This window comes from Lolium rigidum, chromosome 6, assembly GCF_022539505.1.
Source record: "Lolium rigidum isolate FL_2022 chromosome 6, APGP_CSIRO_Lrig_0.1, whole genome shotgun sequence".
Taxonomy (NCBI): domain Eukaryota; kingdom Viridiplantae; phylum Streptophyta; class Magnoliopsida; order Poales; family Poaceae; genus Lolium; species Lolium rigidum.
In genome coordinates, this window is record NC_061513.1 from 87,954,024 (window position 1) to 88,025,186 (window position 71,163).

A 71,163-nucleotide genomic window follows, 5' to 3' on the forward strand; every position below is an offset into this window, starting at 1 on the left:
ACCAAACTAACAATCTAGTTCCCTCCAAAACTCATGATATGCTTTCCTGGGCAGGTATACTATATAGCATGTGGTCTCTTGATGCGTTCTTTTTTACTGTAGAAATGTGAAGTGTTATATGAACTGTTGATGAATTTGCTTTATATAGAAAAGGTGTTGGTTTCAGTTGGTTCGGCGGTACCTGGAAAGATTTTAATTTTACTTGAAAGTCAAATCAGACAACAATTTTAACCAATTTTTTCTCTGAACTTATGTGAAACAACAGCATCTTTCCTGTGTATAAGAAACAAGATTTGTTTTCTGTACATACTTAAAGTGTGAATCCATAGTTTACGAAACTTCCAGTCTCAGTGTAGATTACCAGTGCGTTCTACCTTGGCTGACAGCTACCAGGATACCCATCTTCTACCTTGGTAGGCATGCTCCAGGTCAGCATCTAGAGCTCACTAGGAAATCTGAAAACAGGAAGTGATTACTAGCTTGCTAATTGCTCTTTCTCTTGAATTTCACATGCACTCAGCATCTCACAATCTTTTGGATGCGCTTGCTGAAGCAAAAAAACTGCTAATACAGTTGTCTCGGTTTTTACTCTGTTATTTTACCACACAGTTCAGACTTCAGAGTAACTTAGGTGTTGGTACGGAAGTCTTACTAGCCACAACCATTCCATTTTGCACCCATTATGTTTTCGATTGGTTATGCTTAGAGCAACTATGATGTGGCGAGTAGAATTTCCAAACTGTCCCCAAAACTGAAAGCGCCTGAACCCATAAAATGAAGCGCCAGAAGAATTTCTAAGGTGCATGAGATATGGATTGTGGAGAGACCGGCAGCAGTACTGAAGACTCATATCTAAAAAATAAAACTGGATGACTCAGAAATCATCAAGCTTGCCTGTAGCAGCTATTCTGAATCGTTGCCAAGAACATGCTTGGAGTCTGCTTGCTTCCCCTGCTTGTCCTTCTATTTTATGCCTGAGATCTTTCTTGCTTGCAACATGCTTGGAGTCTGCTTGCATCTTTCTTGCTTGCTTCTTCTTGAGTTCTTGTTTGCTTGCCTGGTGTTTTGGTGGTAGGCTGATTGATTGCTCGGCTGGGGATCAGGTGATTTGTGTTGGGACAGTTTGTCTATCACAGGACAAAGAACACGAGAGCGATGTAGAGGGGAACGTTTCTCTTTACTGCTAAGATTTACTACTAATTTATCTCATCGTATTACAGCACTGTGTTTAGAGGAGAGGTCAGGTGCGTTTACAGAGTTCACAACCGACCTTGTGGACAAACACAGACTTGGGGAAAATAGTAGTCTGCTATTGTGGTATGTAGATGAACGAGCCGTTTTGACTTAGCTCACTTGCTGTCCCTCGATTTCATGTGATGACTCAGCAAGCTCACTGCGTGCGCTGGATGGTCTCTAACTGCTAGTGCTGCTCTTTGTTCTCGCACGCCGACGCAGGCACTTTACTCTGCCGACATACACCCAAAGAAAAACTTACAATTTTGTTTTGTCGTCAGGTGACATTACTAAATACGCAAGATTAATTTTGCTCGCGACCGTGCGAGTTGCGCTCTGTCTTTTCTTCCTTTTTTTCTCTCATTTCAGCTGCGTTGCCCTTCTTTGTGGTTTGTAGGTCTTTGTTTTCGGATTTTGTTTCGCAAAGTGTTTCTGGGCTCCATAGTTCCATTAATCCCTTTGGTTTTTTTATCAAAAAATATTATATTTATAATTTTTTTAAATCTGAAGAAAAAAGCTGGACATAGTCAATTAGGTAACCTACAAGCATGAAAAATCGCAATGTAAAATTCTTTATACTCTTTTTTTAGGAACACAGTACAAACGTTGGTGCCCACGTACATGCGCATATACTTACCCCTATGAACGCACACACGCTCATCCTACCCCTATGAGCACCTTCGGAAGACTAAGCTGGCGGGTTGGATCTTGGAATTGACGAAGTCACCATATATGCGCCTTGCTGTCGACGGGAACGCTGCCTTCCACTGAATAAATATTTCGTCTTTTATGAGATAACAGATGTCAAACCTGGGTTTAAACTCTGGTGAACCTGGGTTTAAACTCTGGTGAGCTGGAGGTACAACCACCCTACTAACCACCCAATCTCGGGTTGGTTCTCAAAATTCTTTATACTCTATACTACACAAAAATGACAGTAGCACATAACACAAAGTATTTTAAATTGATATTTTGCATGTGTGTGGGATAAATCGTTGGCTACATCTGGATTAGTTTGCAAAAAAAAATGAAACTGATATTTGAAATTTTGGAAACAACGGGATCATTGGTGTCCAAGAGCTCCACTCAATTTTCTTTTTTCCCTATCTTTTTTTTTTTGCTTTGTCCTGCTGGTTTTTTTTTCTTGACAGCATGTCAAGCTGGATTGTTGAAGATGTTTCATGTCGCAGGTTTAGAAAATGAAGAAAAAATTATCTTGTACAGAAATAATTGGCGACTTCTAGGGTAAAAAGAAGGAGAATCACGTGCAACTTTCGTTTTCCCTTATAAATTCTAAAACCAAAGTTGTGCATAATTTCAAAATATAGAATACCTGATTCCGCGTATGAGTGTATAAGTTTCATCAAGTTTTCTTGAAATTCACTGACTGAAACACGCCGAAACCGAGTTAAATACCGTGCACGAAGAAAAAATAAACAGTTCTCACGAATCCTGGCCATCAGTGCACGATAACTAGGCTTTGCCCGCGTCTCGGCCTGCCAGCGCGAGCCAGCAGCTCAACACGCTTGGGCCTCCTCCTTGTTCAACTGAGGCCGTAGTGCGCACCTCCGAGTGGGCCTCTGCCTCGCGTACCTTCACGGCCCACGCAGGACTGGCGGACTGCTGCCGAATGCTGCTATTCCGCGTGAGCCTAGCAGATCCTTAAAAAAAAGTCCAAAACTATTTTTGCAGTTCTAGAAAAAACATATCCAGAAACAGCTCCGTAAAAGTGGATAATCTATCCACCACCCACGAGAACTACATATACCCACCTTTTTAGCCAAATTTCCAGCAGCGAATGCTATGCTATAGCCGGTTGTAAAAAAACGCAAATCATCAGCCGCCTCCAGATGTACAAACGCAAATCATCACTTCATCAGCCGCCTCCCGATGTACCCACCTTTCTATAGTCTGTCAAAGTCGTGAGATTGTGGTGCAAAAAATTTCGCCTATGGTGTAAACAAAATGAATGTAACATTTTTTTTCTCTGCGTATGTATTATTTCAGTAATGCAACATCGTTTTGCAACTTTTCTCCGCAATATATCTCACTTTTTTTTTGCCTAATTCACCCAACATTGCAAGAATACGCATGTAAGTTGGTGCAATATCTCTGTAGCATACATAGAAAAATAATTGTAGCATTTTGGCCATACTTACACAACAAAATCTATGCAACATGTAGCAAACCGCATCGTTCTATGTAACATCAACAAAAATCCCAAAAAATGACCTCGACCAGACCATTAACCATGGAGGCACTACCATGGCCGATTTGAGGTCATCGACCATCAATCCGTCATGCCGGAGGTTAGACAAAGCTAGATCGGGTGAATCCCCCACTAATCTGCCCGCAAATTCATCTTCTCCGGAATGTGTGAGGGTTCTGTATCGATGATGTCCGTGGAGACCTCCGCCACGGCGTCCATGGTAGCCTCACAGTAGAAAAAAGGGTGTCGGTGTGTCAAACAGCCCACACACGTTCTCTTTATGTTGCTCAACATGACAGGTTACAACTTTACAATACGTACACGGGTAGGACTCTTTAGACCGCATAACATGTATCTAAACCGATCTTAACACTCACAGTCACCGGGTACAACATGACCTGGGAGAGGGCACAGGAGGAAGCTGCCAGGGCGAGCGAAACATTGAAAAGGTCGGCAGCGAGACATTGATGGAAACAACAACGACACATTGTGGACGGGAACAATGATAAAGTGTGGTGGTGTGGATGGGAACTATGACAGCATGTAGGAGGGCATGCCGTGTTTGGGGGTGGCTATGGGTACAAAGAGATAGGGGGAAAGAGAAGACCAAGGCAGGTGAGATTCCATCGAAATTTGGAAGGCCCTTGCATTGTTTCACCAAGATCAGACGTGGAGATGGCATTCACACGTAAAGTGAGAAATGAAATGTTCTCAAGTTAGAGATATTTGCTTCTTCTTATCACGGAATTGTTTACTCGACATAGCGCCATCACCTCCTTTGTTGTCTATCTTCTTGTCAACATTGTCGCTTCCACCTCTTGCTCATCTACGTTTATATTGGCATGTGTCCCACTTGAGAAACAAATAGGTTAGCTCCATCATATAACCTAATTTTGCGCGGAGACATGAGATCACCTCCTCCCTCCTCGCACGCGCCGTTGTCTTCACCTGAATTTCCATGTAAATCAATCATGGCAAATGTTCGTTCATCATACATTAATTCCGCATGGATTCTTTGTGTTAGTAACAGCTCGACACGTTACAAAGAATACAAAAAGGCTATTTTGCCAAAGAAAAGGTTGCATAAGTGAATTCATGGCGTTACAAAGGCAATGCACTTATGCACGGTTCTTTTGGAATTCTCAGTTCGTTTACTTTTATTTAGAGGTTCCCAAGTTAGGACGAATAATCGATTTTTCTAAGCGAAGTGCTGCCCCGAATCAAGAGAGACGGAGCCTGTTTCAGAAAGGCAGGGTACGCTACAACAGCGATCACATAGTAAAATGGAAAGCAGATGCTCTCAAGCCTGTACTTGTCGCGAGGCGGGTAGAAAAAGTGAAGAAACAGGGTCCGGAAAACCAGCAAGTGAACCATGACGTGGACATCTCGATGCCACCATAGGCCAGTGCGTGACATGGAATCTTCGCTGCTCTTGTCTCTCCTCCATACCTTGTCTGCCTTTTCTCAAGGTAGTGGAAATGCAGCAGTGTAATCTATACACAGATTGGAGCCAAAAGCATGCTACACATTAAAATGCATATGCCTATCTTTCCGCCTCTTCGACCTACAAAGAGGAGGAAGGAAGATTTGAAAAGAAGACAGTATTATTTGCCATAATTTCGCTCATCTATTAATATAAGCATCAACAACAATACACAGAATCTCAAAAATAAAAAAATTAGAATAGGTCTTTAGAGCATCCAGCCATGTCCCCCAAATCGCACTTTAAAAGGATTTGCGGGATGCCGAACAAAACGACACGCCAAGCCACGCGCCCCAAAAGACTTTCCGGTTCAGTGCGCCAATAGCACGTACGTCGTCCCTAGGCCATCCCCGACCCATAGGGGACGTGCTGAGTGTAAAAGTTTACGAGAGATTGGTTTTCGGCGTACCCCAATGGGTGCCGATGGCTTTCCTTATATATGCCTCAATGGCTACAACATCTTAACAGATTACAAGATCGTTAGCACCAGATTCAATCTAACTAATCCGGTATCTATCTCTAACTATCGTGGAGTACAAGGCAAGATATATCTACATACGGTTGCAATCTACTCTTCTAGAACAACTCGTTTAACACGCCCCCTCAAACACAACTCTCTAGATTGAGATGTCGTTTGAAGTCTTCGAGTTGCTTTACTGGAAGAGGTTTGGTGAAGCCATCTGCCACTTGATCACCAGAAGGAATAAATCTGACCTCCAACATCCTGTTTGCAACGCGCTCTCGAACAAAATGAAAATCCACTTCTATATGTTTTGTTCTGGCATGGAACACAGGATTGGCAGATAAATATGTTGCTCCAAGGTTGTCACACCAAAGACAAGCAACCTTTGGTTGCGGTACGCCAAGCTCTCCAAGAACCGACTGTACCCAAATAACTTATGCAGTGGCATTGGCTAAAAACTTATACTCCGCTTCTGTGCTAGAACGCGATACAGTTGCTTGCTTTCGTGCACTCCATGATATTAAATTAGGACCAAAGAACACGGCAAAACCTCCCGTAGAGCAACGATCATCCGGGCATCCCGCCCAGTCAGCATCTGAGAATGCGCTGACCAATAACGAGGATGATCTTCGAATCTTCATGCCAAGATCCATACTGTGCTTCAAATATCTGATAATTCGTTTCACCGCGGCCCAATGCAGACTAGTAGGAGCATGCAGGTATTGGCATACCTTGTTGACTGCAAAATAAATATCTGGCCGTGTGATGACCCACAAGTATAGGGGATCGCAGCAGTCTTCGCGGGTAGTAAAACCCAATTTATTGATTCGACACAAGGGGAGACAAAGAATACTTGAAAGCCTTAACAGCGGAGTTGTCAATTCAGCTGCACCTGGAAACAGACTTGCTCACAAGAGTTTATCAGTAGTAACAGTTTTATAGCAGTAGCAGTAGTGAAAGAAAAAAGTCCATTTTTGATCCTTGAATTCTAGTGGAAGTTCACTTTTGGTCCTAGAACTTTTGTTTAGTTCAAAACGGCCCTTAAACTTTAAGAATGGTTCACTTTTAGTCCTTACCCCGGTTGAGCTAGGCAATTATCTGCCACGGGTGGCAGAAGACTCAAGACGACGCTGCATGAGCACTGTGGCAGCACGATGTTGATAGGCAAAGCAAGCATGCCATGCCTTCAAGTGAATAGGGAGAGAGAGACAGAGAGAGAGAGAGAGAGAGCGAGAGACTGGTTCGGGGACACAAGGGTTTCTATTTTTTCATTAAGATGTTGGTTTCGGTATCTTAACTAGCTTGGGCTTGGTCTAGTTCAAAAACAATTCGGTTGGTTGATTGTTTCTTCTTTCCATGTCAACGATTTTCTCAATTAAACCAAAAAATGATGAAAAGTGAACTATTCCAAGAGTTCAAGGCCCGTTCTAAACTAAAGATAAATTTTAGGATGAAAAGTGAACTTCCTCAAAAGTTCAAGGATGAGAAGTGGACTTTCTTCGTAGTGAAATAACAGCAGCAGAGTAACAGAAACAGCAGTAGTGATTATAGTAAACAGCAGGATTAAAATACTGTAGGCACGGGGACGGATAACGGGCGTTGCATGGATGAGAGAAACTCATGTAACAATCAAGCGGGGCATTTGCAGATAATAATAAAACGGTGTCTAAGTACAAAGCAATCAATAGGCATGTGTTCCAATTATAGTCGTACGTGCTCGCAATGAGAAACTTGCACAACATCTTTTGTCCTACCAGCCAGGTGGCAGCCGGGCCTCAAGGGAATCTACTGGATATTAAGGTACTCCTTTTAATAGAGTACCGGAGCAAAGCATTAACACTCCGTGAACACATGTGATCCTCACATCACTACCATCCCCTCCGGTTGTCCCGATTTCGTCACTTCGGGGCCATTGGTTCCGGACAGACGACATGTGTATACAACTTGCGGGTAAGACCATAAACAATGAATATCATGATGAAACAATAACATGTTCAGATCTGAGATCATGGCACTCGGGCCCTAGTGACAAGCATTAAGCATAACAAGTTGCAACAATATCATCAAAGTACCAATTACGGACACTAGGCACTATGCCCTAACAATCTTACACTATTACATGACCAATCTCATCCAATCCCTACCATCCCCTTCGCCCTACAGCGGGGGAATTACTCACACATGGATGGGGGAAACATGGCTGGTTGATGAAGAGGCGTCGGTGGTGATGGCGGCGATGATCTCCTCCAATTCCCCGTCCCGGCGGAGTGCCAGAACGGAGACTTCTGGCTCCCGAGACGGAGTTTCGCGATGTGGCGGCGTTCTGGAGGGTTTCTGGCGACTTCCACTTCTCCCCGTGCGTTTTTAGGTCGAGGCCGATAAGTAGTCCGAAGGAGGGCGTCGGAGGCCGGCCGAGGGGCCACACGCTAGGGCCGCGCGCCCCCTCCCGGGCCGCGCCGCCCTAGGGTGTGGGGCCCTCGGTCCTCCACCCGACTTGCCCTTCGGCTCCGTGAGTTTTCCGGGAAAATAGGGCCTTTCGTCAAAATCCCGAGGTTTTTCCCGAAAGTTGGATTTCTGCACAAAAACGAGACACTGGAACGGTTCTGCTGAAAACAGCGTTAGTCCGTGTTAGTTGCATCCAAAATACACAAATTAGAGGCAAAACAATAGCAAAAGTGTTCGGGAAAGTGGATACGTTTTGGACGTATCAACTCCCCCAAGCTTAGCTTATTGCTTGTCCTCAAGCAATTCAGTTAACAACTGAGCGATAAAAGAACTTTCACGAACACATTTGTTCATATGATGTAAATATTCTCATGCTATGGCTAACACTTAGGCAGTTCATAATAAGATACATGCAAATAAGATCATCCAATAGCTATGTCAATCATGGAAAGGTACCAACAATTAATAATAAGCATCATGAATCATGTATATAAGCAGGATTGCAATGTTCATAAATGAGTATGATAGAGTGGTATCTCGCTTGCCCATATTTGATCGGCAGAACATAAATGCTCGAGCACCTCTCGAAGTTCATAGAAAGACTAGAAATAGTGATTGTCAAAGATAAAAGCATCAAAGTTATACCACAATCAATCATATTTTGAGACAAGCATATTATACTAAGAATGACAGTTGTGCTCTCAAGAAAGTGCTCAAAGAAAGGATGGAGACACAACATAAAAGTAAAAGATTGACCCTTCGCAGACGGAAGCAGGGATTAACATGCGCTAGAGCTTTTCATTTGTAAAGCAGGAGTAAAATCATTTTGAGAGGTGTTTGTTGTTGTCAACGAATGGTAATGGGTACACCAACTACCTCGCCAACCGGACTTCCAAGAGCGGCTCCCATGAAGGACGTTATCTCTACCAGCAAGGTAGATCATCCCTCTTCTCTTTTGTTTACACACGTATTTTAGTTTTATTACGGGTGACACTCCCCCCAACCTTTGCTTACACAAGCCATGGCTAACCGAATCCTCGGGTGCCTTCCATCAATCACATACCATGGAGGAGTGTCTATTTGCAAAATTAAGTTGCTTACTGATGAATCAGCGCAAAACATGTGAAGAGAATTATTAGTGAAAGTTGATTAATCGGGGCTGGGAACCCCATTGCCGACTCTTTTTGCAAAATTATTGGATAAGCGGATGTGCCACTAGTCCATATGAAAGTCCGTCAAGAGTAAATGACAAGGTTGAAATTTAAACACCACATACTTCCTCATGAGCTATGAAACATTAACACAAATTGAGAAGCATTTTTGAAGGTTTAAAGGTAGCGCATGAGAATTTACTTGGAATGGTTTGAAATGCCATGCATAGGTATTTATGGTGGACACTCGGAATAACTTGGTTTTCATGTGTTTGGAAGCACGAGCAGCGTTCCCGCTCAGTACAAGTGAAGGCTAGCAAAAGACTAGGGAGCGACAAATCAAGAGAGCAACGAATCGTCATAATCATGCTTGCGGCAAAATAAATTAACCGAGACATAAAAGTGATACCAGAACTCTGAAGCAATGTAAATCATTGAGGCTTAATCGACTTTTGTTCAGTCATATGCATGCGTGAGCATGTGCCAAGTTAATTCAAACGAATTATTCAGAGGACGATACCACAATATCATACCTGTCTATGAATAAAACAATACAAGCAAACATCCATGACATGCTACTCATATTAATAAATTGGAGCTAAACATGAGAGATCATGAACTACTAGACTCTCTTAAATGACATATACCTCACATGAACCAACTAAGCATGCTCACATGGATGAGTATATGAAAACAAATAGAGTTCATACCAGCCTCTCACCACAATCAGATTGGCGTAGATCGTCATTATTGCCTTTTCACTTGTGTAGCTTGGATAATATGAAATGAAAACCACGCTCCAGCCACCGAAGACCATTGAACTCATAATGAACTTTACAAAACAAAGAAGAACAGCAAATATTTTTGGTGTTTTCGAATTTGAGAACAAGAATAAAAGGAAACAAGCAAACAAAGCAAAATCTTTTTGGGTTTTCTTATAGCAAACTAGCAATAGCAAATAAAGCGAAACAAATGCAAGAACCAAAGTACACAAGTGGTGAAGAGAAACAACAGAAATATTTTTGGTCTTTTTGTGTTTTGGGAAAGAAACAAAGCAAAAAACAAGAAATAGCAAACTAAGAGAAACACAGAAAAGCGAGATGGCAGAAATCTGCCAAAACTCGACAATAGATACAGAAATCGATTTTTACAAAAATCTTCCGTTGCTCAGCTCGAAAAGTGTTCAACTAATGAAAGTTAGATAACAACCTGGGGAACACGCACAAAAATTGGCAGCTCAAAATAACGTTCTGGCTGTGCGCACGAATTTTTCTAGTAACAGTCCAGAATCTGTTTTCAGGTAGCACTTCCCCAAGTATCATCTCCCTCTCATTAGAAAACCATTCAAAGAAGCTAAACAAGTATATACAAGTATCCAGCAACCATAATATGCAAAGAATGAGTGATGCCGGTATACCTCCCCCCAAGCTTAGGCTTTTGGCCTAAGTGGAGATCAACCCCAACGAGGGTCTGGGTTCCATGCTCGGTGGATCATACATGTAGTAGTCATAATAAGGCACCGATGCGAGAAGAAAACGTGGAGGCTCCTCATGCCCAACATGTTGATGCGAAGAGCTTGCTCGCATTCGATGACGAGTCGAGGTGTTCCTCGACCTCATCCGTGTTGTCTCTTGCACGATGACCATCTCTCTCTATGTATGCCTTCGACTCACCTTCCGTGATTGACCAATCCTCCCTGGAATCAAGGTTAAACAGAGCAGGTGCAGGCAATCCTACTAATTTTTCAGTTTTCTTAGTTATTGTCCAAGATTTCTTGTAAAATATTATTTTGTAAGACAGGTTGCTCAAATTAGACGAATCAGAAACAAATTCATGCTTAATCATGGAGACTATGTCAAGTTTCTCTATGGGGAGCTGAATATCAAGATGGTGAGGTTCTACATTATGCATAGCTAATAAGCGAGAGGCGATGAGACCTCCACAAATTCCTCTCTTCTCACGGTTAGTAGCAAGTCTGTTGGCTATCAAAGCACCCAAGTTATAAGTCCTATTACCTTGTAATGCATCAACTAGAAAGGCTAGATCCTGGATAGATATTTTACTTCCGTTCTTCCTTGCTAGAACGCACTTGGTAATGAAATAAGCAAAGTAATGAATAGCTGGGAAATGAATGCTACGGATTTTACCACCATCCTCTGAGAAGCTTCTTCCATGACAAATCATCTTGAAGAGGTCCAAGAACTCTTGCGGCGATCCCTTTATCTTCTCACATGATCCCCACTGCGGCACTCTGATTGCTGCACAAAAATCATTGAATGGCAAGTTGACCGTTTTATTATAAATTTTGTACTGAACCATGGGGTTAGATCGTGACCAATTGAATTTAAAATCCTGCACTACTGACATAGTCAGTTTTGCATATTGGCATGGTTCACCATCAACAAAATCATCCAACCCTACACGAGAGATTAAACTTTGAACGTCCTGCAAGATCCCTGCACTTCTCATAAAATCCACGGACGGATAGTAAGTGGGATATACTCCTTCTTCTCGGTGAACTCTCATGACCTGTTGCACCTCCAACTCCTGTTGGTTGAGTTGGTGCCTACCTCCTTCCATTTTCTGAAATTTTTCAACAAACAATATAAAACTTGATTTGGTGACATATAATTGAAGGAAACTACCATAGGAACTTGCTAGAGTACTAATCATGCATCAAAACTAGTTTTTACCACTTAGAACAAGCATGCAAGCTCACTAAACATGTTACCCACAGCAGCAAAATATGCAAGATATATTCCACCAAACAAAATTCTACTTGGATAATCGAAGGAGTCACATACCGAAGAGCAAATGTGCCAAATTTCAGACAGAAATCTGAGCTGAGCAAAGAGATCGAGAAATCTGGAGTTCTTGAGCAAAAACACGAGTGAGAGGAAGCCGGTGTCGATTTTTTCGGGAGAGAGAAGAGTGTGGGAGGAAGAGATGTCGAAGTGGGGTAAAGGGGGGCCCACACACCGGGGTGGCGCGCCCCTTGCTGGCCGCGCCACTGTGAGTGCCACCCTGGGGTGCCCCACTGGTCATCCCCAGGTGCTCCCAGGTGCCTCGTCGAAAAATAGGACCAACGGTATAATTTTTGCGAATTTTTGAAAACTTTGAAAAATGCACATTTCTGGGTATTAAGTTTATTATTACTGGCCAGGAAAAATTTTGAAATCTCTAATTAACTAAGGAACTTTGCAAAATAAAAGTGCTACAGCAACTAGAGCAAGTGGAGGAAGAAAGAGATGTTGTTTACCTCCTCTATGCATATAAAAAGTATTTGTTAACAAGGTTGATCAAGTCTTGCCACCAAACAAATTTTACATAGCATAAGAAGAAATAAACCTCAAATCAATCATGTTACCTTGAATTGTATTGATATGGATCCAATCACAAGAGTTTGATATTCTTCTTTAGGCTCATATATAGGACAATCGATAGTTCCAACTTTGATAGTTCTCACATTAGAAATAGTATTAACTCCGCATGCTTTTTCAATCCTCTTGGGGAAATAGACGGTGTGCTCCCTATCATCAACATTGAAAGTAACCTTTCCTTTATTGCAATCAATAACAGCCCCTGCGGTGTTAAGAAAAGGTCTCCCAAGAATAATAGACATAGTATCATCTTCGAGCATTTCCAACACAACAAAATCAGTTAATATCAAGCAGTTATTAGTAACTTGAACAGGAACATCCTCACATATACCAACAGGAATAGCAGTAGATTTATCAGCCATTTGCAAAGATATATCAGTAGGTATCAACTTATCTAAGTAAAGTCTCTTATAAAGAGAAAAAGGCATAACACTAACACCGGCTCCCAAGTCACATAGAGCAGTTTTAACATAATTATTCTTAATAGAACAAGGAATAGTAGGTATACCGGGTCGCCCAACTTCTTTGGAACTTTTCCATTGAAAGAGTAATTAGCAAGCATAGTGGAAATTTCCTCATTGGGGATTTTCCTTTTGTTAGTAACAATATCTTTCATATACTTTGAATAAGGAGGCAATTTAATAGCATCGATCAAAGGGATTTGCAAGAATAAAGGTTTCATCCAATCACAAAATTTATTATAGTGTTCTTCTTCCTTTGATTTTAGTTTCTTAGCAGGAAAAGGCATTTGCTTTTGCACCCAAGGTTCCCTTTCATTACCATGTTTCTAAGCAATAAAGTCTTCTTTAGTATACTTTTTATTTTTATCTTGCTTTTCAGGTTCATCTTCAACCTCTTCTTTATCAGAAACATCATTCTTATCATTACCATTATTATTATCATGTTCATTACCACTTTCAGTTTCAGCATCGTAAATAGAAATACTATTAGGATCATTAACGAGGTTCGGAGGATTCTACAACATTTTTATGTTTCTTCTTCTTTTTCTTAGATGGAGCTCTAGGTTCAATGCGTTGAGAATCTTGTTCAATTCTTTTGGGATGCCCTTCAGGATATAGAGGATCTTAGGTAGAGACACCACCTCTAGTTGTTACTTCATAAGCATGTTTCTCTTTAGAATTATTTTGTAATAAGTCATTTTGCACTTTAGTGAGTTGATCAATTTGAGTTTGAACCATTTGAAAATGTTTAACAAGCATCTTAACATCATTGGAGGTTCTCTCCACAATATCATGCAAATTACTAATAGTTTGAGAATTTTCCATTAGATGATTCTCTACTCTCATATTAAAATTTTCTTGCTTAACAATATAATTATCAAACTCATCTAAGCATTGCGTAGGAGGTTTTGAATACGGAATATCTTCCCTAGTAAAGCGCTGAAGGGAGTTTACCTCAATCATGGATGAATGGGGAATTATCTCACATATATCTTCTATGGGAGGTAGATTCTTCACATCTTCGATTTAATACCTTTCTCCTTGAGAGACTTCTTGGCTTCCCTCATATCTTCATCATTCAATTTAATTAAACCCCTCTTCTTCAATATTGGCGTTGGAACTGGTTCAGGCGTAGTCCAATCATCATGATTCCGGCCTATTTTAGCCAATAATTCTTCAGCTTCGTCTGGAGTTCTTTTCCTGAAAATACAACCAGCACAACTATCCAGGTATGCTCTAGACTCAATGGTTAGTCCACTATAAAATATATCAAGTAGATCATTCTTTTCTAAATCATGCCCAGGTCGAGCTCTGATAAGAGAACAAAATCTTGCCCAAGCCTCGGGCAATTTCTCTTCATCTCCCCGGTCAAATCTATAAATTCTCTCGTAAAGCAACATGTTGAGCACTAGCAGGAAAGTATTTTCGAAAGAAAACATCACGCAAATCAGTTGGATTTTTAATAGAACCAGGAGGCAAATTATTATACCAAGTTTTAGCATCATCCTTTAATGAGAAAGGAAAAAAATTTAGCGACAAAATAAGTACGCATCTTGATATCATCAGAAAACAAACTACTCATAGAAGAAAGTTCAATCATGTGTTCTACAAAGCACTTTCTTTTTCAGTACCACAAAAGGGTGCTTTCTCTACAATAGCTATATGAGATAGATCAAGAGAAAAATCATAATCTTTATCCTTAATGCATATAGGAGATGTGGCAAATTTAGGATCAGGAGATAACTTATGTCTAACAGTATATTGTGTGAGGAACTTTTTAATTTTACTTGCATCAGCAGTAGCATTGCATCTATTAATAAGATCATCATTAAGCTCCACATAATCTTCATCAGGATCATCACTAGAATAATCAAGTTCAAGTGAACTAACGAGTGTAGTAGCATCAGGAGTTTCAGCATTTTCAATTTGTCTAGACCTAGCAATTGTAGCATCTAGAAAAGTTCCCAATGAACCACTATCATCAAGCACAACAGAAATATTATCAATATTATGAGAGTTTTCGGATTCAGCAGAAGTACCAGCATGTGAAGCATGTGGCGGTGAAACAAGTTTATCAATCACAGATGGTGAATCAAGAGCAGCAGAGGTACTCGCAGTTGTACCTTTTCTTGTAGTGGATGGTAATATGGCGACTTTAGGATCGCGAGATTTACCCATGATGGAGAATTTGCAGCGAACAATATCAATCCAAGTGAACTTCCAAATAAAGCTATGTTCCCCGAGCAACGGCGCCGTAAAACATGATCTTGATGACCCACAAGTATAGGGGATCGCAGCGAGTCTTCGCGGGTAGTAAAACCCAATTTATTGATTCGACACAAGGGGAGACAAAGAATACTTGAAAGCCTTAACAACGGAGTTGTCAATTCAGCTGCACTGGAAACAGACTTGCTCGCAAGAGTTTATCGATAGTAACAGCTTTATAGCAAGTAGCGATAGTGAAATAACAGCAGCAGTAGTAACGAAACAGCAGTAGTGATTATAGTAAACAAGCATGATTAAAATACCGTAGGCACGGGGACGGATAACGGGCGTTGCATGGATGAGAGAAACTCATGTAACAATCAAGCGAGGCATTTGCGGATAATAATAAAACGGTGTCTAAGTACAAAGCAATCAATAGGCATGTGTTCCAATTATAGTCGTACGTGCTCGCAATGAGAAACTTGCACAACATCTTTTGTCCTACCAGCCGGTGGCAGCCGGGCCTCAAGGGAATCTCATCGGATATTAAGGTACTCCTTTTAATAGAGTACCGGAGCAAAGCATTAACACTCCGTGAACACATGTGATCCTCACATCACTACCATCCCCTCCGGTTGTCCCGATTTCTGTCACTTTGGGGCCATTGGTTCCGGACAGCGACATGTGTATACAACTTGCAGGTAAGACCATAAACAATGAATATCATGATGAAACAATAACATGTTCAGATCTGAGATCATGGCACTCGGGCCCTAGTGACAAGCATTAAGCATAACAACTTGCAACAATATCATCAAAGTACCAATTACGTGACACTAGGCACTATGCCCTAACAATCTTACACTATTACATGACCAATCTCATCCAATCCCTACCATCCCCTTCAGCCTACAGCGGGGAATTACTCACACATGGATGGGGGAAACATGGCTGGTTGATGAAGAGGCGTCGGTGGTGATGGCGGCGATGATCTCCTCCAATTCCCCATCCCGCGGAGTGCCGAACGGAGACTTCGGCTCCCGAGACGGAGTTTCGCGATGTGGCGGCGTTCTGGAGGGTTTCTGGCGACTTCCACTTCTCCCCGTGCGTTTTTAGGTCGAGGCCGATAAGTAGTCCGAAGGAGGGCGTCGGAGGCCGGCCAAGGGGGCCACACGCTAGGGCCGCGCGCCCCCCTCCTGGGCCGCGCCGCCCTAGGGTGTGGGGCCCTCGGCCTCCACCCGACTTGCCCTTCCGGCTCCGTGAGTTTTCCGGGAAAATATGGCCTTCTGTCAAAATCCCGAGGTTTTTCCCGAAAGTTGGATTTCCGCACAAAAACGAGACACTGTAACAGCTTCGCTGAAAACAGCGTTAGTCCGTGTTAGTTGCATCCAAAATACACAAATTAGAGGCAAAACAATAGCAAAAGTGTTCGGGAAAGTGGATACGTTTTGGACGTATCACAGTGTCATGGTGAGGTATTGCAAGGCTCCAACTACACTTCTATACCGAGTCACATCATCAGGGTGTAGCACAACACCCTCATAGGCAGAGAGTTTCTCAGAAGAAGACATAGGAGAGGTTACACCTTTACATGTACTCATACCAACACGCTTGAGCAAATCCTTAGTGTACCTCCCTTGCGAAAGTGTGATGCCATCATGTGTCTTCTTCACCTCAATTCCCAGAAAGTAATGCAAATCTCCCAAGTCCTTTAAAGCAAAGTCTCCTCTAAGCTGCTGAAGTAAAGATGCCACGGCCGTAGGAGTAGAGCTTGCTACTATTATATCATCAACATATACCAAAACAAACATAGTGACCGTAGGCTTTGCAAGAAAAAAGAGAGATGTATCAGACTTTGATGGTGTAAAACCAAGAACCTGAAGTTTTGCACTTAATCTAGAATACCAAGCACGAGGAGCCTGTTTCAAACCATATAGTGCCTTGTCCAATTTGCACACCAAACCATTGCCTTGCTCAAAACCAGGAGGTTGCCTCATATATACCTCTTCCTCCAGAACGCCATGCAAAAACGCATTCTGAACATCTAGCTGCCTGAGTGTCCATCCTTGTGAAACTGCAATAGAGAGAACAAGTCTGATGGTGGCAACCTTGACTACAGGACTGAAGGTGTCTTCGTAGTCAATTCCATACCGCTGCTTGAAGCCTTTAGCTACTAGCCGAGCCTTATACCTCTCAATGGTGCCATCAGACTTCCTTTTAATTTTATACACCCACTTACAATCTATAATATTCCTTCCTTGTTTTTCCGGCACAAGATGCCATGTCTTGTTCCGTTGAAGAGCCATGTACTCCTCTTCCATATCACTCTTCCACTTTGAGTCACCAAACGCCTCTTGAACACTTTCAGGTTCGCCAGTGGCAGCAAAATTTGCATATCTGATCATCCCTTCAAAAAGTTTGACTGGTTTCTGAATTTTATTCTGTAGTCTGGTCACAGGACGTCCAGCCACAGAAGATCTGGGCTGCTCTAGCATAGAAGATCCGCCAGCAGGTGGCTGCTCTGCCTCCCTGGACGATGCAGCGGATCCGGTGTGGGCAGCCGAACCGTGCGGCTGCGAAGAAGCGGTCGATGTCGCCGCAGAGGATCCCGCAGCCTGCCCCGAGGCAGACCCGTGCGTGTGCCGTGGACTGTCTAGCGCGTCCGCGCCTGACGCGTGGTCCAATGGCGAGCTTGGGGCAGAAACCGCGTCGTCAGCGGTCCCGCCTGGTCCTGGCGACGGCGATCCCGACGAAGATCGTGTCGGGGATCCACTGGATCCCGAGGTGGATCTGCCAGGCGAATCAGCATCGGATTCAGCGCCAGAGGCTCCTGCTCCATGTACACCACCCTGCGTACCAGAAAAACTTCCAGAACCGGAATTAGCAGGATTAGCAATTAACAGGTCATCTATTAATTTCCCCCTTTGATCAAAACGAGTTGACGTGAGAAGATCTGTGGGTAGGAGTAGAATTTCGGCACGAAGACGAGCACCAGCATTGGGATGTAGTTCCGAGAAGGGAAAGTCATTTTCATCAAAAGCTACATCTCGAGATATATATAATCTGCCACTAGAAATATCCAAGCATTTGTATCCCTTGTGCAAATTGCTATAGCCAAGAAAGGCACACCGGGTAGATCGAAACGAAAGTTTGTGGGAGTTGTATGGACGCAAGTTGGACCAACACGCACATCCAAAAGTGCGCAAGAAGGAGTATTCAGGCTTTCGTTTAAAGAGACGTTCTAATGGTGTTTCATGATGAATGACTTTGCTAGGAATTCGATTAATGAGGAAGGTGGCAGTTAGGAATGCTTCATCCCAATATTTAAGTGGCATGTGGGCATGGGCTAGAAGAGACAAGCCTACTTCGACAATGTGTCGATGCTTTCTTTCGGCAGACCCATTCTGTTGATGGGCATGTGGACAAGAGACATGATGTTCGATGCCTATACGCTGAAAAAAGGAGTTTAACTTTTGGTATTCACCTCCCCAATCAGATTGGAGAGCAAGGATCTTCTTGTCAAAGAGTCGTTCAACATGGTTTTGGAAGTCATGAAATCGAGCAAAAACATCAGACTTATTCTTAATAAGGTAGATCCAAGTAAACTTGCTATAGTCATCAACGAAGCTTACATAGTACTTGTGGCCTCCAACAGAAGCACAAGCAGGACCCCACACATCCGAAAAAATGAGCTCTAAAGGAGCACTAGAGACACTACTTGACCTAGGATGAGGGAGTTGATGACTCTTCCCTTTTTGACAAGCATCACAAATAAAATTTTCTGAATCATCCTTGAAAGAAGGAAGATAATTATTCCTAAGGACTCTTGAGACAACTTCAAACGAAGGATGCCCTAAACGCCTATGCCACCGAGAGGTCGATGGTTTATTGACTCCAAAAGCTTGTTTTGATGACGAGGGAAGACTTGGTGGGAAGGGATAAAGGCCACCATGACCTCTACCTTGAAGAATGGTTCTCCTCGTGCCCTGTTCCTTGACAAAAAAGGAATTTGGATGAATTTCGACAAAAGCATCATTATCATATGCTAAACGATGGGCAGAAACAAGACTTTTTGTGGCTTGAGGGGAATGAAGAATGTTGTTTAAGTGAAGTTGTTTATCACAAGGGGTAGGAATAATAGAATGACCTATATAATTGATATCCATACCTGCTCCACTCGCGGTGTGGATTTGCTCGTGGCCGTGGTACCTGTCGCGGACCGTGAGCTTCTCTAGCTCGCCCGTGACATGATCGGTCGCGCCAGTGTCCAGGTACCAATTGGTGTCGGCACCGTACGCCGAAGATGATCCAGCCGGCTTCTCCCCGTCGGTGTACTCCTTGTTGAAGCGCTTCCAGCACTTGATCGCCGTGTGTCCATACTTGGCACATACCTGGCACTGCGGGCGTGGGTTGCCATTGGCATCAAAAGGCTGTTGGCTGTTGGGGCGGCCAGAGTTGTTGGCGAAGTTGCCGCCCCCGTTGCAGTTGCTGCGCCCGCCAACGCCGCGTCCGCGGCCGCCACCGCGACCGCCACCACGATAGCCTGAGCGGCCACCACCGCGGGAGGCAAGGTTGATAGAGGAGGTACCGCCGCCTCGTCCTTGCAGACCACCGAAGCTGAGCGGGCCACCCGATCCCTGAGCCCCGCCGTTCTGGATGTCGAGGCGGGTCTCAAAGTTCAGGAGGTGAGCGTAGTGCTCGGAGAGCGAGACCGAATCGGCCCTGGTGGTCATCGACGTGACGAGCGGATTCCAATCCGCATCCAGCCCGGCGAGGATGTACGCCGTCAGATCGTCCTCGTCCATCTTCTTCCCGGCGGACACCATGGCATCGCCGAGGCTTCTCATCCGAGCGAAGTACTCGGAGACCCGCTTTTCTCCCTTCTGGGCGCTTGCAAGCTGCATCCTGATCTGCATCACCTGCGCCCGGGATTGTGATGAATACATCGCCATTAGTGCCGCCCACACTTCGGCAGAGTGTTCCAGGGACGACACTTGGATCAGTACTCCCCTCGTCAGCGAGGAGAGGAGGAAGCCGAGGACCTGCTGGTCCTGAGCCACCCACGCGGCATACGCGGGATTGGAGACCACCTAAGTCTCCTTGCCACCCTTCTCGAGATCGACCTCAACGTCGATAGTCTGGGGCGGATTCTTCGCCCTGCCATCAAGGAAGCCAACAAGTTGGCGCTCCCTTAGCGGCGGCATCACCTGCGCCTTCCAAAGAGGAAAGTTATCCCCTCCGAGCTTCTCTGTCACGACGCCAGCCTGCGGAGCCGAGAGCTGCATGGGGGAGAACGAGGATGAGGAGGAGCTAGACATCATGGAGGAAGTTCGCTCTGATACCATGTAAAAGTTTACGAGAGATTGGTTTTCGGCGTACGCCAATGGGTGCCGATGGCTTTCCTTATATATGCCTCAATGGCTACAACATCTCAACAGATTACAAGATCGTTAGCACCAGATTCAATCTAACTAATCCGGTATCTATCTCTAACTATCGTGGAGTACAAGGCAAGATATATCTACATACGGTTGCAATCTACTCTTCTAGAACAACTCGTTTAACACTGAGCACCACATCGGATGCCGACAGTCGGTTTTCACACGCCAGTTACCTAGCCCCATTCCAACTGCCAAATTGCCTCGTCGACCAGCTCTATCGCTATGCCGACCGTGCCTCGCATGTCACCTCTCCCTCGCTTCCATGTTCGTCCTCTCCATGCAGTGCGACAACCTCACTCGCTCGCCTTGCTCGCAAGGTGTTCGGCCGTAGGCTTATGACGCATTGTTCCTCTCCCACCGCCGTTCAGTTCATTGATCTCCCTTGTTTTGTTTGATTATAGATTATGGATAGCGACGGCGAGATGATGATGAATATGTTCATGGGGGTAGGACGCCAAGACTAACGAAGAGGAGCACTTCATGATTCTCGCCGCTCCTGAACAATTACAAGTGGAAGAGAACGCCACTCCCAACCATGGAGGTTCAAAAGTGTGGAAGTAAGAAATCGAAGCCAAGAAAAAGAATGGAGGGTCATGCCATGCTCTACGCAGTCTATTTCGTAGCGTTTGCTCATTTTCTCGCCATGCATGCGAAAACCGTTGACACATTCACTAATACGCAACTGCAAAATGGTCATTGAGCATCTGCAGAGGCTCAAAGGATAGGTCATTGGATTTTATTTGAATTGGATGGACTATTTATTTTGTTTCAATTTTACGTGTTGGTAAAGCTATTTATTTGTGTGGTAAGCTATTTATTTAAGTATTTTAAACTTTACTAGATTATTTGCATACAGTGCAGATAACTGGAAAAAAAAATCTAGATCTGCAATACGAGGAATGCCTCTAGTCAGAGGCACGATATATACGCTGTTTAAGGGACGCAATTAGGGATGCTCTTGGACCACCTAGCGATAACTATAGACACTAAGGGTGTGTTTGGTAGATCGGGGCAAGAGAGAATCACTATCTCCACTCATACCACTCATACATGTTGCAATTATACAAGCTCAGCTCAGATTTTATCCCTTGTTTGTTAGCCTGGATGTGGTGAAACAAGATGGACTGAGATGTTGTTTGGTGAAACAAACTGGACTGAGATTTTCTCCCACTTTTTGTTACAAAGAGGTCCTGGGACAGAAAAGGAAAAAGCAATCGGGTCCTTACATAGAAAAACAAAAAAGCAATCGGGTCCCTGTTCGCCGGCGCCGCTCACGTCCGCCAGCAGCATGTCAACCGGAGCTCAGAGGCGACCCTGGCCGTCGTCCCTGGCCGTGCACGAGCTCGCGCTCGACGAGCCGGAGAAGCCCGTTGTCCGGCGCTGGCGCAAGGGCGCGCTCCCGCCGCGCGTGGCCGTCGTGCGCTTCCGGTACCCGACGATGACCATGGACGAGCAGAGGGCCCTCTGCGCGGCGCCGTTCTTGGACCTGGCGTTCAAGGCCAGCATCCCGGGCAGATCGATCGACGGAGCTGCTAGGGATCGCCGGAGGGAGCTGCAGATCGACGGAGCTGCTAGGGATCGACGGAGCTGCGGATTGATCTGGTCTTGAGGGCATCGACGGAGGAGCGGCAGGGTCTCGCGGGAGGTAGAGAGCAGCAGGGGGATCTTGAGGGCGTCGGCGGCATCTCGGGGAAGCGGGGGAGGCGAGGGAGGCGGCGACCTCGCTGGCTATCGGCGGCGGCGATTTTTTGGGCGACGCGGAGGAGAGGGCGTGCGGCTCGGGGCTTCGGGATGGAAGGGAGTGGGGGTGACGGTTCGGCTCTGGAGTGGGACGAGCGGAGATTTTTTCCGAAGCCGGCGGGGGTCTGTTTTCGGGGCGAGCTCGCCCGGGATGAGCAGAGCTTCGCTCGTGGGCAGGGCGTTGGGGCCTTTTTCGTATCAGTTGGGTAGGGCGCTGGGGCAAGACCCGATCTAACAAAGAACCAAATGTTGTATCAGGAGGGAATATCTGAGGAGCCCCGACCCACCAAACACACCCTAACGAGCCGAAGAGATGCGCCGTTTTCACCCCTGCATCACCCGAGTGAAACAAAGCTTGTCGTAGAGTATGAAAGCAACTAGGGCTAAATCTCTCTTCTACCTCTTTGATTAACATCTTTATCACGGGTCTAGATAGTAACTAGCTTACCGAAGAAGCTCAGTTCCGGCCAATCAGTTGTACAGTCTTTATCTGAAATCAGCAAGATTCATACCTATAGCAGCCTAGGAGGAGAGTAGGAAAAGGAAAGGCAAAAAAGACAGACACACAACACCCTAGACGACCCAGGAGCTGACTCAAGTCAACCAACTCACTCGTTTTCCACTCCAGCGCGCGTGGCCCAACCCAACCCAACCCACCACCCAAGTCGGCCCGGCCGCTCCACTACTCCCACTCGACTTTATCACGACATCTCCAGCGGCACGACGCATTTTATTGTCCGCGATTGTCCGTTTGCGTCGCGCCGCGGATGCTAAAATGACCGTTTTGTCCACGCGTTCGTTTGCGTTTGGGGGTGGCTCCAGCGGGGGGACGCATTTATTTTTCTTATTTTTTCTCTTCTCTATTTAAATATAGTTCTAAATATTATATATTGGAACATGGTTTTACACAAACTAATATATAATTAGAAACATGGTTTACATAAACTAATACATAGTTTGAACCATGATGGACATAAATAAAACATTGCAAAATGAGGAAACCAGTTGTGTTGATTTATGTATGTTCGCTGCCAAGAAAGAACATTCGAGAGCACACCCAGTCACCCAAACTGGAAAATCCAGCGGGAGATGGTGCCCTTGTTGGTTCTACCGAGGACGAACATCCAGAAACCTCGACTACTGACTTCGTCTGCCCGTAGCTAGATTCGCTGCAAAGAAAGAACACTCTAAGTTCTAACTATCGGTGTCCGAGCTGGATTCGCCGGTGTGGTAGTGCCTGCGGCAGGCTGTGTCGTCGAACACCTTGACGATCATCTCGCCGTCCCCCTCGTAGAGGAAGGTGAGCTGGCAGCCGGGCTTGAGCGCGAGGTCACGGGCGAACTTGTCCCACCCCGTGTGCAGGTACATCTTTCCCTGCCCGTCGAATAAGACCTCCACGGTCCAGCTGGCCTCCCGTAGATGCAAATGCGTCGGCTCGACACCATCGACGAACTCGGCGAACTTGTCCGGGAGCCGCTTGATGCCGAGTGGGTCATCGTCGATGCGGAGGTGGAACTCGAAGCAGCGGTCCTCCTGCGAAGACGAGGAGGGCGCATGCGATGGCGAGCGTGGGGCCGTAGCTGCTCCACCACGGCGGCCCCTGCCCCGGCCCCGGGGGCGCCCAGGGCCGCAGCCTCGACCGTCTCGCCGGCCACCAGGACCGGCCATGGACTTCCTCGCGGGCCTAGCTGCGTCGCAGGAACACCTAGGCGGCGCTAAGGTCGAGCTTTGTGGCGGCTAGGGTTTCTTTGGAGGAGTGGATGAGAGGAAGAAGAACGCGCGCCCCCTTCATATAGGCCGGAGGCATGCGGTGGCCACGGGACGCGTGGCGTCGTCGTTAACGTGGTTGGCGGAGGTAGGCTGCGGCCGCTCGGCAGCCGAGGCATCGCCATTAACATGGCGCAAGCTACCGAAGCGACGCAGCGACGGCAATCGCTGGCGTGTTTGAGAAGACGCATCGATGCTGGGTCGCTGCCAAGCGGGCCGATGAAACGTCCACCAAACGCGAGCGGATATTTTGCACGTCCGCGCAGCATCCGCAGAGACGCATCCGAGGCGCATATTTGGGTCAGTTTTGCGTTTTCGTCGGAGGCGATCATTTTGTGTTGCTCCGCTGAAGGTGAGGTGGTGCTACACGCATTTCCGATCGCGGACAAGATGCCCTCACCACACGCCGAGCAGCAGTACAAAAGTGGAGCGCCGACCGACGGAAATACACTGCGCCTGCTCTGCACTGCTCACCCTCTTCCTTTCCCCATTCTCCACCTGCTGCTGCTCGCTCCCCGCGCCGCGCCCAGATCCGGCGGCCGATCTCCCATGGCGGCACCGGCGGCGGGAGCCCTGGGCCTGGCCCTCGTCGCGGCGCTCCTGCTCGCGCTCGCGGGGGCCAACTCCGAGGGCGACGCGCTCTCCGCGCTGCGCCGCAGCCTCAGGGACCCCGGCGCCGTGCTCCAGAGCTGGGACCCCACGCTCGTCAACCCCTGCACCTGGTTCCACGTCACCTGCGACCGCGACAACCGCGTCACGCGACTGTGCGTCACCCTTCTCTTCCTCCCCTCCCTCTCTATTGCTCGCTCTTCGATTTAGGCTTTCGTTCGGTTTGAGTTAGGGCTGCAATCTGTGGACGGGGAATCGGGTCGCCTTGGAGAGCAGGAGATTTTGCAGCGGCTGTGTTGATTCGTAGCTGTAGTTTGTTCGCGGCAGGAGAAACTAGAGTTATGTACATCATCCTAATCGAGGATTTGGTAGCCAGAGAGCGTGGAAATGGTCTTAACTGAATACAAGTCAAGAGTCAGACCAGTAATAAACTGATAAGAAAAAAATTAAGTACAAAAGGCGACCAAACATTGAAAACTACATTTGGAGGCTAAACATACCATTGGTTAGTGGAGTTAATTCTAGATGGAAGTCGTGGGTCTCAACTCTCAAATCTCAAATCATACCATGTGTTGCAGAGTAGTCCAAACAATAACCCTCGAGATACAGAAAAAAAACAGTTGCAGTTACATATTATTAAGTTGCTGGGTGCATGAGAACCACGGACATGCACTTGTATTTATATATGAGATCAAAGTTTCACAAGACTGTCTTCATCTGACTGTTTTCTTCAAATGCCCCCTCTTACAGAGATCTTGGTAACTTGAACTTATCTGGCCATCTGGTGCCCGAGCTTGGTAAACTGGAGCATCTGCAATATCTGTAAGTTCCTCATGTTGTTTCGTTCTTGTTGCTAGCTGCTCTCAGTATTAAGCTGAAACCTGCTCATATTATTTTTGCTCTACTTCTGTTGGCAAATAAAATTCCACCATTTGCAAAATACTTCCATGTTTCTTGAAGTTAGTTGCTGTGTCCCATATACAGTGCAATTTTTGAGCATCAATAATAGCATCTGGTAATTAAATTAGTTTAGCCCCATCCCTGCTTAATTCGTTATTTGGTCTGATGTATGACTCCTGCAACTTATTCAATCATGTTTGCTTCTCCATAGATGGACTGTATCTCCTACGGTACATAGTTTTAACCTGCATGCATGCAATTTGTACTAGTCTTGGTTCTTTCTAAGGACTATGAACTGAAATAGAATATGTTCCAATCTGCTGGTAAAAATTTATTCAACTTCCAATTCCTGCACTCCCTTGGGCCCCATTTCATTGATGCGGAGGTAAACTGGACGTAACACAGTTTAGTGTTTGGGCTGCGACAATTAAATCGAGCCGGGGGGGAGTACTATAAATTTCAATGTGTTAAATCTTATATTTTAGGCTGTATTATGTGATATGGTTGCTTCACTGTACTACAAGTTATGGTACTGAAGCTGACAGATCTCTTGAGTCGGTAGCAGGTAGATATGAACTTGAAAGAAAACATTGATTGTGTGGACATGGATTTACCTGGTCTGATGACAAAAAATTCTAAAGATATTCTGGGACAAAAGTTCATGGCTTCTATTATACAACCAATCTATGGCACCATAGGTTGAGTATGTAGATAGGATACTAATTTCTGTCTTTTTTCCGTGTCCTCTTATAACCTGTTCAGGATGTTGTTTAAGTAACTAATACATGTAAACCTATGTTGAAGAGATATGTAGGATCTAGTTCCATTTCTCCCCGCGGTGCACTTTTTTATGCTTTATTTCCTTGGAATTTATTTGCATGATATGTAGGCCTGATGTATTCAAGGTTTTCGTTTCATATATGTTCAATGTGTACTGTTCGTTTAATTTAGTCATTTCAATGCAATGCAGTTGTATTGACTATTATTGTTAAAACAGGGAACTCTACAAAAATAATATTGAAGGAACGATCCCATCAGAACTTGGTGATTTGAAGAACCTAATAAGCTTGGACTTGTACAAGAACAACGTTTCGGGGACTATTCCTCCTGCACTTGGGAAGTTGAAATCCCTTGTATTCTTGTAAGTTTATGTTCTTCAACTGTTCTCTACATACGAAATAGTTATCACATATTAGCACTTGAATGTGGATTTGTTGCTGTTAAAGATGAATATTATGTGTTCAAATGGCGTTGGGCTGTACTAGGTTACCCGTCCGTAATTGCTATCTACAGTTTTATTTTAGATAATGGAAGTTTTTCTTACCACCGTCTACTCATCATAGATGCATATGGCCTAACTTATTGGATAGTTTATCACAAGTTACCAAGCATAGGGCCCTAACCAAAGCCCAGGATATGCCAAAAAGAAGATAAGCCAACATAAGTAGAGTGTGACATAATTGCTATGTATAAATATCACATTATAGTTTATTAAAAGTCACCAAACGTAGGCTGACAAACAACCGAGATAGGCCAAAAAGAAGATAAGCCGACATAAGTAGACTGTGACGTAGTTGCTCTCCACAGATGTAAAGCTCTGTATATGAGACCTACTTTGTGCACCTGTGACTTGTTTGATCATTCACCTTCACTAAGGATTGTGAACTTCTAAGTTATGTCCACAGCATCATATCTATTAACACATGGTTGTGCTTTCATAGGCGGCTCAATGGCAATCGTTTGACCGGGCCAATTCCAAGGGAGCTGGCTGGAATATCTAGTCTCAAAGTTGTGTAAGTACAATTTAATTTCAATTGATGAGTGTAATTTGCTCCATGCTAATATCCCATGTGATAATTTTGACTTCATTGTTCTTCAGTGATGTTTCTGGTAATGATCTGTGTGGAACAATTCCAACCACTGGACCATTTGAGCATATTCCTCTCAGCAAGTAAGTTTAATTGACCTTTTAATGTAGGAGTACTGTGATACGAAGATATTTACTCACACTGCAAGTTTTAAACTAATCAAAACTTCAAATAAATGAAGTGAATCTGCCTTTAAATTTTAGGATGTGTGTTTTTTTATTAATACTTTAAAAGGAAAATTTAATCACACCTCTGATAATTTGGCCGGCCAATATGTGTATTCTAAAATCACATACTCCCTCCGTCCAAAAAAAAGATGTCAGAGATTTGTCTAAATTTGAATGTATTTAGACACTACGGACAAATCTGCGATGTCCTTTTTAGGACGGAGGGAGTACAATTTATCGTCAGTCCCTCACAGGCTCACAGTTCACTATCGTTGCACATTGTGTCTGGTGTTTCCTTTGAACAGTGCAACAGCCACTCCGTAAAATTACTTTGGTTGTCTGTTTCCACAATGAGGTGATAATCGCTATTTCTGGTATGAAAGGGTAGAATCTTATCATTCTGAAAGGACATTGTCCCAAGTACGCAATTGTGGTGCTCTTGATTCTAGCATAGTTTTAGTTGACCCATTCCGAGCACTTACTTTGTCTCCCTTGTGTTTTCTTTTGCGCTCCTTTCCTCTCTTTTCGATATATGTTTTATGTTAAAAAAGACATGGATAGTATTTTAGGCATTGTTTTGTATTTTTCTGTAGAGAAATATTGTGCGAAATACATACTACCTCTGTTCCATAATTTTTGGCGCAAATTTGGATGTATGAAGACATATTTTGTGAATATACATCCGAATCAGCGACAAGAATTATGGAGCGGAGGAAGTCGTTATAAACTTATAATGTTTTGGACTTGAAGTCTCCGACCATAATGATGCATTTGAGTTGTGGTTTACTTCCCAGTTTATGCTGTACCCTATTGTGTCGATGGTGTTCCATTTGTTGAGCCAGTTGACCCATCTGAATTCTTTTTATGTGCAGCTTCGAGAAGAACCCGCGCCTGGAAGGTCCAGAACTACAAGGCCTGGCTGTATATGATACCAACTGCTAGATGGCAACATGAAGGAAAAGAATGCTAGAAAGTAATGGGCGTACAAGGTTACCGAAGATCGGGTGATATAGATTGTTAGGTCCGCACTTGCCACGTTGTAAACCTCCCTACATAGCTACCATTTGTGCCTTTCTCTCAGCAAGAAAGTTGTGTGTTGTAGCAGAACGATGCTTTCTGCCTGTGGAAGTAAATCATGAGACTGCTTTATGTGTTGTGACTGAAATGGTATTGTCATCTCTACTATGCAGTTTCTGCTTGCTTGTGCTATATGCATAATGCATGGATTGAATCTAGCTGGTAGATACCTGATGGAGTGGCTTGAAGTAGATCTAATGATGGCACACTACACTAATGGCGACGATCTAACATGCCAAAGTTAACTGAAATAAAAGGATGGCTGTAAATGTTATTTTACGAGCCTATAAGTTTCATAAAACGGTCTTTTTGGACATGGGCAAAGTTAAACTTTGTACTCATATTTTAAGACGTCCTATGAAATTTATCTGAGATTCATCTAAAACTGGACGTATGTACTAGATAGTGTCTAGTTTGTAGATTCATTCAAATTTTAACAAATTTGAGATAACTTCCATAAGACAGAGTGAGTAGTATTAGAATCATCATAAATTATATTTATATGCATTTGGTATTATAAATGTCAAGGTTTAAAATAGCGTGCTAAATGAAATAGCGGCAGCCTACTTCAAACGCTATGGACGCTACATCGTGTTAATAGCGTGGTATATTTTAAATAGCATTTTCAAAATATTACTAAATATAGCCAAAAATAAATAATGTTACTAGAACGAATGGATATATAGTCCAAAAGTGACTGAATCATACATACCCACATATAAAAGTAGATCTCAAATATTTTATGAGACTAACATCAGCATTTCACAAGGCAACAACATAGTATAAATTGTTTATTAAAAATTATTAGCATTAGCGATATTATCTTCTGATTTAGAAGTGGAACCAACAGATTGCAATTCATCACCACCAAAAAGTGATAGCAACTTGCCTGGAAAAAATAGCGCGCTAACGCTATTAGTTTTAGCACGATATAGCATGTTATTTCACAAATAACGCCACAACAAGCAAAATTACTAAAATTTAGCGTGGACCCTCTAGATATGCTATAGGCCCTATTAGCGGAGAAATAGCGTTCTATTTTAAAACTAAATGTTGATATTTTTCCTATATTTTTGTTGAACTTAAAATTTGATTTTGACTTAACCTAGAATGTGAGGTACACTAAAACGGAGGGAGTACATGATCAACCCACGTCTAAGAAACAAAAAGAAAGATTTCCTGAAAACAAAACTTTTACCAAGGTGCAATTATTTGGTTCATGAAATGAAACTGTCAGACAAAATCATTCTTTTTAGTGAACTGCCAAACACAATCGAGCTAGGCTCACTGAGCCACTGGTGCCACCGGACCAAGGCTGGACCCCAACTCACTTCCCGACGAGATGCTTCTGCTGCGGCGCTTTTCGGCGGCCTGCCGCCGGCGAGGTCTCGCCCAATTCACCGCCGCAGCCCCCCGCGAGGCCGCGGATGCGGTCGTGGTGGGGGCCGGCGCGGTCGGTCTCGCTGTGGCGCGCGCGCTGGCCATGGCCGGGCGCGAGGTGCTGGTTGTCGAGTCAGCATCTAGTTTCGGCACCGGAACCAGCTCCCGCAACAGCGAGGTCATCCACGCCGGCATCTACTACCCTCCCCGCAGCCTTAAGGTGCGCCCCATTCATGCCCAAGGATTCTAAATTTCTAGCTGGCAGCTGCTCTATTTCAGAAGGAAACTTGGCACAGGGTGGGAAGTTGTGCATGATTGCAATCTTAAGTGATTCTTGATTCTTGTGATATTTCAGTCAGTTTTCACCTGTCACCGCGTTGGATAGTTGACATTAGCAATTTCGCATTCCAGGCTCTGTGCATGGAATTTTAGATTGCACAAACTTTATTACTCCGGTGCAAGTAAGGTGTAATTGAACAATATAACTAAGTGACATGGTAAACTTCGTCCCTGATTTTTGTTGTTTTCAGTTTTGCACATTGCAGTAGCAATATTATCGTTGCTACTTCTGCGCTCTCTCTTATGCACCTGAAGATTTATAGAGTAGTTTATTACTCCCTCCGGTTCATATTAATTGACTCTAATATGAATGTATCTAGACATATTTCAGTTCTAGATACATCTATATTGAAGTCAATTAATATGAATTGGAGGGAGTACTTCATTTGCCCATTCTGTCCATCCTTTTTTTCCTGTCCTACGCTGAAATCATTTCTTGTCATGCTGAAATTAGACAAAAAAATTCATGTTATGTCAAATAGAAATGAAAGCTTCTGCAGAATCCTATAGCATTTGTATGTTATTGATTCGCCCTATGAAATGCTTTTTGTAGGCTAGTCTTTGTGTAAGAGGAAAGGAAATGCTCTACAAGTACTGTGCAGAACGAGAAATCCCCCATAAACGGCTCGGCAAACTTATTGTTGCTACTGGTGCTGCAGAGACTGCAAAGCTGGACATGCTCCTCGAGAGCGCTAAGGGCAATGGGGTGGATGATCTTCAGATGATGGAGGGCTCTCAGGCTATGGAGATGGAACCTGAACTCCGTTGTCTGAAAGCTTTACTATCACCTAGTACTGGGATCGTTGACTCCCATTCATTCATGTTCTCCCTTTTGGTAATTCACCATATTTTTAATTTATCCTTGATTGCATTTTTGTCTTTCTATAGTTTATCTTGGCCTGTTACTTCATAAGAAATTATTGCTTTTAAAGGTCCATTTTCTAATAATGAAAAGTGCATTTGTAGTTGAAATAATTTTGCGTAGAGAGCATTCGCACGATTGAATTATTTTTATTGAAGTTAGTTAACACAGGATAAAAAATGTACTTCCTTCCCTTTTTTTCTCCACAAAAGAATTCCCTGATATGTTTCATTATAAGAAATTTACTGCTTTGAAAGGTTCATTTCTAAGGATGAAAATTGCATATGTAACTAAAATAAATTATAATATGTGCATATGTAACTATCTTTTTATGGAGAGCACCTTAGTTGAAGTATTTTTTAAATAGTTAGTTAACAAGGGATTAAAATAATGTATTTGCTCCCTTTTTTCTCTGCTCAAAAGAGCTCCCTGTCATGCCATGTTTGGAGAGTTTCAGCTAAACTATCTGGACATGTTTCCTTCATGGGGCTTCCCTCTACACAATTTTGGTTACCATAATAAGCTATTTTGTTCTTCTGCATGTCCAACTGACAGCCATGTTTCTGTTAGTTCATAAAGCAGAACCCTAGATCAGCTCGTACTGTCATTTTATTCTTGTTTCTCCTGATGCAGGCTGATGCTGAAAACTTAGGAGCAACGATATCATATAATACAGCAGTTACCAGTGGGCATGTTGGAGATGAAGGGATCGAGCTTCATATTTCTGAAAGCAAAGAGCTGGAGAACCATTCTGTAGGATCTCCTGTACCACCACAGATTGTTTTGCTTCCGAAACTTCTGATAAACTCAGCAGGTTTGAGTGCAGTTCCACTTGCCAAAAAATTGCATGGCCTTGATCAAGCATTTGTGCCCCCTGCTTATTATGCCCGTGGATGCTACTTCACCCTCTCGCAAACCAAGAGTCCTTTCAGCCACTTAATATACCCTCTACCAGAGGATGGTGGCATAGGGGTCCATGTCACACTAGACTTGAATGGCCTTGTTAGATTTGGACCAGATGTTGAATGGTTAGATGGTGGAATGGACGACATCTCATGTTTCCTGAATAGGTAAGCCATTCCATGTACTTGCTTGTTCAGTTTACTTGTATATATCCTGATCCTTTTCAGTAAATTGAAATTTTAGACTGTGGAAGTGTTAAATATCTGGATGATGCACATAGTTGACCTTGTGTTTTTGCATGAAAGTGTAGCTCGATGTGCTAAACTACAGTTTTTGTGCATGGTAGCAAGATTTCCCTTACTGGTCATAAACATCACTGAAATCAATGGATTAGACAGATACCTAATCATTCTTATGGCGTTCAACATTTGGAAATAAATTCATTACACTTGTTGCCTAAATTTTACTGGTTAGACTGATAATAGTTTTTTCTTATGCGGAAGATGTTTTACAACTTTTAGCATCTATGTACATCAGGTTTGATTACTCGGTAAACCCCACCCGATGTTCTGGATTTTACTCTGTGATAAGGAAGTATTTTCCAAATCTCAAGGATGGATCTTTGGAGCCTGGTTATTCGGGGATCCGACCAAAGCTTTCTGGCCCTGGACAGCGTCCTTCAGATTTTGTTATTCAGGTTGTTATCTGAGAACATACTTTTTATTCCTTCAAAGTTTATTTTTCACCAAGTAATCCATAAACCTGTGAAGCTGAACACTTGAACTACCGCAGGGGGAGGATGTCCACGGTATTCCTGGGTTGGTTCACTTGTTTGGAATAGAATCCCCTGGTTTGACGTCAAGCTTGGCCATTGCAGAATACATTGTTTCAAGGTATAACAGCACTTGATTCTCAAACAATTGCTGACTCATGAACCAGGGGATGCAGCAGGGTGAATCTAAGGTGTCTGGAGGCTCTCGTGAATCACATTGCTTACGATGAATTTGTGAACCAGATATTGGGGTTTACCCTTCTGTATTTAGTTGTTTACTTCCTTCTTTCAGGGAGAAAAGGATGCAGCTTGTAAAGGTGTTTAAATAAATGGAATGTCAATTGTAAGGTTGATGCATAGATAAGTGGGTGGTTGGATTAAATCATAAACAGGCAATCCTGACTGGCATAGGTTATGAGGAAGAGGATCCTCTGCCGTATCTACTTGTAACTCAGAGAGCAAAATACATTAGTAGATCTCGTTTGGACCCTTTGATAAAAAAATTGAAGGCTACAATTGAATGCAAAACACAGTGGTAGTGTACATTTCTTAGTGCAAATGCAAAGGAACTCTTAACATTTGTCTCTGCTTTCTAATCGTGAAATGTAAGTTACTGAGTTGTGAATGATTTAGGTTCTGAAGGTAAATCACAAACACTTTGTAAGTTACTGAGTTGTGAATGATTTTGGTTCCTAAGGTAAATCACAAACACTTTTACACAGCATACGGAGACATGAATTGCACTTATCCATCAAATTGCTCTTACATAATGATTCTGGCTAACAAACATTTCAAGAAATGTTTATACAGTAATACTAGGCTAATAGCAGCACATGATCTCCGACATTGGATCCACAAATATCACCAAGTAAAGGCTATAATATATGGGGCAGAATCGGCAGGGCGGTGAAGGGGCAAGGGCAAAGTCACAGGAATGTGCTTCTGAAGTGGAGAGAAACTCTCCAAGCGCGCCAGCTTCTAATTTAGGATCATTCGCTCATCTGTTGCCAATTATCCAACTTTGGTCCATTTCACCGCTTCCTTTGTGCATGCCACTTATAAACAGGCTGCGATGTTGGATTTTCAATCTCCTCTTCACGGAGTTTCCGCTTGCGTCCAGGTTTCTGCCCAAATATTAAATAAGTCAGTATAAATGAAATACTTACTAGTTTAAACTTTCAGTCAAGCCAACTCCTAATTCCTAAATGTAAGAAACAGATTATCCAGTACTACTGACAGATACAATCAAAATTTCATATGCCAGTTCGTTTACAGATTTTGAATTTAGGCTGCTTGAGATTTCGGTTGCTGACAAAATATGAACTGGTTCCACTGAATTGTAAATTATACATTATTTCACAATCAAAATAACATTTCATGGTATGGTCACCAAGATAATTTGTAGACTTCACCCAAGCAAAATATATATTCTTAGTCGTCAGAGAAAGCAAACCTTTAGTTCTTTTTGCAAGGCCATGTCTGCGTACAATTTCTCAAGCTTTTGAGCCCTTAGTTTCCTGCCTTCTAACTCCTTGTAGGAGGAAGCTGTTTTCCTACAAAGATTTTAATGGGATATAAGTTTATCAGGAAGCAACTGATGCATAAAATGCACAAGAATCAAAATAATGCTTTGAACTGGAGAAACACATAATCCCGTCTTGTATACAAGACATTACCATTGAGCAACTTTCTGATTACAATTGCATGCACACCGACATCGACCGTAAATAGCAAAAACCAAATCACCAAAGCACCCAAAACTCTCAATCATGTAGAAGGTATTTCAGATGAGAGGTAAAAGACCAAAGAGAACAGACACAACATTCGTTCACAAAACTGATAGTGAAAACTATATTTCTCCAAGTACTCAGTCCGCTCAATAATTCTTGTTGTGGTTTTAGTTCAAATTTGAACTACAATCACGACAAGCATTATGAAACAGAGGGAGTATAACTTTAATCATAGTAGACACAGATATAACATAGTAATTAGATAACAAGGGTTCCAAATTCATAGAGATAATAGCACACTACCTCTTTATACGAGAAGGGATGTTGCCAAAATCAGGTGCGCTGCTGCTTTCTACCCTAGATTGTATTTCTTTGGCTTCTTCTCTGAAATGGACAAGTTAATTATCTCAATACTGGCAAAAGCTTAGGTGGTTGGTAATTTCTAAAAGAATCGCATTCATTCAATTCAATTGATCAAACGGTAAAAGCAGCAAGAACAGAGAAATTATACCTGTCTTCCGCAAAGTATACATGCTTGTTTGCACGCTTGTTATCCAGTTCATGAAGCGTTGAGCTTAATCGTTCAATTTTCTACAAGAGAGTGACATTCAAATTGGAGTAGAATATAGTAGAATTTATTTAGCTACCACAAACAAAGTACTGATTTGTTTTGAACATTTTAAAGTCACCACAACAAACCTTCTTTTCACTCTGAATGGCCTGAAGGATGTATCCCATGTCTTTATGTTTCAACAGCATAAGTTCTTCTTCAGTGTACTTATTTGTTTCAGGCCTAATAATAAAAGGTAGATGATAAAATTGATAATCCAACTTAAAACATACTAGAATACACCAAACATTGAGCTGTCAGAGCAACTATGTTACACATACTTGGGCCTATGGACTCCATCCACGGTCATACTGTTGACCATCTTGAAATTGAACTCATCTGGGTTCCTGTTTGACGCCTTCTCCCTTAGATTCTGCAATTAACCAAAGAACAAGGACCATAGGTTAAAGATGGTTACAATAGGCATCGCATGAATGTACTCCCCATGAGCCCTCCTAGACCCTAAGACAATTTTTAGCCACAATGAGCAGCTAAAGGGGCACACCGCATTGGTGAACAAAAGAAATAGTAGATATAACAATACAGGTTTCAACTTCGATACAACATATCCTGTTTCCCAAGTTTGTGAGCTGCAGGCACGGAAGTGGAAGAGAAACAATACCCTGATGAGATCCTCCCTCTGGTGGAAGGCCTTGGCGCGGATAACATAGTCCTTTTTCTTCTCTAGAAGCCCAAACTTCTTCCTCGCGTCCCTGCAAAACCCACCCGAATTCCAGACTCAGTCCCAAATTGACCACAGCAGACGCGAGGCGGCTCCGATAGGGGAGCCGCCGTGGAAGGGCACCAAAACTCCGGCAGCGGTAGAGCCGTCGGGAGATGCGAGCGGATGCGGGGAGGAATCGCGCAGGTGGAGGAGGAGGAGGAGGTGGAACTTACGGCTGCGCGCGCTCCTTGTGAGCCCGCCTCGAGATGGCGTTCCGCAGCGACGACATCTTGCTCCGGCTGTCCTCGCGGCGCGGCGAGGAGGAGGGCTGGCGGTGGCCGGGAGAAGAGAAGGAGACCAAGCTAGGGTTCAGGGTTTGGGTTTCGTTATGATGCAAGACAGGGTCGAGGCCTCGTTCGCTGGTCAGGTTCAGACCGGCCCGTTCCTGTTGGGCTCCGACCGGACATTTTGTGTGGCACGGCCCGAACGCCAGAACAGGATTTCATTTCATTTAGAGAGAAATAACGCTTGAAATGGGCCACCTGCTCAATCCCAGTTTCTAAAAAAGACAGCTTGCTCTCTTTCTTGGAAAAATCTAAATGAAAGCGCCGCACCATTAATCTTCTTGTGCGGCGGGAGCACATGCATGCATGCAGCAGCTAGGTGACATCATCGCATTAATTACCAAATTTGAATTTTCAAAATGATTTATCTTCTAAATCGTTATTCCGATTATCGATCTGTTTATACCGTTAAGTTCGTATCGACGAGAGATTCAAAACTAGATCCCTCGCTGCTATATTTTGATGACTTTTTTTTTCGTCGTACTAGTTGCCAGATTAATATGGAACAACTACCATAATAATTATACATGGTAACCAGATAAGTTTTCCCATGTTTTTAAGACATTGCAGGGTGCGATGTTGTTGTTTTTCATCACACCATTTTCTAGGTTATAGCAATATGGTTTCCAGATTAGCAACCAATAATTACTACGATAATTGTACATAATTGTTGGATAAATTTTACACGTTTGCAGTGATATATGCAAATAATGAACGTATATTCACGTGTTTGTAAGACCTGAATGATGATATCATTCCAGACAAATTTATCATGGAGATTTACATTGATGTGTAGTAACATACATAAGCCTATCAATCTAGTTATTTACAATCACACAACTAAGTAGTGAATAATCTGGTAGGTGAGTGATAACAATCTGGCAATTACTAATGAAAAAAAAATTTCTCAAAACATACCAACATGGGATCTAGTTTTAAAGATCTTGTCATAACTAAGCCAACGGCGAAAACAAATTTTCAATCGGATTAGCGGTTTGATAGATAAAGCTTTTTTAGTTTAGTCGTTAATGGGATTCTAAGTGACGTCACCGTATATGTCACTACATGCATGCAGTGCAAAGAACCGCCGCACAGGTCTTGCTTCCGTGCGGCGCCGCCGGGTAGTAGAGTTCCTCTTTCTTTGTTCTTTTCTTTTACTTTCGGTTGGAACTCTAGTTTTCAGATAGAAACCGACAATTTGCTTTAAAAAAAAGATAGAAACCGACAAATTTTATAAAAATTATTTGTGTAAAGTGTTCCTATAAGGGCATCTACAGCGTGGGGCGCTAAGATGGGCGCCAGGATTGATATCCCGGCCAAATGACGGATAAATTTTGAAATCCCAGCTTCAGACTCAGCGTCGACGCAAAAGGTTGCAGCGAGCGCTTAGTTGTCTTTTTCCTGTGTGAACTAGCGGGGAGGCAGCGGGGCAGCTAGCACCTGGATGGTTTTGCGCCCCTAAATAGCGCCCAGCGTTGTGAGTTAGGACTCTTAGCATGTAAATGCTATTTTGTGGTATTTTTTATTCGCCTAAGCACCTAGTTTAGCGTCTACCGTTGTACTTGCCCTAACACATACAAAAGATACACGTCCTAATTTTGAATCATGATGTCTAGAATCAACGAGAATCTTAAAATTGTGAACTCATTAAATACAAAAATGCAAGAATAGTGAGAACCAACCCGATGTTGGGTGGTTAGGAGGGTAGTTGTACCCAAGACCACCAGAGTTCAAATATCAGGTTTGACATTTGTGTGTCTCATAAAGGAGGAATATTCTTTCAGTGGGAGGCGGCGTTCCCGTCACAGCGAGGCGTCTGTGGTGACTTCGTTAATTTCAATATCTGATCCGTCGGCTCAGTCTTCCGGAGGTGCTCAAAGGGGTAGGGTATGTGTGCGTGCGCGTTTATAGGGGTGAGTGCATGCGCGTGTATGTGAATGTCTGTGTTTCTATTGTGTTTCTCAAAAAAGATGCAAGAATAATACCCACAAATTAGACAATATAAATCTAGAATGGAGAGAAAAAATGTACATAGATGAAGATTTTTAAAGTCAAACAAACGAAATCACCGGAGAATCAAAGCTTCTAGGGGTTTAGGCTTTGGAATTTGAGAGAGAGATATAGGGGGAGGGGCTGGTTTGAGCCTATTGAAAGGACATGGATGTCGTCTAGTGGGGTGAATACGAGGTTTAATTTTTTTGACGATAATTGCTTGAATAAATGCGAAATAAAACTAGTGTTTAATTTGTCAAGCACAAAACATATATAACTAGGGTTCACCTATGTGTACAAAGAACATATGCTAAGGAAGACAAGAAACTATGTACGAAAGCTATCACAAAGTAAAGTGCATAAGTAAAGAGCCCAGATATAGAACCAACTAAGGCACGCGGAGAAGATAATGTATCCTGAAGTTCACACTTTCGTGAATGCTACTCTCCGTTGGACCGATGTGGAAGCCAAAGCACCCCAAACGCCGTGAAGGCCTCGCCATATAATCCTCGAGCCTTTCCACCAAAAGGGAAGTTGTGGTGACCCTGCATACCACTGCATGTTGTAGTATGCCAGTCGTTGATATAACATTCACGAAGTACCAATCCGCAAATATTACATCCCTCAGAGTAGTACAACAGAACATAGCAGGTCCATAACTCATTCACTTATTATTACAAGCAACATGTACATATCATCTCGGAGCTCCTCTTGGGTCCTAAGAGGGATACTCCTGGGTTCGAGGCGAACCCAACTTAACTTACAACATAGAAGTCTAACTAGGTTATACATTTTATTCTCTTAGCAGTTAAATACTAAGAGTTCGTACTGCTCGGATACTACTACTACTCGATAGGTCTAAGCTTGTTCTCCTCCGGAACCCTCCCCGGTTCCATAGACTATGAGGTAGTCTATTCCTTCGATGCCTCCTGAGAGGTCTGGTTCTTCATAGCCGATGACTTTGGCTCCTTCAGGGTCGTCGTTGTCCTCCTCCAGTCGATTCAGACAGTCTAAGCAGGGGATTTAAGAGTGGTATGAGTACGAGCGTACTCAACAAGTTCATTATAGGAAAGAGGTGTTTAATGCACTAGCTACGGTATTAGACCAGAAAGTCTAATACCAATGCAGAGTTTTCATAATCATTTCTTCAAAAGGTTGCTTTTATTCAAAAGAACTATGTCCGTCGGCCTTCACCGGTTTACTAGAACTTCATGGAGTTCCTTTCCGGCAGCGTTCGCAGTTCCAAAACCCGGAACGAGGAGGATCAGGTCACGATTCGTTACACTCTGCAGAGGTGTGTTGCTTTACCCATAAGAGATCTTAACCTTGGTGCCAACCGGGCAGCTTTCCCGTCCACACTTCCAATGGTGTGAGGCCCGGTATAAGGTCCTAGTCAATTATATTCCTCCGCTACCTCGCACACCCACCCTTTCTTGCAATCCCCGACCCTGGGTCCTCGCCGGTCCTCTTACACCAATTAAGGATGGACCCCGACCGCGACAACAGTTCTGGGCTCTACCATAAACTCCTTCGCCGGTAGATGCAACCCCTCATAGACCGCATTACCGTGGGGAATTAGAATGGGATCCCCACCCTCCGGTTGTTCTCGCAAGATACAACTACTACGGTAAGCGCATCCGTTGATGTACAAGAGGTGGAAATATGATTGACTAGTCCGTCCCACTCCAGATCTTATGGTTAACACGGGTATTACGGCACAAGAATCACTGGACGACATTTGTTGTTTAATCCTAGATGGATATAAACCCTTGCAATGGAACCTCCACCATATCAACACAATCCATGGTTCCATTGCTCACCACCTAGTCATATTCATAGTTATGAAAATAGTGGTTTTGCTTTTTATGCAATAGTGATAAACATAGTACTTCGCAAGTAATTTGATAAAAATACTCAAATGGCATGAGCAAGCGATGAACTTGCCTGAATACTGTAAAGTGTTGCAGTTGGATGGTGTGGACTGACCCTTGTCCTCTGTTGCTGAAAAATAGCATCATTGTCCGATAAGGGCAATGGTTAAAGAAGCAATTATGCATGCATGATTCAGCTTTTAGGGTTGTTCCCCCCTCCCGATGTCTTTATCATTTCATGTGAGAGGTTAATACTAAGAATGATTTAGGGATACTCTATTTAGGTCAAAATATAACCTTGAAATGTTGTCAAGGTGTTTTTAGAGTCCAAAAGAATTTATGGACTTATTTTCATTATTGAAAATAAAATGTGTGATTTAAATGATTATTTAAATCATCAAATTTGAACTTATTCTTGTTTAACTTCAAAAATTCCATTTCATATTTTATTATGAAAGAGTTTTTTATACTGAGTGGTTTTCTTATTTTTAATTATTTTTTTAGAGCTATAATGATTTTATAGAGTTTGGTCAAAGTTTGTGTTTTTATATGAATTTGGAAATGACCAAATTACCCCTGGGCCCACCTGTCGGTGTAACCCAGTGGGGTTAGGTCGAACCGACCCACCTGGTTCAGCTCGACCAGCCTCACTCCTCTCTCTCTCTCGCGCGCGCGTGTGAAACCCTAACTCTAATCCCCACTCTGGCGATCCGCGTCGGCTCCGCCGTCGCCACTCGATTCCGGCGAGCTCCGCCGGACTTGGCCCTCGCCATGGTGCGCAATCGACACGCCTCACGACGGCGGTCAACCTCATCCGCGTCGATTTGATGCGAGCGACCTGCTGCGCTCATCCCCGACCCCCTCTGGTGCTTGGGTTACGGGATCCGCGCGATCCCGCTGCTCCCAGAACTCCAGGCGTGATGACGCCTCCGTGGCTTTGCCGCCGTGCTGCAGTTGGTGCTGTGGCGCCGCCATGGCTTGGCTTGGCCTGGCGCCGCCGCGCCCTGGCATGTGCCGCCGTGGCCGCCATGGCTGTGTCTGCCATCTGCTCGACCCCGGGTATGTGCGCCTCCTTTCCTTATCCCTCCTGTGCATGTTCTTCTTCCTCCTCCTCTAGCTCTGGCCATGGCTGCTCCTCTTCGAGGAGAGGCATGCCGTGCCTATGCTCTGCTGCCATGCCATGCTTGATGTGCAAGCGTATGCTGTTGTGTTGTTGCTGTGCTATTTGCTGTGCTGCTGCTGCTATGCTGTTCATGCGACTGGGCCCTACTGGCCTTGGCCATTGTTGCAATGGCCATGCCAGTGCTTATGTTACTGCTGTGTGCAGCCATGCCATGCCTCTGTGCAATACTTCTTATGCTTAGTGCCTCTATTTATGTTATTATTCTTACCAGACACTCAAGTGTGGTCATTTATGTTGCCCTGGCCTGATGACAGTGTATCATTCTTGCAATTTTGCAAGTACCAGAGCCATTGTGTGCTATTTATTGTGCTCAAATTCATGATTATGCTCAATTGAGCATTACTCGTGGGCTTATCGGTGTTATTCGGTGATGAAGTGATATATGCTTTGCTTGTGTATTATGATCCAGTGGTTCATCAAGCATTTGATGTGCTACTGGATACAATCATAATTCATTTATGTAATTTTCTGTGAATTCAGTTAAGACATGGTTGGATTTATTCAGTGACTGGTTAATTTCTGTTGCTCTGATGATCAATTGATCAATTCTTGTTGTTGAGTTAGTGTGTGCTCCTCTCTGTGACTCACTGGTGCTCAACCAGTGCTGTTTGTGCTTTGTACAGGCTTAGCCTGTGTGTGCTGGTGCTTGCATAAGCATCAGTGGATGCTTGCAATGATCCATTGGATCATCCGCAAGGCTCGTGTACCAAAAGCTTGTCTCGTTTCATTTATCTCGTTTTAGCTGGGTTTAATAAATGGATGAATGATGTGAACTGGTAATCAGTGATGATCATTACAATTAATTTGCTAGGGCTAGTTGGATGACAACCACTGGTTGGTACCCTAGCCCTCTGCTGAATCCAAATGGATGATGATGTGGTGGTTTCTTGTCGTCGGCTTAGGGTTGAGGTGACCCCGGTAGCACTTGTGATGCTCGTCATGGTTGCTCCCTCTCTGTGACTTGCTATGGTTGGTGATTATTTACTGGGATGGAACAACTGCTCACTGGCTTGATCCAATATTGGATTTCCAGTGGCCTTTTGATGTTGACAAAGCATATAGACAAGAAATTGTCTATAGTCTGATGGCATAGGTAGTTGTAGGTGCTAAGTGTGTGGGCTAAGCTAGCTGTGACTTCATCTTTTGCTGGATTTCTTCAGTTATGCATTGATTTGCATAACTGCTGTTCCCATAGGATGATTGCCTAATGGTCTTTACCCATATTTGCTTGCACCAAATGGCTTTACAGCCAGATGATGACACAAAGAGGGTATCCTACCCTCATGTGCTTCTGTGATGCATTGGATGCTTATTTATGAGCAGAACTTGGTTTTGCTCAGGTTGATATAGTTTATACCTCACTCCAGCTCCTAGGTGGTTTTGTTGATGTAGAGGATTTGCTTCTATGTTGATCTTTTTTTTTAGATAATAGGCAAAGATTTGCCCGACTTTAAATTAATAAAGCCATCAAGGTAGCAAGGTTTAGATACATACTGCTGGGCATTACAGCTTCGCCAACACACACATACGCAGAGTTTCTAACAAGATACATGACGATAGAGCACGCCACAAAGCATAAAAGTAGAGGTCTTCATGTGTTCCAGACCATCCCAGGCATCCCACCCTGGCACGGACTACTCCATCATGACGTCGTTGGCCTGAGAGACGCGTACAGCTCCCTTAGCTCGCGCACCATCTAGTTTAAGCCCTCCCTTTCTCTTGACTTGCATTTTAGGCTCCACAGCTGCAAAAAAATGATGATTTTGTAAACGATGTCAGCTGGGTTAGCGATAATTTTCTTTTCAATAGCAAGTTTATTGCGCACATGCCACGAGCGCCCAAGACTCGGGCAAGAAAAAGGATCCGCAACAACTTTCCGGGATAACCCGAGAAGCTAGACAGGATATCATGGAACCGGGCAAAATTCGAGGGGCGCCGCTTGCACCCGAGCAGGCCGGCGCGTGGATCGACCACGCGAAGATCGCCAAAGAGCAGGAGAAGAAGATATGGCTAACGTCCTCCGGCGCACCGCACAGAGGCACATAGGCCGTTTGACGGACCATGACGAGTAAGGATCTCGTCGTGCCGAGGGCAGCTTATCCAGGGCTAACTCGCCAGGAGAAGATTTTGATTTTTAGCGGAACCGAAGCTTCCCACGAGTCTTTGAAGTGCGCCACCGTCGTACCCTTCGACAAGCATGGCATACATGGATCTCACCGAGAATGATCCGTTTTGTTCCGAGTGCCAAGAGATCTCGTCTTGACCCGTTGTGAGAGTCACCGCAGCCAAACTTCTGTGAAGATCTTCCCACCGCCGCACTCCCTCCTGATCAAGAGATCGGCGAAAACGGACTTGCGAAGTTGTCTTGAAACAGCGCATCGGCGACCGAAATCTCTTGATTATCACAGATGGCAAATAACAAAGGAAAGGACTCCGAAGGGGGCCCCTTCCCCACCACCAGCCCTTCCGTAAGCCGGTTCTATTGCCGTTCCGCACCTTGTGCTTTGCTCCTACCTTGAAGAGGTTCTTGATTTTGTGAAGACTTTTCCAGAATGGGGAGCCCCCATGACCTGATCCCGCAAACAAGTCGGAGGCGTCCACATACTTAGCACGGATGATGCGAGCCCAGATCGTGTCCTCTTCCTGGTAAAGTCGCCAAATCCACTTCAACATCAGTGCCACATTCATCTTTTTGGTATTGAGTAACCCTAGCCCTCCAAATTCCTTGGGTCTACAAACAGTTGGCCAGCTCACCGAGTGGTACTTCCTCTTCGGTCCCGCTCCTTCCCAAAAGAACTTAGAGCGATGAGAATCAAACCTCGCATGAATCCCATCATGGAGGAGGAACAGGCCCATCGCGAACATCGGGAGATTGTCTAGGCATGCATTGGAAAGGATAAGTCGTCCCCCTGACGACATCAGCCTTCCCAACCAAGGTTCGATTTTTGTGGCGAGTTTCCGCACCGTAAAGAGCCACCGCTCTAGGGTTAGCTTTCCGTCCGAGATAGGGAGGCCCAGATAAATGAAGGGGAAGGAGCCAAGTTTGCGGTTAAGCTTGTCGCCAATTGAAGTCCGCTCTTCGAACCGCCGACCCAAGACAAAGACCTCGCTTTTGTGATAGTTGATCTTGAGCCCCGACATATCCTCAAAGCACATCAGCAGGAATTTAAGGTTGGCAATATCCTCATCCGAACCTTGGATGAGGATAAGCGTGTCGTCCGCATACTGAAGATGGGAGACGCCCCCGGGCAACAGGTGTGGGACCAGACCGTGAATGTGTCCGGCCTTGGAAGCCGCCGAAAGAATACCGGACAGGGCCTCACCAATGAAGTTGAAAAGCAGCGGTGAAAGGGGGTCTCCTCGGCGAACCCCTCTCAAATTTCTGAAAAACGGCCCCACTTCACCGTTGATAGAAATAGCAGTTTGTCCCCCAGAGACAAGTTGTAAAATCCTATGGATGTATCCTTCATCGAAACCTTTGCAACGGAGAACTTCCCCCAAGAAGTCCCAGTTCACTCTGTCGTATGCCTTTTCAAAGTCCAGCTTGAGAAGCACCCCATTATGCTTTTTCTGTCTCAAATCGTGAATGATTTCTAGCAGCGTCAGCGGACCGTCGAGGATATTTCTTCCTTTGACAAAGGCAGTTTGATTGGGAGAGAGGATCCTATGAGCAACCGGATCCAACCTAGATGCATAAGCCTTAGAAACGATCTTAAAGATTACATTGATCAGTGCAATTGGTCTGTATTGTGTGATTTGATCCGCACCGGGCACTTTCGGAATAAGCGAGAGAATTCCAAAGTTGAGCCTAGAAATGTCAATGCGCCCCAGCACAAAGTCATTGAGGATGTGCAAAATACCCAGCCTGACTCGCGGCCAGAATCTCTTGAAGAAGACAACCGGGAAACCGTCCGGGCCCGGGCGGTATCCGTCTTCATGTCTTTAACGATGGCATCAAGCTCAGTCTCAGAGAAGGTGAGAGCCAGATTCACATTCTCCTCCTCTGAGACCCGACTACACCTATCCCAGGTGTCTAGCGCCAACCCGCACATCCTTGTAGCTGACGAGCCAAGCAGGCTTCTGTAGAAATCATAAACATGCTGTTGGATGAGCTTCGGGTCCGTAATCGTCCAGCTGTCCGTGACCAGCGCTGAAATGTTGCATTTCCTTCTTCTGCCGTTGGCAACTGCGTGAAAATAGGCTGTGTTTGCATCTCCCTGCAGAGCCCACCTGACCCTGCCTCGCTGTCTCCAGTGTTCCTCTTCAATCTTATATATATGCAGCAGTTGCTCCTCGAGGTGATATCTAGATCCCCAGGCGTCTTCGTCCAAACCAGAGGAGTCCGCCAGCACATCAAGTTGTGCGATCTGAGTGAGGAGCGCGTTCTTTGTGGCCTTGGTGTCCCTACCAAGGTTTTGATTCCATCCCCTCAAGTACTGTCTTAGGCCCGACGACATGAACGACCACCAGTCGATGATGTCTCGACCACCCACCTTGGACAGCAGCCACGGCCCATGTAAGTCTGGACAAGAGGGACAAAATCCGGGCGCTCAAACCAAGCTGGTCTCGAAGAAGAATCGATTAGAACGAACGGGAAGCCCTCCCGGTGTCAAACACAAGAGGCGTGTGATCGAGCCAAGACAGGTCTCGGCCGCAAGAGAGCAAAGAGGGAAAATAGCTTCAAAGGATGCGAGAGACAAAGACACGGTCCAGGGCGTGAGCGGACAGGATTAATCGACGGTTAGACCAAGTGAAACGTGCCCCAGTGCGCGGGATTTCTCTAAGGGCCCAAGAAGCAATGCTGTCGTTGAAGAGATCAATAAGGGTCCAGTTGACATTATCGTTGTTCTTATCTTCCGTCGCTCTGATAAGATTGAAGTCCCCACCCATGAGGATCGGCAAGTCACAGTTGGCGATTTTGGCCGTAATCTCGGCCAGGAACCCTCTAGAACGCGCATGGTCTGCAGGGCCGTAGATACCTATGACTTCCAGCTTTTTCTTGGTAGCCCGATGCAGAATAGATAGGCTAAGGAAGAATTGACCCCTGTCCATTCTTCCCACTTCAAACATACTGTCCCTAACTCCCAGCAGCATGCCTCCCGAGTGGCCATTCGCTGGGAGCCAAGACCAGAAGAATTTCTCTCCCACCTCAAGGCTGGCAAGCTCGGCGTCCGTGAAGTCTTGTTTAATAGTTTCTTGAAGAAGGACCGGATCAATACGGTGAAGTCTCGAGGTAGTATTTGAGCGGGGTTCGCCTCCCTCTCGCGGCCGAACCCCCGATATTCCGGAAGAGGGCCCTCATTGGGAAACCATGCTAAGCGCCCGTGCTCGGCGGGTTATCGGCCGGTGCCCAACCGGGGTAGGTCTGCGCGCGATCCTTCGTTTCTTGGGAGCAAGCTTCTTTGTTTTGCCAGGGCCCGAGCATGGTTCCCCCTCGGAACCAGCTTCTGGGCAAGTACTTTCCTCCCTTTGGTCAGTACTTGTCCGCATTGCTTCTTCCTTGTCTTTAGCCTTTTCCTCTTCCAACTTTCGCTTAGCTGAGAGCAGTTCAGCCTGGGCACGTTCACGAGCTTGGAGCAGAGTCACCGCGTGGGCAGGCGACCCCTCCGAGGTTTTAAACAGGATGCAGCTATCTCTAGCTACCTTAACCAGATGCTGAACCGACGAATCTTGGAAAGCGACAAAGGAAGAGGGAGGGTTGGGATTACCTGGAGCAGGCGTGGCGGAGGACGGTGCAGCGGAATCCTCGATGGAGCTCTTGGACATGGAGTTCTTCTCAGCGGTGGCGCGGATGGCACGTTCCAGGACCGGGCCATCAGAAGTCCCTTTTGCTCTCTCACTCTTGCGTTGCGCCTCCACCGGAGGGGCCTTGGAGCGCGGCGCGCGAGCAACGGTAGCCCCCAGAGCTGGGATTGGAGCATCCAGCAGCAGCAATTGGCCCGAGGGAGGTGGGCCGCCCTTAGAGATGGCGGGAGCCTGGTGCAGGTCCAGCGAAGGAGGAGGCGCAGGTGTCACCACCGTGGCTTCAGCCTCCGCCGCTTCCAGCATCAGCTTTCTAGAGGGGCGATCATGGTTGCTCTTGCTCCTGCGCTCGCTGTTCCTCCGGTATTCCTGATCAGACGTAGCAGAGGGAGGGGTGACCCAGCCCACCTCCGCTCTATCCTCCTCGGACAAGCTCAGGGCTTTTCCAGGGGTCGGCGAGACCCGTTCTCCCGATGACAGGTTCTCAGAAAGGTCAAGGAGCAAGTCACTGTCAGAGGCCTCAGGAGGCTGGAGCTTGGAGGTTGAGGGGACCGAGGCCTTGATAATTTGTGCCACGAGAGGGAAGATGTTGCCTGTGGGGGTTAGATTGGAGCCGTACCGACCGCGGCGCAGGCCGGGATGGTGAGAAGCGCCGCGTCGTCCGCAGGGAGGAGAGAAAGGCGCAGCGTTGAGCGGCACCGATTTCCGCGGGCCGCTTCCTCCCTTGCTTGGTGCCGAGGCGGCAGCTCGTTTCTCTTTCAAGTGCTTGCCCCGCCGTCCATCCCAACGGTCATCGTCTGTTTCTTCGTAGTCATCTTCACGCTCCCCATTGTCATCGCCAGGAGGGAAGCTAGGGGGAGCCCTTGGGGGGGAGTCTTCAGCAGCAGCGGTCTCGCGAAGGATCTTGATACGGTACCCTTGGAGGTTGACGAAGAGCGTAATAGACTCTGGGAGTACATCTCCTTTGCGGCAGCCAAAGGACATCCTGACCGGCGTCTCCACAGGAGAGAGGGAGTCCTCATCCACAGACATTGGGCGGCCCACCTCGCGCGTTGACAGCAGCAGGCGTTCAGCAAGACGCAACGGAGGCGGCACCCCAATCAGCTTGACCCAAATTTCTTCAAGGGTCTCAGAAGCAAGCGGGTCCCCCAGTGGGACAGTAACCAGAGCTTTGATCTTACTTGACGGCAGGGTTAGCCCTCCCCCACGGATCGCAATGCGGAGGCTTTCCTTGGAAGGGAAGACGACAGAGAAAGTCCGAGGCCGAGAGCTGCCGCACTCGCCAATTCCGGCTTCTCATCCACGAGGTCTTTGAACTCTTCTTCCACTTCTTCTTCCGAAAGGCGCCCCTCCAGGATGACCGTGGCAGAGTTGGAGGCAGGGCGCTGAAGCTCTTCGTCCGGGACTTCGATGCAGAGGAAGCCCTGGCGCCCTCCGCCGAAACCCGCCCAATAGGGAGCCAGCACTTTGGCGAAGGCGGCGCACATGGCAGAGAGGTGGCCAACTTTCTTACAATTGACACAGAAGGGCTCGTCGGTGCAGTCGGCTTGGATATGCCCCTGTTTCCCACAGTTATAGCATGTTATGTGGGCCGCATCAGGGTTTGTAGCAGCGGCGTCCCCTGCGCCGGTGCCATCCCCAAGAGAATGAGCAGAGGTAGGTCCTTGATGTGCGCGCGTCTGGCGGAGATTCCTCCGGCCCGCGTTCTTCCCTGAATCGCGGCCGCGAGGAGGAGGAGGAGGGAGCCGGGTGTCCTGCCGTGGGCCTTCCCCCTCGGAACGCCACGAAGAGGAACCCGCCCGGTCGAGGTCGCGTTGGCGCTGTTGACGACGATGTTCCTCTTGTTCACGATCCAGCTTCTGCCGTAGATCTTGCTCGCGGTTGCGAGAGTAGCTCCCGTGGTAGTCATCAAACGGGCGCTTGCCGTACGAGCGGTCACGGTCCATGGCTTCGAGGTGGGGAACGAGGGCGCCTGAGCAGGGGTCACGGTGGGTGGTGAGGCGCTTGGCGGCGGAGCGGTTGCGATTAACGTCTTGCGAGGTGGCGGGGAAGGCGAGAGTGAGATCTAGGGTTTCTGGAGGAAGCCAGAACCACTTAAGACCTGGCGGCGGAGGGGTAGAATCGTCCCCAGCGAGAACCCTAACCGCACTGGGCCGCTCGATCCCCCCGGCCGCAACGTGGCGGCAATCTGACGGCTCAGACGGAGGGGTACTATGGTCCCGCTGGACCGCAGGAGGTTGGGCTGGCCCAAACGCTCCCAGCGCCCCAACCAAGCCCACGTGGGCCTCAAGCGCAGAGCCCAATCCCTGGGCCGGCCCAGGGGGCCCCCCACAGCTCCGTGCAGCACTCCCCGTGCAGCAGGCAAACCCTAGGTGGAGCGGCGGCGGCGGCGCCCTCAGCTCCGGCCGCCCAGGACACGGAGGGAGCTCCACCACGAGCTTGCCCACGCGGAACGACGGCGATGTTGATGCGGAACCACCAGATCCCACGGCGGGAAGCAAGTTCCGGCCCAGATCTGGAGCGGCAGGAAGCGGCGGGAAGTGGGAAGACTCCAACGGCGGCGGCGGCGCGGCTGGTGCTTGGTTCCCCTCCCCTGGAGAAAAAACCGGCGGCAATGGCGGCGGCGCCTCCCCCGCCGGATCTGGCCAGAACCTCCCTAGGTTCAGCACAGAGGAAGATGGCGATGTTGAAGTTCCGTCGGCGTCCGAAGCGCAGGTGTCAGAGAGTGAGTCCTCGCCGTCGGAGCAGATGCGAGCGAGGGGGGCAAACCTGTTCCCCTTCCTCGCCGTCGACCGGCGACCCCCCTGGGTGCGACCCGATCTGCGGCGGCGGCGCTCCGGGAGGGCGAACTCCCAGTCGCCTCCCGAGTCGCCAAAGCGTCGCGTGAGACACATCCTTGCATTCCCCTTTGATACTCTGAGGGGCGTGAATTTCGCCGAGAAGATTCTTCTATGTTGATCTTATGCTTGCCCTGCTCCTCCTAGCAAGCCTGTGATGCTTGAGTTGGTCCTGTGGTAGTTTTGGACAGGTTGAACAGCAGTGATGTTCTTCCTGTTCTTGTGTTCTTGCTATCTGGTGGCTTACCAAGCTGCTTGTCGATGGATTGCTGGTTCTGGCGGTGGAAAAGGTTTTATACCACCCTTGCTTTGTTCTCCTGGTCGACAGCAAGGCCTGGCCTCAGTTGGTGACTCACTGCTGGTGTGTGTGTGTTGTGCTGCATGCACACTGCCTGGTGAGCTGCTAGGCTATGTGTGTGTACCAAGTGCTTGGTACCTGGCTTGGTACTTGGCTGTGAGATGATCAGCTCGGCAGAGCTGATCCATATCCACTCAATTTCATTTGTTTCACTAACCTCGCCAAGGGGCAATGCCACTTGGCATAATCCATTATTTGATCTTTGTGTGTGTGCAGGGACTCAATTAGAATGATCAAGTGAAGATCAAGTTCATCTAATGTAATTTAGGATAGATCATTTACTTGTAATTTTCTTTCTTTTTCTTTTTCCATTTGTTCAATACTTGTAATATGTTGTAATATTTAATAATTCAAATCTGAATATTGTAAATGACATTATATCTTGTGTGTTAATCAATAAAGCTCAAAGTTTCTCTAATGAGCTTTACTTATAAATTGTCTTATTCAATATTGTTTATTCTTTTTTTTATAATTTAATTAATGAATTTCCTCACAATTGAATTATGAGTTATTTATTTAATGTTTGAATTTGAAATTCAAATTCAACTTAGGTTTGAATTCAATCATGCAACTTAAGTTAGATGCAATTTATCCCCTCTCTTCTCAAAACCCTATTTTAGTTGAATGAGAAACAAGTTTGTCGCACTCTCGAAACCCTAACCCTGTAAGGTGTCGAGAGAGAAACTTGTCCCCCTTCGATGCAGTTTTGTTTTAAAAGCGCGAAATTTCCTCAGAATTTACGATGCAATGCACATCCCTTTCTAAAATCTACCCCTCAATCGTCTCTAAACCTGGGACATTACAGCCTTTCCCCCTTAAAGAAAACTTTGTCCCGAAGTTGTGGTTGTAGTACCTGAAGAGTTCGGGGTATGTTTTCCTCAGGTCTTCCTCCTTTTCCCAGGTAGCTTCCCTCTCAGGGTGATGCTTCCATTGTATCTTGCAGTACTTAATGGCTCGATTCCTGAGTTGTTTCCAGCTTCTCCTCGAGAATCTTTGCTGGCTTCTCGATGTATGTCAAATCTGGTTGTAACTCGAGCTCATCATGTGATACTGGCTCATCTGGGGTCTTTAAGCATTTCCTGAGTTGCGACACATGGAATACATTGTGAACTTGAGCTAACTTTCCCGGTAGATCCAATTCAAAGGCTAACCCTCGGTTCTGACTCAGTATCTTGAAAGGTCCGATGTATCTAGGGCTCAACTTCCCCTTTACTCCAAATCTCTGAAGACCTTTCATCGGACTTACCTTAAGATACACCATGTCTCCGACTTGTGGCTCCCAAGTCCTTCTCTTCTAGTCTGCATAGCTCTTCTGTCGACTTTGAGCTATCTTTAGCCTATCTCTTATAATGTCAATGATTTATTGCTTTTCCTTGACATAATCAGGATTGAACTCCTTGCTTGATCCTGCCTCATACCAACATATCGGTGATCTACACTTCCTTCCGTACAGAGCTTCGAATGGTGCCATCTTGATGCTGCTTTGATAGCTATTGTTGTATGAAAACTCTGCTAGTGGTAAGTGTTCTTCCCATGATCCTCCGAAGTCTAGGACACAAGCCCTAAGCATATCTTCCAAAATCTGATTTGTTCTCTCTGTTTGTCCACCTGTCTGAGGATGATAGGCGGTGCTATAATCTAACTTGGATCCTAAAGCTTCGTGTAATTGCTTCCAAAATGCCGATGTGAACACGGATCCTCGATCTGACACGATCTTCTTGGGCACTCCATGTTTACTCACGATCTCTTTTATGTAAAGGTCGATGAGTTTCTCCCCTTTATCCTGCTGGTTTACTGATAAGAAGTGTGCACTCTTCGTCAACCGGTCCACGATTACCCATATCATGTCCTTCTTTTTATTAGTCATGGGTAGTCCGGTGATGAAATCCATTCCTATCTCCTCCCATTTCCATTCTGGGATTGGTAAAGGTTGCAACTTTCCTGCCGGACTTTGATGTTCAGCTTTCACTCTTTGGCAGGTATGGCATTCCGCCACATATTGTGCTATCTCTCTCTTCATGTTATTCCACCAGAATAATTCCTTGAGATCCATGTACATCTTTGTACTTCCCGGATGTATAGAGTATGGTGTTTGATGTGCTTCCCGGAGTATAACTTCTTTGATTTCATCAATATCCGGAACGCAAATCCTTTTCTGGAACCATAATGATCCCATGTCTCCTCGGTGAAATTCTGATGGTCTTCCCTCATCAATCCTTCTCATCTCCTCCACAATAAATGGATCGTCCAACTGACCCATGATTATCTGATTCTTTAAGTTAACACTTATTTCATCGGCTACTTGTAAAGCCGAAAGTCCTTCATGAGCTTCTTTCTCCCAAAGTTGTATCTGGGCTTGGCTTATTTCTTTCTTCAACTCCGGTGATAACTCTTGTTCCACTCCTCCAGTGCTCTTCCTACTCAAGGCATCTGCTACAACATTAGCCTTTCCTGGAGTATAATTGATGGTCAGGTCATAATCCTTGATTAACTCTAGCCATCTTTTCTGTCTCATGTTGAGTTCCTTCTGAGTAAAGAAGTACTTGAGACTCTTATGATCCGTATAGATCTCACACTTGGCTCCATAGAGAAAATGTCTCCAAGTTTTAAGTGCAAATACTACTGCTGCTAATTCTAGATCATGTGTTGGATAATTCACCTCATGAGGTCTGAGTTGCCTTGATCCATAAGATATTACTTTCCGATCCTGCATGAGTACACATCCCAATCCATGTTTGGATGCGTCGCAGTACACGGTGTAATCCTTGCCAACTTCCGGAACTGCTAACACCGGTGCTGTGGTGAGTTTCTCCTTCAGAGTCTGGAAACTCTTCTCACACTCATCGGACCACAAGAATGGTGTGTTCTTCCTTAACAGCTTGGTCATTGGCCCTGCTATCTTGGAGAATCCTTCGATGAATCTCCGGTAGTATCCTGCCATTCCCAAGAATCCTCGGATTTCCTTGACATTCTTGGGTGCTTCCCAATCCAAAACTGCTGCTACTTTGCTTGGGTTTACTGCTATTCCATCTTTGCTAATTACATGACCAAGAAATTCTACTTGATCTAGCCAAAACTCACACTTGCTGAATTTTGCATAGAGTTGATGTTCTCTTAGTGTTTGCAACACTATCCTAAGATGTTCAGCATGTTCAGCTTTATTCTTGGAATAAATCAAGATATCATCGATGAATACGATGACAAACTTGTCTAGACATGGCATGAAGATCTTATTCATAAGATTCATGAATATTGCTGGGGCATTGGTTAATCCAAAAGGTACTACTAGGTATTCATGATGTCCGTACCTCGAGACAAAGGCTGTTTTCGGAACGTCTTCCTTCTTGATCTTTATCTGATGATAACCGGATCTTAGATCAATCTTGGAAAAGACTCGCGCGCCTCTAACTTGATCAAATAGATATTGTATTCTAGGAAGTGGATACTTGTTCTTGATAGTAACATTATTCAAATTCCTATAGTCTCCGCACATCCTTCTACCTCCATCTCTTTTATCCACGAAGATAACAGGTGATCCCCATGGTGAAATACTCTCCTGTATGAATCCTTTCTGTTCCAGGTCATCCAATTGCTCTTTAAGTTATTTCAACTCCTTAGGCCCCATCTTGTATGGTGCTTTAGCAATCGGAGCTGTTCCTGGAATTAGGTCGATAGTAAATTCTATCTCCCTATCTGGTGGCATTCCAGGTAATTCCTTAGGAAAAACATCCTGAAATTCATTTACTACAGGTATATCCTCCAACTTCACTTCCTTCATACTATTCAACTGTAGCTCTACTTCAATCTGTGTATGCTTATCCCCTTGGTAAATCATTGACGTGGGCATTACCCTTCGTATAACCAATGTTGCTCTACCCTATACGGTCCAACTGGAGGCCCATGAAGGTACCCGATGGTAAGATGGGCCACTAGGACGGTGCGGCGGAAGATTACTTGAAGTACAAGACACCGAAGAAGCCGAACAAGGAAAGATTAGAGATAGATCTACTGTAAACCTACTCGTACTCGATTAGACCTCTCGAGACCTGGCCACCTATATAAAGGCCAGGAGAGGGGCTATCGAGGGGGACAATCAACCTTAGCAATATTAGCCAGCAGAAGCTTAGAACTAGGTTACCCTAGCAACTAGCATCTCGACGAGATCACAGCCGAACTATTCGGCACCCCATTGTAACCTGTTTTCATCATAATCAAGAACAGACAGGCAGGACGTAAGGGTTTTACCTCATCGAGGGCCCCGAACCTGGGTAAATCGCTCTCCCCGCTTGTCTGTGTACCGATGTCTCGTGTCAGCTTGCAGGATTCCATCAACCCTAAGCCCCTATCGGAGGGCATTGTCGAGGAGCACCCTCGACAATCATCCTACTTCCATCGGGGCTTTTCAGAGACACTGTCTTGTTCACACAGTCGATTAATGCTCCATTTGACTCTAACCAATTCATACCTAGAATGACATCAATGTCCTTCATTGGTAGAATGAACAGGTCTGCGTCAAACACGCACTTATTGATCATAATGATCTGTCCTTGTTTGACGTGGGTTACTACTATCGTTCCCCCCGCAGAAAGTATGGTTATGGGTTTATCTAACTTAGTGCAACTAACCCCATGTTTGATGATGAATTGCTGAGAAATGAATGATGTAGTTGCACCAGTATCAAAAAGTACATTGCCAGGATTAGTGAGTATCTGAAGCGTACCTATCACTGCCTGATCGGAGTTCACCACCTCCTCCAAGCTGGTGCAGTTCAACTTGCCGAAGGGTTTCTTGTTCTTCCAGTTTCCTCCGGTATTCCTGCCTCGATTTCCTCCTCCTCCTGACTGACCACCTCCATTCTTCTTCTTAGGGCAATCCCTAAGCATGTGTCCTTCCTCACGACAACCAAAGCAGATTATCCTTGGCTTCTTACAGTCTTTCGAGTAGTGTCCTGAGAATCCGCAACTCCGGCAAACTATCTGTGCCATATTTGGGTTGCTTGAAGCCTTCTTGTTATAGTTGTTGTTATTGTTGTATCTTGGCTTGAAACTCAAGCTGGTATTGGGTTTGTTGCTGCCAAACCTCTTAGGCTCGATTTTTGCCTTCTTCCTCTTTTCATCTTGCAGTTGCTTGAAGTCATCCTCAAGAGTGATGGCTGCATCCACCAACTCCTGAAATTCAGTAGCTCTCAACATCCTGAGCTGTACCTTGAACTGAGGATTCAATCCTCGCATAAACCTCTTTTTTTTCTTGTCCTCGGTGTTGACCTCCTCCACGGCATATCGAGACAACTTCGAGAACTCCCTGACATAAGTCAGGATAGCCTTGTCTTTCTGCTCGAGACTCTCAAATTCTCGACGCTTCAGTTCCACTATGCTTTCAGGGACATTGGATTCCCTGAACTTCCTCTTGAACTCCTCCCAAGTGAACACCTTCTTAGCCGGATATACGGCTACTATATTATCCCACCATGATGCGGCGGGTCCACACAACAAGTGTGTTGCGTACCTGACCTTCTCCAGGTCGTTGCATCCAACCGTGTTGAGCTTACGCTCAGTGTCCATCAACCAATCCTCCGCGTCCATAGGTTCGGGCGCGTATGCAAAGGATATGGGCTTGGTGTTCTGGAAGTCTGACAGAGTGACTCCCAGATTCTCAGGTCTTTCTACCTTGTTCTGTTGCAGCAGATCGTGGAAGAACTTATTCTGCTGCTCCATAGTGATCCTCTGTCTTTCCTCCATCATCTGCATGTACTGGAGGAAGTTTTGCTGCGTCATAGGTGGTGGTGGTGGTGGAAACTGGTTTCTGGCTGCTTCATCCGCCTCCTCTTTCTGCTTTGCCTCGCGCTCGAGGCGCTGTTCTTCGCTCTCCTCACCCGGCGCTCCCGACATATCACCCTAGTTCTGCAACACAAAGTGGTACTCATAATTACTCCATGCGCAAGTTTTCTGAGCTCAACTTTGTGCACAGAACTAGTCACGCAATGGAAATCAAGAAGCAAATCCAAATCATACAAAACATATACCATGTATATACATACTTAAGTGGTCTTATTACAATACTCAGTGACGTTGTGAGTATGCAAACTCACTTATTGAAGTATATGTACAAATTTCTACAAAAATATTACATACTACAATACATGTGGTACTAATGTATTGTAGTCTCGCCTCCCATGGTAGTCTCTAGTCGTGCTTCACTCCCGGTACATTCCAGGCTTCCATCCGGTCGAACGTGTAGTCCTCCTGACAAAACCTGGAACATAAGGTCTCCCCGTCGGCTGGTAGTCCGAATCAGAGGATGATCCCAGGGAGAAATCTGTGTTCATGAACTGGTCATTCAGTGCATCATAATCCACCCATCGGGTGTACTCCCCTGTGACTCCACCATAGGTATTTCCAACATTCGTATCCGAGTCGATCTGTATCGGATACCCTCCATCGTCTTCCCCATTATATTGACAATTCTGGTTCTGGGTTGTGGCGTCATCGTTCATCTCAGGATTATATCTAACTGAATCACTATGGGTTCCAGTATCTGATCCCCAACGCCAACCTGTGGAGTTTTCTATAGGAGTCTCGGAACGCTGATTGTTTCCGGATTCCTCTCCACCCTCATATCCTCCATGAGAACTACTAGGAAAGTACCTAGGTGCCATGGGTGTGGTTTGTTGTTCGGGATGGTCAATACTAATGTAATCACCAGCTGAATAAACTGGTGTGGGAACCTCATTCCCCATTGGTTCCTTCCCCTTAGTCTCCTCCTTGGGCGCAGTGAACTCTTCCAGCATTGTATCAATCGCTCCCGACAAATGTCGGTTCAATTGAAAGAAAAATGACAGTAGGTTGCGACTATTATCCATATACTTAGCGGCTTCTGCTGGTTTGCGTTTTGCATACTTGAAGTGGTTAAGCATAGGATCATCTTCCTCCTCCATATGAGGAATGTGGGTGAATTCGGAACCAATAAGCTCTTTCGTCTTATGTTCCCGAATGTCAGTGATTGCTCTCATGATAGCTATGTGGTAGGCTGTTTGGATAGTTCTAGCCTCACCTGCTGGCATTACTACACTCATTCCTAGGGATTCTGGAAGTCTTAGTCCTACCCTACACTTTGCCAATACTGGACCGTCATAGTACCAGTATTTCATCACTTGGATTTGGGGATCGCACCCAAATTCAAGTAACATGGCACGAAGAATGTCTGCAAGTCCTCCGTCGTATTCACTCAAGTTTGACGGCTTCACTTTCACATTACGCCCCGGGCGTGAACTTGCCATAGTTGGCTGTAGAAAAGAGAGAACATAAGATTAGTAATAATGCATCATAATAGAGATAATAAAGAATTATCACACTAAAACATATGATTGTTTTATTCTCAAGTGAATATACATCATATTTTTAGAGAATTCTTTACTAATCCTATTTGACTCCTAACGTTTCGTTCCATTTACTAGGTTCCAACCTAAGGTAAAAGCTTTTGCTCTGATACCAACTGTGGTGACCCTGCATACCACTGCATGTTGTAGTATGCCAGTCGTTGATATAACATTCACGAAGTACCAATCCGCAAATATTACATCCATCAAAGTAGTACAACAGAACATAGCAGGTCCATAACTCATTCACTTATTATTACAAGCAACATGTACATATCATCTCGGAGCTCCTCTTGGGTGCTAAGAGGGATACTCCTGGGTTCGAGGCGAACCCAACTTAACTTACAACATAGAAGTCTAACTAGGTTATACATTTTATTCTCTTCGAGCAGTTAAGTACTAAGAGTTCGTACTGCTCGGATACTACTACTACTCGATAGGTCTAAGCTTGTTCTCCTCCGGAACCCTCCCCGGTTCCATAGACTATGAGGTAGTCTATTCCTTCGATGCCTCCTGAGAGGTCTGGTTCTTCATAGCCGATGACTTCGGCTCCTTCGAAGTCGTCGTTGTCCTCCTCCCAGTCGATTCAGACAATCTAAGCAGGGGATTTAAGAGTGGTATGAGTACGAGCGTACTCAACAAGTTCATTATAGGAAAGAGGTGTTTAATGCACTAGCTACGGTATTAGACCAGAAAGTCTAATACCAATGCAGGTTTTCATAATCATTTCTTCAAAAGGTTGCTTTTATTCAAAAGAACTATGTCCGTCAGCCTTCACCGGTTTACTAGAACTTCATGGAGTTCCTTTCCGGCAGCGTTCGCAGTTCCAAAACCCGGAACAGGGAGTGACTGGTCACGATTCGTTACACTCTGCAGAGGTGTGTTGCTTTACCCATAAGAGATCTTAACCTTGGTGCCAACCGGGCAGCTTTCCCGTCCACACTACCAATGGTGTGAGGCCCGGTATAAGGTCCTAGTCAATTATATTCCTCCGCTACCTCGCACACCCACCCTTTGTTGCAATCCCCGACCCTGGGTCCTCGCCGGTCCTCTTACACCAATTAAGGATGGACCCCGACCGCGACAACAGTTCTGGGCTCTACCATAAACTCCTTCGCCGGTAGATGCAACCCCTCATAGACCGCATTACCGTGGGGAATTAGAATGGGATCCCCACCCTCCGGTTGTTCTCGCAAGATACAACTACTACGGTAAGCGCATCCGTTGATGTACAAGAGGTGGAAATACGATTGACTAGTCCGTCCCACTCCAGATCTTATGGTTAACACGGGTATTACGGCACAAGAATCACTGGACGACATTTGTTGTTTAATCCTAGATGGATATAAACCCTTGCAATGGAACCTCCACCATATCAACACAATCCATGGTTCCATTGCCCACCACTTAGTCATATTCATAGTTATGAAAATAGTGGTTTTGCTTTTTATGCAATAGTGATAAACATAGTACTTCGCAAGTAATTTGATAAAAATACTCAAATGGCATGAGCAAGCGATGAACTTGCCTGAATACTGCAAAGTGTTGCAGTTGGATGGTGTGGACTGACCCTTGTCCTCTGTTGCTGAAAAATAGCATCATTGTCCGATAAGGACAATGGTTAAAGAAGCAATTATGCATGATTCAGCTTTTAGGGTTGTTCCCCCCTCCCGATGTCTTTATCATTTCATGTGAGAGGTTAATACTAAGAATGATTTAGGGATACTCTATTTAGGTCAAAATATAACCTTGAAATGTTGTCAATGTGTTTTTAGAGTCCAAAAGAATTTATGGACTTATTTTCATTATTGAAAATAAAATGTGTGATTTAAATGATTATTTAAATCATCAAATTTGAACTTATTCTTGTTTAACTTCAAAAATTCGATTTCATATTTTATTATGAAAGATTTTTTTATACTGAGTGGTTTTCTTATTTTTAATTTTTTTAGAGCTATAATGATTTTATAGAGTTTGGTCAAAGTTTGTGTTTTTATATGAATTTGGAAATGACCAAATTACCCCTGGGCCCACCTGTCGGTGTAACCCAGTGGGGTTAGGTCGAACCGACCCACCTGGTCCGGCTCGACCAGCCTCACTCCTCTCTCTCTCTCGCGCGCGTGTGAAACCCTAACTCTAATCCCCACTCTGGCGATCCGCGTCGCCTCCGCCGTTGCCACTCGATTCCGGCGAGCTCCGCCGGACTTGGCCCTCGCCATGGTGCGCAATCGACGCGCCTCACGACGGCGGTCAACCTCATCCGCGTCGATTTGATGCGAGCGACCTGCTGCGCTCATCCCCGACCCCCCTCTGGTGCTTGGGTTACGGGATCTGCACGATCCCGCTGCTCCCAGAACTCCAGGCGTGATGACGCCTCCGTGGCTTTGCCGCCGTGCTGCGGTTGGTGCTGTGGCGCCACCATGGCTTGGCTTGGCCTGGCGCCGCCGCGCCCTGGCATGTGCCGCCGTGGCCGCCATGGCTGTGTCTGCCATCTGCTCGACCCCGGGTATGTGCGCCTCCTTTCCTTATCCCTCCTGTGCATGTTCTTCTTCCTCCGCCTCTAGCTCTGGCCATGGCTGCTCCTCTTCGAGGAGAGGCATGTCGTGCCTATGCTCTGCTACCATGCCATGCTTGATGTGCAAGCGTATGCTGTTGTGCTGTTGCTGTGCTATTTGCTGTGCTGCTGCTGCTATGATGTTCATGCGACTGGGCCCTACTGGCCTTTGCCATTGTTGCAATGGCCATGCCAGTGCTTATGTTACTGCTGTGTGCAGCCATGCCATGCCTCTGTGCAATACTTCTTATGCTCAGTGCCTCTATTTATGTTATTATTCTTACCAGACACTCAAGTGTGGTCATTTATGTTGCCCTGGCCTGATGACAGTGTATCATTCTTGCAATTTTGCAAGTACCAGAGCCATTGTGTGCTATTTATTGTGCTCAAATTCATGATTATGCTCAATTGAGCATTACTGTGGGCTTATCAGTGTTATTCAGTGATGAAGTGATATATGCTTTGCTTGTGTATTATGATCCAGTGGTTCATCAAGCATTTGATGTGCTACTGGATACAATCATAATTCATTTATGTAATTTTCTGTGAATTCAGTTAAGACATGGTTGGATTTATTCAGTGACTGGTTAATTTCTGTTGCTATACTTGGCTGTGGCAATCTGTAGCAAGAGCTAGTGGTGCTCTGATGATCAATTGATCAATTCTTGCTGTTGAGTTAGTGTGTGCTCCTCTCTGTGACTCACTGGTGCTCAACCAGTGCTGTTTGTGCTTTGTACAGGCTTAGCCTGTGTGTGTTGGTGCTTGCATAAGCATCAGTGGATGCTTGCAATGATCCATTGGATCATCTGCAAGGCTCTGTGTACCAAAAGCTTGTCTGTTTCATTTATCTGTTTTAGCTGGGTTTAATAAATGGATGAATGATGTGAACTGGTAATCAGTGATGATCATTACAATTAATTTGCTAGGGCTAGTTGGATGACAACCACTGGTTGGTACCCTAGCCCTCTGCTGAATCCAAATGGATGATGATGTGGTGGTTTCTTGTGCTTGGCTTAGGGTTGAGGTGACCCCGGCGGCACTTGTGATGCCTGTCATGGTTGCTCCCCTCTCTGTGACTTGCTATGGTTGGTGATTACTTGCTGGGATGGAACAACTGCTCACTGGCTTGATCCAATATTGGATTTCCAGTGGCCTTTTGATGTTGACAAAGCATATAGACAAGAAATTGTTTATAGTCTGATGGCATAGGTAGCTGTAGGTGCTAAGTGTGTGGGCTAAGCTAGCTGTGACTTCATCTTTTGCTGGATTTCTTCAGTTATGCATTGATTTGCATAACTGCCGTTCCCATAGGATGATTGCCTAATGTTCTTTACCCATATTTGCTTGCACCAAATGGCTTTACAGCCAGATGATGACACAAACAGGGTATCCTACGCTCCTGTGCTTCTGTGATGCATTGGATGCTTATTTATGAGCAGAACTTGGTTTTGCTCAGGTTGATATGGTTTATACCTCACTCCAGCTCCTAGGTGGTTTTGTTGATGTAGAGGATTTGCTTCTATGTTGATCTTATGCTTGCCCTGCTCCTCCTAGCAAGCCTGTGATGCTTGAGTTGGTCCTGTGGTAGTTTTGGACAGGTTGAACAGCAGTGTTGTTCTTCCTGTTCTTGTGTTCTTGCTATCTGGTGGCTTACCAAGCTGCTTGTCGATGGATTGCTGGTTCTGGCGGTGGAAAAGGTTTTATACCACCCTTGCTTTGTTCTCCTGGTCGACAGCAAGGCCTGGCCTCACTTGGTGACTCACTGCTGGTGTGTGTGTGTTGTGCTGCATGCACACTGCCTGGTGAGCTGCTAGGCTGTGTGTGTGTACCAAGTGCTTGGTACCTGGCTTGGTACTTGGCTGTGAGATGATCAGCTCGGCAGAGCTGATCCATATCCACTCAATTTCATTTGTTTCACTAACCTGCCAAGGGGCAATGCCACTTGGCATAATCCATTATTTGATCTTTGTGTGTGTGCAGGGACTCAATTAGAATGATCAAGTGAAGATCAAGTTCATCTAATGTAATTTAGGATAGATCATTTACTTGTAATTTTCTTTCTTTTTCTTTTTCCATTTGTTCAATACTTGTAATATGTTGTAATATTTTATAATTCAAATCTGAATATTGTAAATGACATTGTATCTTGTGTGTTAATCGATAAAGCTCAAAGTTTCTCTAATGAGCTTTACTTATAAATTGTCTTATTCAATATTGTTTATTCTTTTTTTATAATTTAATTAATGAATTTCCTCACAATTGAATTATGAGTTATTTATTTAATGTTTGAATTTGAAATTCAAATTCAACTTAGGTTTGAATTCAATCATGCAACTTAATTTAGATGCAATTTCTCCCCTCTCTTCTCAAAACCCTATTTTAGTTGAATGAGAAACAAGTTTGTCGCACTCTCGAAACCCTAACCCTGTAAGGTGTCGAGAGAGAAACTTGTCCCCCTTCGATGCAGTTTTGTTTTAAAAGCGTGGAATTTCCTCAGAATTTACGATGCAATGCACATCCCTTTCTAAAATCTACCCCTCGATCGTCTCTAAACCTGGGACATTACAGAAGTCATCGGTCCACTAAGATACCATTGAGGGAGGTTACAAATCCATACAAGCTTGGCGCAATCTCCACAACTTAATTGGAGGCTCCAAGAAATCGCCATGAAGGCCTCATGCTCGAGGAATCTCCACAACTTAATTGTAGACCCCAAAACTAAGCCACAAAGCCGTCTAGGGTACATAGAATCCAACGGTAAAAAGGTTCCTAAAAGTTCAAAGATGGTAAACCTAAAGGGGGTGAATAGGTTTCTACAGATTTTAATTCTTTCTTTGCAATATTAGGCTTTGCGGAATATAAAGGTGAGCCTAATGCAAACTAGGTGAGGCACCCTAGATGATGATACAAGTAACTCAAGCACGAAGGCTCTCACATGCATATATAGCACAAGTAAAGAGTTCGGTTAGGGATAATAGATAGCACGCGAAGATGAAGGTTTATTCCTGTGTTTCCTTCCTTCGCAAGAAGGTACATCACGTTTGGAGAGGTGGGGGTCCCACGAAGGATTCCCCAATGCCACGAAGGCTCACCTTCTTCTCAAGAGCCTATCCCACGAAGAAATAGCTCACTCACTTGTGGTAGACTTTGAGGCAGCCTCCAAACCTTCACAATCTTGTCAGGAGCAAATCCACATCCCGGATGCTTCCGGACTCTTTTGCCCACCTAGGGTTTCCAAGAAACCCTAGAGAGCAAGTATCTTGATGAATACAATGGGGAACAAGATTTGGCTCAGTGGAACTATAGATCAAGACCTCCTCTAGCTTTTTCCCGGAGGGATTCGAGTTTGGGTGGAGCAGGAAGGAGATCTGAGGCTTTTGGTGTTTATAACAATGGAGTACGAGAGAGAGAGAGCTCAAGAACAGTTTGTAGTGTAGTACCTTTGTGTTGTGATCTAGGTGAAGGGGTATTTATATGTATTCTCGAAATCCAGCCGTTGTGACTTGTCCAGCTTAGCAAATAGTCGAGGAGGCTTGTTTGTCGGGCCTGGCGCCGGATCATCCGGCGCAGGGGCCGGCACCGCCGGGCCACACGCCGGACCGTTCGACAGGAACCGGGTCGTGCGCCGGGCCAGCACCGGGCGAAGGTGGAAGTGCTTCTGCATATCTCCCAACTGGCACTGGTGCCAGGGCCGGTCGGCGCCACGGCCGGTGCCACCGGGCCACACGTCGGCCTGAGGTAGAAAATTTGATCCCATTTTTGTCGAAGTGGGGGGTCTCCCTTTACCTTCTTGTTCCATTGATACATCATTATGCATGTTAGACTAATACTTGAGAATAATCTTATAGGCATGTGTTAGTACGATTACTCTAGCAACGGTGTCATTGTTACCAAAATAATGGATAAGGGTAAAATACCCTTACAATATCCCCCTTTTGGTATATGATGACAAACCGAGCTAGAGTCACATATAAATATTATGATAAGATCAAACCTTGATTCCATATAAGATATTAGGACAGCTCCCCCATAATGTGTGCACTTGGAGAATTTGCGTTTGAATGCAAAGTGCACCATTTGTAGAATAGGAGAAGCTCCCCCAATATATTTAGGAAACAAGCATGGTATAGATGTCGTCGTGGTGAACAGACAGATGCCATAGGATGGCTTGAGTTGGGGCCGAATGGACGCTAGAGGATTCGGGGGAGGGTTTGTGATTAGATGGGATGAACTTCCGGATGGTTTCCTCAAGAACTTAGCCAAGGCTAGAGGTTGAAGAAGAAAGACACAAGGAAGAACTCGCTCTAGATCATCTTCTTTATTGATCTCCACGAGGTTACAAGTTTCTCGGTACAAAGGCTCAACTATGCGTACATGTGTTCGTCGCCCGTGAAGGGGCTGCCCCTCTCCTTATATAGGGGAGAAGGTGGCTTACGGGGCAAGAAACCCTAATGGCATCTTTGACTAGACAAACTACTTTACAAAGTTACTTTAATCATAGATGACACCGGGGTCTTCTTTAATCAGGGAGGCTGACGTCCTCCGGCTTCTTTCTTCGTCATCTTCCTCTTTATCGTCAGCCCTTCGTTTAAAGCTACTTTGCTTAGATCATCTTTGTCTTCTAGCTCTGGAGAGGATCTTTGACCAGTCCTGCCGACTTGCTCTTCTTTCCGGTAGCCCGGTGTCTTCTTTACCCGGTTCCGGCATACCCCTCTTGGGGATACCGGCTTAGCCTCACTTAGTCAAGCTCTTATCTTTGTGCTCCTGTATGAACATTAAACCGGTATCTTGATGGCTCAAACCATCCGGTTTGGCATGCCTTTGGCATACCGGGGGTTATCCCCCCAACATTAGTCCCCGAAGCTGGTATAGTATGGCTGATTCTATCCAACAGACCATGCCAGGTTCTCACATTTTTGGATACCGGTTTAATCTATCCGGCGCTTAGCTTGGATCCGGCATCTTTGCCCGGACTCACACTTTCTCTTTGCAAGGCATTTTCCGGTATCTTATCCTCCGGTATCTTAGTCATTGAATACTTCCTCGGTGAAGTCGAGAATTTCTCGGGTACCGTGCCTGTCAGTGACATGCGCACTGTGCCTGACGCGCCAGTGTCAGAGGTCATTTCCCTTCGGCTTCTGCGCCAGCATTTATGGCGCCACACCGGATCCTCGCGGCCGTTCCGGATCCGTGTGGCCTCCCTGTGACATGTTGTTTTCTGCGCGTGTATTTGCGCGCCACGTGGCGGCCCACAAGGTGAACCGCCGCGGCCCGACGGTTTTCGGCCCACTTTCCCCTCTCTCTATATAAGGACGGGGTAGTTCCTCTTCGTCTTCTTCTTCGCACTTGCCCCCATTTCCAGAGCAGTTCGAGCCCTTCGCCCCTTGCTTCCTCTTCGCCGTCGGTCGCCGCCAGAGTGCTGCTTCTGTCGGCGCTAGGACGTCGCTCTCACCGCGCCGAAGCTCTTCACCGCGCGGAGTTCTTGCTGCGCTCCTTCCTCGACGCAGATTCAAGCTCTCTCCGACGGACCTCGCCCCTCTCCGTCGCCGGCCTTCGTCGACGGCCAAGAGCTCGCCGTTCCTCCGGTGAACTTCTCCCTGAACGCCTCCGCCGCCTCAGGTTAGGCTCGATATGCCTCTACCTCTTTTCTTCTTGCTTTCCAGATCTTGGGGCGGTAGAGTATTTATCCCCTCTTTATTTTGCTTTTTCTCTTACTCGTAGATCTTCGCGCGAGGGTCTTTTTGGGGGAAACTGTTTTACGGTAGATTCCGGCGTCTTCCAGATCTACATGTCTGGCGAAGAATCTCTTCTCGCTTCCTCCTCTAGTAGTCAAGGAAGTAGGACTTCCGACGGGCTAACCGAAGATCTCGCCCGGATGGAAGCTGAATCCAGCAAAGACCAAGAGGTCGGCACGTCTAGCCGGGCCCCCGGAAAGGATCTTTCCGGTATCACACGCGGAGCCTGGAGAGGTTCCGACGTGACTCAACACGAGATCGACTGGCTTTACCGGTCTAGGAGAATACCGGATGGAGTCTCCTGCCGGCTCCCAGGTGACGAGATCGAACCGGTGCTTGAACCCGGTGAGGTCGTTGTTTTCCTTGCTCACTTTGAGCGTGGCTTCGGCCTTCCTGCCTCCGACTTCTTCCGCCAACTCCTCGATTTCTATCAACTCCAGCCTCACCACCTTCCCGGCAACGCCGTTTTTTATCTTTCTTGTTTTGTGGCCTTCATGGAAGGCTATATCGGCATCCGTCCCGCTCGCGAGACGTTTGCCCGCTTCTTTTCTCTCCGGATCAACTCGGTCCAGGGAAAGGACATTCCCAAGCCCAAACCCCCTGTACAATGCGGGTCCTGTATCATCGGCTCCCGCCAAGGGAGCCCCTTCTTTAAGTTCAACGGCCTCGAGTCTTGCCGGTTGTGGCAGACGACGTTCTTCTACGTGAAGAACAAGAGCGCCGCTGACCTCATCAATCTGCCGCCCTTCAATCCGGCGCCGCCCGCCAAGGTCAACTGGAACTACAACCCCGGTACGGATCACATAGAGACGAACCGGGTGGTACGCTTCATGTTGAAGCTGATGAAGGAGACCAACATTTGCTCCGATGATATTATCCGCACCTTCATCTGCCGCCGGGTGCTTCCCCTTAAGGGCCGCGCTCACAAGATAAGCGAGATGTACGGTCCTGGCGATCCCACCAAGATCACCGGCCTACCCTTGAGCAAGGCGGATGTGGTCCTGAAGGCTAATCAAATATGCCAAACGTACATGCCGGATGACTGGGAGTGGGGCTTTCTTCCTCTCAGCTCCCTCAACCCCCCAACCAAGGAAGTAAGAGATTACGCCACCCGGGCTGTTCTACCGGTAACCTTCATGCTGTGGCTGACCGTTTTTCTTTTTGTTTTCAGGCTAGGGACCGCTTCCCTCGCATTGACTCAGACCGGCGAGGCCCTTGCCGGAAGCGTGCTCTAGATAAGTTCGACCCGGACCCTTTCATCCATTGGCAGGACCTGAAGATGGGCCGGACTCCAGCCTCGCGCCTCGGCAGATCTCCACCGGAACCAGCCGGTTCGTCTAACGACCTGACCTTGCTTGAGGTAGCTCTTCTTTTTGATCTCTCATATTCTTCTGTTACCTATCTCCTTCTGTAGACGTTCCCTCAGCTGGCCCCGAACCACAGGTCCACGAGCACGTGCCTCCCCTGCAGGCCGAGGTTGGGGATGAGTTCCTGAATAAGCTCATGCCCTAGAGCAAAAAGAACAAGGCTCCTGCTGCTGACGCCGGCTCTAGCCAAGCTCCTCCCGCCAAACGCTCCCGGACGGAAGTCATTGGGGGAAAACAAGTAGGCACGAAGCGCTACAAGCATAAGCAGATGCCGGTTTCTTCCGGGTAAGTTCTCCATTTCTCTTTTTGTTTGTTTTGTTTTTACCACGTTCTTTTCCGGTTACTTTTTTCCAACCCTTTCTTTTTCTCTCTTCCAGCTCCGCGCTTAAGCTTGGGTCCAAGCCTGAAGGCTCTGCCGGCTCCGCAAGGACCTCAACTCCTCCTCCTCAAACAAGCCCGGTACCATCCGGTACCGGCGACCTCTCCGCCTCCCCTCTGGGAGGCACTACAAGTGCGGGGCGCGCGGCCCCTACACCTCCTGATCACCGCGCGGAGGAGGATCTCACCTCCCCTCCTGAGACCCAAGACACCGGCGCCAGCAACACCGGCGCCGACGATGAAACTCGCCGGGCGGGCGAAACCTCCGGTTCCTCCCCGCCCGAAGAAGAAGAAGAAGAAGCAGCCAAGCTCTTCCCCCACCAAGACCGCGCCGGATACTTCCGCGCCGGCCTCCTCTGCACCGCACCCGGAAGCTCCTACTCTTGAGCCTACCGGAACTACTCCAACGCCGCCACCAAGCCAAGGACCTTCCGCGGCCAAGCCAAAGCCGCCGCCAGAAACCCCCAAGATCACCAAGTTCCTCAAGCCAGGGCTTCTCGGGGCAAGGCCGTGGAGGGCAGCGCCTCAGCCGGCTCGCAGTCTCTAGTGCTGCACGTCGGCCCTACCGCTGCTGTGGTCCATGAAAAACCTTCCGGCCTCCTGGGCCGGATCGTTGAGCTGAAGCGCGAGGGCCGGGACCTGGGGCACCTTCTCCCCTACGCCCAAAAGTGGAATGATGCGGATATCTCTGCATCCACCCGCGGCCTGGGGAAAGACCGTCTTCCAGCGCCAGACCCTGCTGGGCCCCGGTCCACTGAAGAACACTTCATGCGGCTCAAACGCGCCGTGAAGCAGTTCGACAGTGCGTGGTACGACGCCACCAGCAACGTGGTGGTAAGTTTCGCCAACCTCTTTGCAATCTTTTGTTGATGCCAGTTTCTTTCTTTCCGGATCTTGTCTATCTTCCCAGTCCCCGAGTTTCGTGTTGAGAGCATAGCTCTTAGCGCGAAACTTAACTAGAAACGCGCGAAACCGGCATAGCCAGTCACCGAGTCTCGGGTTAAGATCTTTGCTCTTAGCGCGAAACTTAACTAGAAACGTGCGAAACCGGCCTAGCCAGTCCCCGAGTTTCGGGTTAAGATCTTTGCTCTTAGCGCGAAACTTAACTAGAAACGCGCGAAACCGGCCTAGCCAGTCCCCGAGTTTCGGGTTGATAACATAGTTTCTTTCTTTTTCACAATTATCCTCCTTTGAACAGAGCACCGCGGATGCCCGGAAGCAGCTCTTCGAGGAGCTTCTCTGGGAGCATCGGGACCTTGCCGAGGCCCACAGCCACTGCCAAGGTTTATTTCCTTTCTTTTCCTCTGGCATCTTTTCACCGGAATGTTTTCTTTTTTAACACTTACGAATCTTTTGCTCAACAGCTGTCCCGGAAGCTACCATTGAGGCCAGATTGCCACTCTCCAAGGTGTCACTTTTTCTCTTCCGGTTGATTCGTTCTTTCCTCATTTTATCAGCTGCCACTTTGCTAACACTTTTCTTTCCGGTGCCTAGGTGAAAAGGAGCAGCTCATCAAGGAGCACCAGGAGGCGTTGAACGCCCAGAAGACCGCCTCCAGGGAGCTTAAGGAACAGGCGATGCAGGCCGCGCTCCAGCATGACCAAGCTCTAAAGGATGCCAAGGCCGCAGCCGAGGCCAGGCTGGCGGAGGTTGTGGATGATTCCACGAACTCCAACGCGGTGCTGAGGGCAGAGCTGGAGGAGGAAAGGAAGGCGCGGAAGGCGGCGGAGCACCACATTGAGGTTATGACCACTGATCATAAAGAATATGATCGGCTGGTCATGCAGATTGATGCGCTGGCTCTCCGTAAGCTCTTGCCTTGTCCCTTCTTTCGCTTATAAGCTTTTTCTTTTTCAAAATGTATTCGTGTTCCTTTTCCTTCCGGTAGATTGTCTTCCGGTATCTTATGGTTATGCTTTTCTCTTCTTCCTGTAGAACACTTCCTGGACTCTCAGACGCACGCCGTGAAAAACGTGATGGAGGATCGGGTGGCGCGGGAGTTCCCCAACATGGACGCGCACTGGGATGGGTACGACTATCTGGTCGCCCTTTCCGCTCGAGTCCAACACATGCGCTCAGTGGACCGGCTCCTTGCCGATCTACCGGATGCCGCCATCCAACTTTTCAAGGTGCTGTGGCCTGAAGAAGAGATGCCGGCAAACATCACCCTCACCGCCAACCGGCTCAAGGAGGCAGGGCGCCGGATTCGTGAGTGGCAGTGCTCCGCAGCTCGTGCCGGAGCTGACACCGCGCTGCGCTCCGCATGCTCCTGGTATCCGGACTTGGATCTGGATGCGCTCCAAGGCGTGCGCCAAGATGCTCCAACCGACGTGGACCCGGTTCTTACCGCGAAGCGGTAGGATTGGGCCTACCGGCTCGCGGAGTACGCCCAGGTTCGCACCTTCATCCCTCCTCCTCCTGATGTCAAGGACTACCTCAGCGATGAGGAGGAAGAAGAGGGAGGTGAAGATGAGGGTGTCGAGGATGTGCTGCCGGAAGTTCCCGAGGCCAACGCTGCTCCCCCTGAAGCCCCCGAGGCCGATGCTGCTCCCCCTGAAGCCCCTGTTGCTTGAATACTGCCTGTTAACTGATTGCCTGTGATAGGCCTGCCCTGTTTAACTTGGAAACATTGCCCGTTAAATTCTACCCCGGTATGCCGGGGTCTATGATGTAAGATAAAACTTAATCTCTATTTTGGTTGTGGTACAACTTCATGCCGGTGTCTTGCATACCGGTAACTTATTTAAGCTACGTTGGTTTGCTACTTAGCACTTTGCTTATCGTTCCGATTTTTGTCGTGCACTGCAATGATTCCGAAATTGTTTCCGCATCCAATTCGATGCACACTTGGCTCTTTGGCTTTGGCTCTGCCTACCTTCTCTGGGCGTTTTTGGCGTATGAGCACAAAGTTCTTTTACCAAGCAAGCATTTTCTTGAACTTAGAAATAACTCGAAATTTTTGCAAAAAACCGGTATAACCGGGGTTAGTTAAATTTTTCCGGATTGTTCTTTCCCGCTCTCCCTCTTCGTAGTTCATGTGCTTATCCCCTACCGGTTTATCTTGCTTGCCATGAAGCCGGGTTGCGGACAGCAGCAGAGTCGAAGACTCCGGTAGGGTTTAGCACACTACTAAACCGGAAAGAAAAAACGTTCAATAAGCAACCGGTAAACTGAAAAAATAAACATGTTACATGCAACTTTAGTAAGGGTAGCCCCCGAGACTCATTCGAGGTTCCGACATCTTTTATTCATAGCAAATAAGGTACAAAAAAGGAACTTCTTACACCACAACTTCAAGAGTAGAAAGGACGCAACAGAGCTACATTCCATGGACGCTTGGTCTCCTCTCCGGACCTGTCCGCCTTTCCTTTCTTCCATTCCTGTGCATCAATCAGGTAGTAGGCATCATTGTGGAGAGCCTTGCTCACAATGAAAGGTCCTTCCCATGGAGGGGAAAGCTTGTGCCGGCCTTCAGTGCGCTGCACTAGGCGTAGCACGAGGTCTCCTTCCCGGAACACCCTCGGGTTAACCTTCCGGCTATGATAGCGTCTGAGGTTTTGCTGGTAAA

The 71,163-nt window shown here is 46.1% G+C and overlaps 3 protein-coding genes and 1 non-coding gene across 4 annotated transcripts; 2 read left to right on the forward strand and 2 right to left on the reverse strand.

Annotated features, from left to right (window-relative positions):
- Nucleotides 1-19,699: 19,699 nt before the first annotated feature.
- Nucleotides 19,700-19,838, reverse strand: LOC124668790. Its single transcript, XR_006991873.1, has one exon. It is a non-coding gene; the product is annotated as a small nucleolar RNA Z247 (small nucleolar RNA).
- Nucleotides 19,839-24,512: 4,674 nt separating this feature from the next.
- LOC124666857 (leucine-rich repeat protein 1-like) lies at nt 24,513-28,711 on the forward strand. The gene is made up of 6 exons (XM_047204184.1): nt 24,513-24,742; nt 25,338-25,409; nt 26,485-26,628; nt 27,209-27,280; nt 27,367-27,438; nt 28,395-28,711. Exons 1-6 carry the CDS (start codon nt 24,528-24,530, stop codon nt 28,462-28,464), a joined length of 645 nt encoding a protein of 214 aa, XP_047060140.1. The 5' UTR covers nt 24,513-24,527; the 3' UTR covers nt 28,465-28,711.
- Nucleotides 28,712-29,941: 1,230 nt separating this feature from the next.
- Nucleotides 29,942-33,172, forward strand: LOC124666855 (L-2-hydroxyglutarate dehydrogenase, mitochondrial). Its single transcript, XM_047204182.1, has 5 exons — nt 29,942-30,199; nt 30,872-31,153; nt 31,814-32,250; nt 32,621-32,780; nt 32,876-33,172. The coding sequence occupies exons 1-5, from the start codon at nt 29,942-29,944 to the stop codon at nt 32,990-32,992; spliced, it is 1,254 nt and encodes a 417-aa protein (XP_047060138.1). The 3' UTR covers nt 32,993-33,172.
- A 413-nt stretch (nt 33,173-33,585) lies between these two features.
- On the reverse strand, nt 33,586-36,164 carry LOC124666856 (probable U3 small nucleolar RNA-associated protein 11). Its single transcript, XM_047204183.1, has 8 exons — nt 36,093-36,164; nt 35,818-35,908; nt 35,477-35,568; nt 35,285-35,378; nt 35,097-35,176; nt 34,889-34,969; nt 34,309-34,408; nt 33,586-33,979 (listed from the first exon to the last, which is right to left on the reverse strand). Exons 1-8 carry the CDS (start codon nt 36,146-36,148, stop codon nt 33,887-33,889), a joined length of 687 nt encoding a protein of 228 aa, XP_047060139.1. The 5' UTR covers nt 36,149-36,164; the 3' UTR covers nt 33,586-33,886.
- Nucleotides 36,165-71,163: the final 34,999 nt, after the last annotated feature.

Excerpts from the sequence above, each read along its gene's own strand:
- LOC124666857 (XM_047204184.1), top strand. The coding sequence starts at position 24,528 with ATGGCGGCACCGGCGGCGGGAGCCCTGGGCCTGGCCCTCGTCGCGGCG. Across the intron at positions 27,281-27,366 it reads ATATCTAGTCTCAAAGTTGT|TGATGTTTCTGGTAATGATC; the intron begins GTAAGTACAATT and ends ATTGTTCTTCAG. Across the intron at positions 27,439-28,394 it reads GAGCATATTCCTCTCAGCAA|CTTCGAGAAGAACCCGCGCC; the intron begins GTAAGTTTAATT and ends TTTTATGTGCAG.
- LOC124666855 (XM_047204182.1), top strand. The coding sequence starts at position 29,942 with ATGCTTCTGCTGCGGCGCTTTTCGGCGGCCTGCCGCCGGCGAGGTCTC. Across the intron at positions 30,200-30,871 it reads ACCCTCCCCGCAGCCTTAAG|GCTAGTCTTTGTGTAAGAGG; the intron begins GTGCGCCCCATT and ends TGCTTTTTGTAG. Across the intron at positions 31,154-31,813 it reads CATTCATGTTCTCCCTTTTG|GCTGATGCTGAAAACTTAGG; the intron begins GTAATTCACCAT and ends CTCCTGATGCAG.
- LOC124666856 (XM_047204183.1), bottom strand. The coding sequence starts at position 36,148 with ATGTCGTCGCTGCGGAACGCCATCTCGAGGCGGGCTCACAAGGAGCGC. Across the intron at positions 35,177-35,284 it reads CCATTCAGAGTGAAAAGAAG|AAAATTGAACGATTAAGCTC; the intron begins GTTTGTTGTGGT and ends ACTCTCTTGTAG. Across the intron at positions 34,970-35,096 it reads GTATACTTTGCGGAAGACAG|AGAAGAAGCCAAAGAAATAC; the intron begins GTATAATTTCTC and ends TGTCCATTTCAG.